The sequence below is a fragment of the Aulostomus chinensis genome, chromosome 7 (assembly GCF_037954235.1).
Source record: "Aulostomus chinensis isolate RoL2024-O1b breed Wild chromosome 7, RoL_Achi_v1.0, whole genome shotgun sequence".
NCBI lineage: Eukaryota > Metazoa > Chordata > Actinopteri > Syngnathiformes > Aulostomidae > Aulostomus > Aulostomus chinensis.
Window position 1 is genome coordinate 5,503,608 of NC_141326.1, and position 56,436 is coordinate 5,560,043.

Genomic DNA, 56,436 nt, shown 5'->3' on the forward strand with positions numbered 1-56,436 from the left:
GACATCAGACAAAGCTGTGTGTGTCCTTCTACTCCTGATGGCATACTTCAAAGAGCCCAAAACCTCCATCATGCTTGAGACTGATGTAAGTTGTTAAAAAGATAAATAAGCATGTAGTGATTGCATAAGTAAGCACAAATTTTGCTGCAACAGATGTATGATACAGCGATCTTATTTTACAGCCATGTGCCACTGCCGCTGATGTACAAAGGACACAGGAGCTGCCAAGCACCCCCTGCTTGATTGTACAAGGTACTGTTATTTTGATTTTAACTTTATATTTGTAGGAAAACTGTGAATATTTTATAAATGATTATAAAGTCATTACATATGTAACTGGCTGACTGGTGTTTTGAACATTTTTTTGCTAAATTTTGTATCTTATCACCATCTCTTCTGATTCTGAGCTTTTCTGATAATTTTTTCATTGAGCATTGAATGTTGCTGATCATCTCAATGACACATTCAGCATTCCACATCTTTATGACAGCACACATCTGCTTATTTCAGGTGACCTGATGAAGCCAAGGGCGTGGATGTTGTTGAGTGAGGAACGAGTGGTAATGGGACCACACAGCAACATCGTGAGCGGGTTGGCTGCGCTTTTTGCCAGCTTCTACAATCTGAATCTTAAGTACCCTGAAGACAGTTCCTGCACTTTGGAGTTTATTCAGAGGTACAGTATAGTAATTTAAAAATTAGCATTTTATTGGATCCTTAGTTGACACCCTTTTTCACTCAAAAATGAAAATCTAACACGCACGCACACACAAAAGCAGACATGGTGTTGCTCAAATTAATAACATTTTTTGTTTGTTTGTTTTTTTGTTTTGTTTTGTTTTACTGTTATAGCCCTGCAATCAAAAGTTGTGGTTCTAATGGGAATCTATGGTACAAAAATGTCTGCCAAGGGTATAAGTGTGAGGTTTTTTTTTTTTACTGAAACAAAAAAAAAAAAACTAATAATGCATCAAAATCAGTTTTTGTTTTGTTTTTTGTTTTTTTTACTAATCTTTGACTTATCCAAGACTCTGATACCTGATCAAAAATCCCTCCACCCAGATCACTTATTATATTGAAAATGAGCCATTTTCAGTTATTCTGAACGACAAAAACAGATATAAACACCAGGTGATAGATCCTTCAAGGGTATAAGTGTATGCATTTTTTGCACGCAGTATATTTTTGACCTTGGAACAATTTTAAAACCATATTTTGACAAGTAACATAAAATTAAACTTCCCAGCCAAAAGTGATTCAGTAAAAAATATGGCCAAAAAACAAGTGAAATTTTCACTCACCGGACAAAAATGTCCAGACGGTTAATTAGTGGGTAGTATTAGTATTGTTCTTCTATTCTTTATTTTTATTATTATTATTATTATTATTGTTCTTCTGTTCCTTATTATAATTATTATTATTATTATTCACGTTTCAGCTCCTTCATACTTAATGCTATTAAAACCGTTCGACTATCAAAATGCTCTTTTAGGACATTGCCGCTATTACTTTTCAGCTTTCGAACTTTCATAGTTTTTACACTGTAAAACTTTTTTTAACCAATTTTTACAATGGAAGTCTATGGGAGAAATCTTCAAACCTGCTTCTACTACTTCTGCTAGTACTTCTACTGCTTTTATTACTACTATTGCTACTATTACTATTACTACTCCTACTATTATATTACTACTGTTACAATTACTACTACTACTTTTACTATTATTACTATTACTTTTACTACTATTACTAGTAAATTTACTACTACTATTGCTTTTACTACTACTACTACCATTGCTATTACAACTATCATGATTACTTCTATTACTGCTATTACTCTTAGGCATTTTATGTGAGATTTATGCATTTTCAGCAGCGTTTTTCATTTCAGCAATGAACATTCCCACTGCATTTTCATTAGGAAATGCAATTTTTCTAGTTTAACATAAAAGATCACCTGATATTAATACTTTATTTTTGATTTACAGATGCTTCCTGGGTATCAATCCAGAAACTGGCTCGAAGACAAAGAGGAAACGTGGAGGGATCAACGCACATGTAAGCACTCTAATGCGCAAACTGGTAGATTTCGAGTGGCAGGCAATGTAGAAGGTTGTAGAAGGTAGAATGTTGTTTTTTTTTTCTTTTTTAACAACTTGTGAGAGTTCCTTTTTTGACCTGTGGATTCCATTTTGGCAAATTGGCCCATTGACATAATCCCTACAGTCACAGTAGTAGGTTTGTTACCTTTAATTGTCGGTACAAGCTATTTTTAGATCAGTGGAGCAGAGCTGTGAGAACATCTCCGTCTCGTAAGGTTCCATTATTATCTCATAGCTTGTTGTTGGATTGTGTATTTAATGAGTTTGATGAGGGAAACCAAGAAATCCCATTAGCCCCCGTAGCGTAGCTCTGAGCAGCTCATTGTCTCTGCTCCGCTTATCTAAAAATAGCTTGTACCAACAATTAAAGGTAACGGACCTACTACTATGACTATGGGGGTTATGGCAATGGGCCAGTTTGCCAAAACTGCCAAAACCCATGTTGAACTCTTCCTTTAAAATATGCCTGAATTGTAGTGGTTGTACTGTTGTACAGTTTTGCTGTTGCACATTTTAAATTGTTAATTTTTAAAGCTGTTTGTAAAGGGTGTCCCTTTTGTCATGACCCTTTGATTACATTTGCAGCCATTTTGATTTTATGTACGAGCCAAAACAAACTATACTTCCTGTGAGTGGTTTTACTTTTTACATTTTTAGTGTTGCACATTTTTGCTGTTGCACATTTTATACTTATGCTTACTAATTGTTCTGAATATGTTAGCAGCATGTTTGCCCAGGAAACTGCCTATGAATGTTCCTGTTAAATGTAATATTGCACTTTGCACTTATCATAAGCTTGATTAAAAAGTAAAAACAAATCATGATTTTGTTCTGTTTTCTTTTTTGAGCATAAAGTGAGAGGGTGCAGTAAAATTACAATTAACAAATGGATTTTACAATATATTACTTTGTTTATTAAATTGTAAATTTACAGTAAATTATTGGTTAATAATTGCATTACTTTTACAGTAATTCAACGTAGATATTTCACAGCAATTTACTGTATTTATTTCACATTACTTTACAGTAAGTCCACAGCTAATTACTGCTATATCACGGTAATTCCTTGGGCATGGCAACCATGAATTTACGGTAAAGAGTTGTTGTTTTATTGTAAATTACTGTGGAATAATTACAGTAAAGTACTGTGAATTAATTATGGTAAATTGTTGTGAAAATATTTACAGCGAATTGCTGTGAAAGTAATGCAATTATTAGCCAATCATTTACTGTAATTTTACAGTGAAATTTCTTAGAGTGTGGGGATGGAGGATAGGGAGAGTGTTAGGGTTCTATTAGATTATTTGAGGGATACAGGACTGTATGATAGGATTTAGGTATAGGGATAGATTTAGAGGTAGGATTTAGGTGTAGGAGTTAGATGTAGGGGGATGCACAGTGGTGCAGTGGTTAGCACTGTGGCCTCACAGCAAGAAGGTTCCAGGTTCGAGTCCCGGCTCGGGCGTGGGATCTTTCTGTGTGTCCCCCAGTTTCGGTCCGGGATGCAGACACCCTCTTGACCTTTAAGAGCAGACTCAAGACCTTCCTTTTTGATCAGGCTTATAGCTGGGCTGCTTAGGCTGGCCGTTAGATATGCTGCTATAGGCTTAGGCTGCTGGGGGATCTCCCATAATGCATTGGGCTTCTTTCGACTCCTCTCTGTCCTCCTATATTTGTCATATATAAATCACACTCATATGTGTTACTAACTCATCCTCTTCTCCGGAGCCTTCGGGCTCTCCTCATCCCAGATCCCGAGTGCTGCTGGAGGAGGCTGCAGACCTGAAGAGGCTCAAGCTGCCACCCGTAGCTCCACCTGCTTACGTCCCCGTCTGTCCATCAGTCTCTTCCCTTTCTCTCTCTTTATCTCTGTCCCTCTCTTTCCTTCTGCATAAATGTCTTCCTCCATTATCTGTCTTTGTCTCTGCCCCTCTCTCCTGCTCTCTTTCCCCCCCAACCGGTCAAAGCAGAAGGCCGTCCCCATTGAGCCTGGATCTGCTCGACGTTCCTGCCTGTTAAAAGGAAGGTTTTCGTCACCGCTGTTGCAGGATGTGCTTGCTCATGGAGAATTGTTGGGTGGAAATTCATTGAAGGAGCGTGTTTCTAGACCTGCTCTACCTGTAAAGTGTCATGAGATAACTTTTGTTGTGATTTGGCGCTATACAAATAAATCTGACTTGACTTGACTTCTGTGTGGAGTTTGCATGTTCTCCCTGTTCCTGTGTGGGTTCTCTCTGGTACTCCGGCTTCCTCCCACCGTCCAAAGACATGCAATTTGGGGACTAGGCTGATTGGATTCTCTAAATTGACTGTAGGTGTGAATGTGAGTGTGAATGGTTGTTCGTCTCTGTCTGTTGGCCCTGCGATGGACTGGCGACCTGTCCAGGGTTAACCCCGCCTCTCTCCCGTAGATGCTGGGATAGGCTCCAGCCCCCTTGCGACCCTAACTAGTAAGGAATAAGCGGAAGATGACGATGGATGGACGATGGTTAGATGTAGGGAAAGATGGTGTTCCGCGGTGGGACGGAAGTGGGCGGTAATGCTCCAGCTAGTTGGTTGCCAACCTCCGTAAAAACCCAGTAAGAAGAAGAAGAAGTCTCAGATGGTTCAGTCTGGGGTAGCTGCAGACCTGAGAAGGCATGTGACCGTGTATATTTCTTCCATCTAGTTTTTTTTTTTTTTCAGTTTTATTTTTGGATATCCAAGTCTTTTTTCCACACTTAAAATAAAACACCTCAATCTGCTTCAGCGACTCCAGCCATTTTTTTCTACATTGAAGAACCCACAGTTCTTGTAACAATCCCCCTTAAAAAGCAGGGTCAGAAAACAAGACACAACCTGAGAGACCCACAAGATGCTTATGTAGAAATATATACAGTAGCATTTAGTGTATATATAAATATTTAGACACTTCATAATGTACAGTTTCAATTGAATTTGTTTGAGATGCAATGATTTTTATTCGTAGTAGTGGTGGTAGTACTGGTATGTATTTCACATTATTGGTGCCGGTTCAGTTGAGTTCCTCACTCAGGTTTTGTCTTGTAAACTTCAGTCATCCATCACCACTGTTGAACTAAAGTTCTACTTGCAACAGCAAAAAAATAAATAAAAAATATAACACACAATTTATCAACTGTTTACCACTCATGTTTGAGTCAGAGCAATTAAAACATTCCAAAACACCTTTAACATTTGAATCAGAAATTTGAAGTTCATTCTTAAGTGTTTTTTCATCACTCCAGCCAATTCACAGTAATTCAATCCCCAGTGTGTGTGTGTGTGTGTGTGTGTGTGTGTGTGTGTGTGTGTGTGTGTGTTGGGGGAGGGGTATATGGAGTTAAAATCATAACAAAAACCTCACAAACACACAAAATCTGATTGATTGATTGACTGATTGATTGACTGACTTACAAATTGACTGATCGGTTAGCTAACTGTCCGAATGACCAAATTCTTGATTGATTAATTGACTGATTGACGAACTAATTGAGTGTCTTCAGAGACACGACCACCAGTGCTCCTAGCAGTAGCAGCAGTGGTGGTAGCAGCGTCAGTGTAAGAGTTGTCAAAAAAATTGATTTATCAATTAAATATAGATTTTGAAACGTAAAAACAGGCCTTAATGACTTTTCAATAGGACCGATACTCTCGCTGCCACCTTGGTTTAAAATGCGCCGCTGCTGCCAACACACACACACATACAAACAGACAGAGCACTACCCAGGGGAGCGAGCCATCGTGCATCCTGTTAATGTGTCCAGAATAACTTGAAAAAATTCTCTATCTCAAGAAGAAAGTTCTTTATTTTTCTGAAACAATGAAACATTTTTGCACAAATTTCTGAGTGGTTGCTTGGTATCGAAAATCGAATATAAACATTTTTCAAAATATTGTATCGAAGTGTGAAATCTAGTATCGTGACAACACTCGTCAGTGACACAGAGCGCGATGCTCTCCCGACCGCCGCTCGGTGTCCCCTCATGGGCCTGCCCAAGATGAGCCGTCTAGTCCTCTTATGTGCCCTTCTACAGCTGCGGCGACAGGTATTTGAGGCGGTCCCAGTAAACTGGGCTTGTCGGAACAAACTAGGCTTGCTGACATTGATATCGCCAAAAACAAAAACATATCGTCCATTCTTACTATGTATAGTATGTACTGTTATAAAATGTATGAAATAGCTGTTGTAATATGTGTAACATTATCAGCATGTGGACTAAACAATGTGCATGTCCACCCTGTCATGAACCCTCCATCCTGTCATGGGAGGCTTGCTACCAGGATGGACAATGACAGGGTGGACTTTTTTGGCTAATGTTAGCATTTAATGAGCACATGGTGGACCTTTACTTAGCAACATGATTAAGTTAGCAAGCTGACTGTGTACAGTTCAAGAAATATGTTCCAAATTTCTTCAAGGTTTTTAATATCAAATGATATTTCACTCCATTTTTTTAATCTCAAAAGCATGGATACAGAGGGGATCAGAGATTTCCATCAGAGAAGTTACGGTCAAACCAATTGTGGCAATAAAGTCCAAAGTGTGGTCACAGCAATGAGTTGGGCCATAGGCGAAATGAACCAAGTTAAGTGAATCCACAACACTCAAGAATTTGAGTTACATTGGTTAGAAGCATATGTAACTGTGCTGACAGCCATCGGTCACACTACCCTGCCCTTCGAGAACCATGCCCATGCACTACAGATACCCCCCCAATCCTACACTGCCCCTCTCCGATTCCACCACACAACTCAATGACCCCATGGCCAGTTCTCCAACTTCTGACACCGTTTGTAGCAAACTCAGGTGGAAGTCACCCCACCCTGCACTCTAAAAATTTGGCCTGCAGGGAATCAAACATGCTCACTGGCCTTGCTCATTGGCGTGGCAGTCAAAGCATATTTGACGATGCTGACGGTGATTCGTTGCAACACCTATCTGGTCGGAGTGGTCTTTGCTATTTTTTTCTTTTGAGTGTTCAAGGCCTTCTTCTTCATCCTTTCTTCCTGCCGCTGCTCTTGCTTTTCTTTTTGCAGCTGTTCCATCTCTCTCCGCTGCTGCCGTATCTTTTCCACTCTGGCTTTGTCTTCCGCTTTCCTGCAACATCAAAAACAACGATGACTTTGTGGTCGTGGGTCCGTCAAACCTCAACCTGCTAAAACTGCTGACTCATTGCAAAAGCGACTATGCAGCTTCACATGGGTCACTCCCAGCCCTCACGGGTTCTGACCCCTAGAAATGGATAGATTAATATTTGATGATGACATTATTCTGACCTGACGGCAGCAACCTTCGCCATGTTCCTCTGTAGGTTCACCTTCTTCAACCTCTCCTGCTCCTGCTGCTTCTCTTTCAGCAGCTTCTGCCTGAGACGCTCTCTTTTCTCCTTTTCCTCTCTTTTTTGCAGGTCCTTCAGGCGGACCAGCCGCTTCCGAAGCTCGGCCAAGGACATCTCCTCGAGGACATCCTGGCCTGCAGTCTGGCATAGGACACAAAGGCAAACTTTGACACATCTCAGGACATGAATTGTGAAATGACACCAATGCTTTCTTTCACTTACCTCTGTGTCATCAAGCGCTTTGAATTTTGCGTCAAGATGTGAATTAATACTGCCCATTTCCTGAATGATCCTCAGTTTTAGGATGAGCTCTGCTTGTGCCTCCTCCAGAGCTTTACGAAGTCGCCCTTGGTGCTTAATGGTGACTTCTTGCACTGTGGTATTTTCATGAAAATGATTAGAATTAAAAGGATCTCATAAAAATGAGACCATAGCAGCACATGTCATGAAATCAAGCAGCTTACCAATACTCTGCTTAAGTTTTTTCAACTTCTCTTCGGCTTCTTTGCTGTTCTTATGGCCCTTTGCCACCTGTCGCACCAGGTCTCTCATCGCTTTTTCCTGCTCTAACCTTTTCTTGGCATAATTCTGCATCAGCTGTGCAGTCTACAAGAAAGACATTTTTACACAAAAATCAATTGCCTGAAAAAGGTGTTCAGAGAGCAGAAATGTTTTGGCTAATCCTCCTTGTATTTGTGCTGTGCCGTCTTTATTTTCACCAACTGGTGACCGGTCTTTACACACCTCTTTTAGCTGGAGTAGAGGAGACTTCTGGTCCCTCACTGGCTCCTTGGTGGTGATGCGCTCTTCATCACAGTCACCTTTCCCCTCCAACAGGTGCTTAATTCTAGTCAACACACAGAGAAATTACTCTTCACTTAATGTGGTTCAAAGAATTCCCAAAAGTCGACAATTCAGTAACACAGTAGTCTTAGCATCACATCCATTCCAGGTATTATTGGACCAGCCAGCCTGAAGAATTCCCACAGAGAAATCACAGTTTTCAGTTCTGAAGTATCCAGACACTGATCATACTGAGAACCCTCCTCTGACAGGCTGAAAGTAAACAACATGCCGTACCTCTGCAGTTCCCATTCATCCTGACGGACCTCGTTGGCCCCTTTTCTCAGCATGTCTGCTTTTGTGAGCTTGAAGGTGTCGCTGTCTCTCTGAAAGAATCAGAACAATTCTGTTAACCGATGCACGTGGAAAGAAATCATCCTGGAGACAGAAAAAGAACTGATAGTAGACCTCACCTCATCACTGGGAGGAGGATCTTTATAAAAGCTTTTGATTTGCAGCTTTGCATTTTGTTCTTCCTTGATCTGGGACTCCACTTTCTGAGGGATGAAAGACAATTAAGCAGATATGTAAATAAAAGTGGTAAAGTGACCTGTTTTAAGGTGAGTTTGTTGTATGAGAAAATATGTTGAAATGTAACTGCCGGTAAAGGAATGTTTTTAGACGTCTCTACCTTTTTGGGTTCTGACACGATTGGAATTGCACATCTGACTTGTCTGATATTTGCCTGATGCAGCAGCTCCTTTAGTGAGGAACAGATTGGATGTCAATACAACGCCATGTAAAAAGGAATTACTGAATAGAAAGGTATAATATAAGCATAGCATATGAATACAATGACTACCAAATGAAAGCACATGTCCATGTGTACATATGTCAGCTGCTGCGTCACACAGGATCTCTTGGCAATCATTCAGGCCTTTCAGATATCATAGTTTTGTCAGGGGATGATAATTAGCTGACATCGTACCTCCTTCTTTTGACAGTTCTGCTGCTTGATCCGCTGTAACGTCTCAAACTCTTTTGGAGCCTTGTAAGTGCTTTTTGGTGTCTAGGAAACCACAATCATTTTAATGATACATTCAATACACCCTCTATTAATGTACAATCTAAAGCATGTACACATTTAATTGTAAATATTCAAAGGGAATAAATGTTTCTTACTGGTTTGGGATGAGTGAGAGGGACCTCCTGAGGTTCAGTGGGTTTTTTTGGCACCTTCTTGACCTGGTGCCCTTTGGGTAGCTGCTTTGCAAGCTGGTCTACAATTTTATGAATCTCAGGTTGCCATCTGAAGGAGAAAATAAATGTGTTACTTGATAACTTGCCTTTAAAATGACTGATTTCTTCAAAATGGCCACAGACAGTTTTATTTACCTCAACAGGGGACCAATTAACTTTTCCTCCACATGGGCAGCATCACACACACTGTTCCACTTCTCCTGGATACATGTGGTGAGGTTTGTGGCAAAGAAACTCAGGAACTAAAACCAAACACATGAACAAAAACATTTTCCATGTAAAGAGCTCGAGACAGTCCCTTCCTCCAGTGCCTCATCCATTAAATGTACCATAACTAGTACTCTTGTATGGAGGACCAAGTTTTGGTTCATTAAATTAATACAATCTTATTCATGGAAAAATGTATTGTTAATTAAATTGATGTTCTTACAGCATGCATGTTTTTGAAGTCCAGTGCCTTGACAATGATGTCAAACCGTCGAAGTCCAATGTCATCCAAGGCAAATGTGGCCAGGTAACAGACAACTGACAAGAAATACAAGCACGTTAGTGGTCATTTTGGTCCTTTCTGCCTGACATTAAAAAGTGCTGTTTACTTACTAACAAACTGGCTGCGATGACTTTCGGGTATCTTTCCATTTTGTCCGTAAAAGTCATCGATCACCAGGTCAACTACGTTTTTGTGCTCAATGCATCCTGAAATGACATCGAGCACAAACTTCTGCTGCTGGGTTCCCATTTTCTACAACACAAAAACAAACGTGATATTGCTGAGTTGATATGGTGGACTTCCAGCATCTCAGCTTCCTAGCAGCTTTTTAATCACTCTGGTGTACCTTCAGGTCCTTGGAAGCTTCTTTCAGAAAGTCATCCACTTGATGTTTGCCAGGGGTGAACTTATCAAAGATCTTAATGGCCTCTTTGGCAAGGACTCCATAGACAGTTGCCATTGTATTTCTACCTACAGTAAGAGAATGATAAATTAGGTGAAATGCTTTTTCATTGCAGGTGAAAGACACGGACTTTCCAGCACGAAGTAAACGCAAATGTAACCAAGCTAAGATTCAGATCAATGCAACACAACAAAACTGTAGGATGTTCCGGTAAAATATTCTGGCAGTGTGAATGTGTCAGTTGCAGCGTATCTGAAATTGTTGGATGGGCTCTTTAAAGATTCACCAAGGGCAGTTTTAGAAATGTACTCTGGTGCCTTTTAGCTGTACAGTGAGAGTTTTTGTTCCTTTGCTTGTTGGATCTGTGGCAACATGAGCGCTACATGTCACTTCACATTGATTCTTTTGAACAGCAGCAGCGAAAGAGAACCTCTGCATTTTGACTACCTACCAACTGTGATCGCTTATCAACTATGATATCTCAGGAACTATGACAACTCCAACACGTGCATTTGTTGATTTGGTCCTTAGGCCAAAAAGTTTTTGTCAACTTACCAAAAAACACTTGTGGTTGGTATTTCGCGTTTGCTGTTCAGTGTATGTTTGTCTTTGGGACGAGACGTCTAATAAGTCATTTTCTATTGTGTGTGGCAAAATTATCTGGTGTTGTCATTGATAAGTTCAGTGATGTCACTGAGATCAACCAATGACAAGCCACGGATGTGTGTGTGTGTCAGTTAACATGACTGAGTGGAGGGATGGTGACGGATCAGCTGACATCACAGGCTTGACTCTGCCTGGACAGCTTTGATCCTCTGTGACATCATCTGGCTGATCAGATCACAGCAGAGGAGCAAATGTTCAGAGCCCCAAGATCAGAGTGACGTGAAGCAGCTATGGTCTTCCTCCTAAAGCCTTCCTCCCCTCCATTTCACTCAGACTCTTACAACATTCTAATGGCTTGATACAACAATAATTTATGAACACTTTGGAAAACATTTTAGTTAAAAACATCAAGCTGACTTTTAAAGTAATTATTGTCCACCATGTTTAGTGCTGGAGAATCAGACCCTCCTCTTCCTCTTGGCCATGATTGGTAGCAGCAGTTTCTCTTCCATAGGTGGAAAGTAATTTGGTAATTTCACTCAAGCGCTTCACCTAAGCTTCACCTAAGTACAATGTTGAGGTACTCAAGTATTTGCATTTTCAGAGACATGGCCTACTTTTATTGTGGAAATCATCTCCCCGTCAGAAGATTCTTCCAGAGCACCAGGCTTTTTTTTCAAAGTGGATTTCAGCGAAGTTGCTACTGTCCAAGGTGGTGGTGATGGATGTGCCTCAGTTCACATCATAGCATTGAGACAGCCCACCCAGAAGTCCATCGTACTTCATTTAATCCCACTACATCATGTACACGGTCTTAAAATCTTGGCACGTGTTGTGTATTGGCCAATACTGTAATGTCGAGCCATGTCGTAAAGCTTCCGATAGTAAGACACCAACAATATGAGCTCAATTTTTGTTTTTGCCTTCTCGGTCTCCTTTGCCCCACCCCTTGCATTTCATTTGCTGCCTCCACAAACTTTGACACAGAATCTCTGAGTGGCAGAGTGAAATCTGAAGAATCGTGTGAGCTGCAACTGTTCATTGGTCCTACTGCTGTGGTCGATACCCCTTCCCCTCTGCAGCCCTTCTATCGTTGAAATGACAGGAGGTAGAGTGAAAAGATATTCAGAGTGAATTTCATCACAAAAACTAATAAACATTAGCACTGAATTTAGATTGTAAATATGTGGATATTTTGTACTGTTCACCTGTCACTCTGGCTGCTAATGAGGCATTAGTCCAGACGTTACCTTGAAAACCTTGTTGAGGCAAGTTTTCCTTTGAGTCAAATGAGGAAGCAGAATGTCTTATTTTTGCCCTTCTTGGACATTGATTACGCATGAATACTGAATCAGTGTATTAATACAGCTATAACTTTTCCTCCAGTTTACGAACTTCCACCAATGTGTCATTCAGACTGACAGCAAGATTGCTTCACCATTAACCCAAAGTCACTTCTGCTGCTTTTTCTGTCTCCTGGCCTCACAAAGCTGATCTGGCTTTCCACCGACTAAAACAGCTGTTTACCTCTGCTCCCATCCTCTTGCACCCTATCATGGAGACAGACACCTGCCGTGACAACTATTGCCACCTAACATATGTGGAAAAACTATAATAATGAGACAAAGACACAAATATGTAAATTTGTACTCAGCTCACCCATTGGCGAGGACACTTTGTCGGGTGGCGTGTCCAAACAAGTCTCCGCTCAGGAGCCACATCAGCACCGGTGGTGGAGTGCTGCTGGAAAGGCGGCTGTAGAAGGCAGCAGTGGTTATCTACAGGAGGCAACCAGTCTCCCCTCCTCACCCACGCACAGCTCCCCTGCCTAACTGTCCTCACGCCGGCAGCCCTAACCAGCTGCGAACGCACCCTCCCAGCCCAAAGGGGTCCCAGCCACCAGACAGACGAAATGATCAATGATCAAGAGGCACAGATGAATGGACCCATTTCTGAGACTGTTCATGCTAATAGTCTTTCTTTTCTTTGTTGCTCACTTTCCATGTCCTCTAGTGGTGGTGTCACAGCTCCCACCACCCAACCGTAGATGCAGTCCACTCTATTGTTCACACCAAACAGCATTTCTTGTGTCCCACCATGTCTCAGGACACTCAACCTTCCATCACCCACTCCACAGCATAAGAACCCTGGCCCTTCATCCACTCATTGCCAGATCACCTATTATACCTCATTTAGAGTCATGTCTAGGGATGAGCTGGACACTCTGATGAAACGAGGAACCAGTTACTGACAAGTAAAAATGTGTCACGATCCGTACTTGGGTGCTTTTTTGAATCGGGACAGTTCTTAATGGGTGTCGACCTCCAACAATGTTCTCTGATAGACAGCCGGGCTGTCAGTCAAGCACAGAGTCCCTCCCCCCATATACAGAGAAAAGAGGAGCAACTCGATATGGCTGCCTCACCTCACAGAAGATGGATGTGTTTCCTCTTTGCAGAGTGCAGACACAACTTCTTTGTGTACAAGATTCTCTTCTCTCACTTGGTTGTTCACTGTTGAGGATTTATTCCTCCATCAACCCACTTTTGTTTGGGAAAGAACAAAAAAGTAGAGAACTCTTAGTTGTCCGTGGCACAGATTGATTGAAAAGTAGACCAGGGGCTTTTATTAAATAAGCAGGAAGCTCTGCATCATCGCCATGTCCACAGTCACACTGTCAATTCATTAAAACATGAATGGAGAAAAGGCATCTGGCGTGCAAATAAAACAGTCCACCTTTTTATTTGTCCTCCACGTTTGCATGTGCGCATGCAAATACACACACACACACACAATCAGTCTCTCTCATTTTTTAAATTTGAAAATTGTATATACTCAGGACAATGAATGATACAGAGTGCAACTTGTCTAACAGTGACACTGAACCAGCAGTCTGCTACTCTCCATCACAAGTCAGTCAGCATCAAGTCAGTGGCAGTAGAAGCCCAACCTGATCGAAGCGAAGTAAAATCTGGTCAACTGGACGTAAGTTTATCTTGAAGACGTTTCACCTCTCATCCGAGAGGCTTCTTCAGTTCTAGTGAAGAGTGTGGAAACTCCAGCTTATAAACCTATGTGGGAGTGGTCAGTGCTATTGTGGTGGAAACGACCCTCCCGAGACTCACCTGGCCTCTCCAAACGACAGTCGTTGTGCGGTGTCAGGGAGTTTCAGGGGTGGTCGTTGGGGGGTTTCACCGACCACTCAGATGCTAATGGGCTGTGCTGGCATCAGCCGTTCCACATGGGTCTTTCAGCTGAACTCTTTGGGGAAGCTTTGAAAGGACTTGGTTGTAAATAGGTGAAAGGAAATGTCGCAGTCCACCTCCTCTGTTCAAAGATGGTTTCTCTATCCTGACGTGGATGGCTTCTTTAACTCCTCTTTCAAACCATCTGTCCTCTCTGTCGAGAATTTGGACATGGTCGTCCTGGAAGGAGTGGCTTTCCTCCTTGAGGTGGAGGAAAACCGCTGAGTCCTGTCCTCCAGAGTTGGCTCTTCTATGTTGGGCCATGCGCTTGTTGAGGGGCTGTTTGGTTTCCCCTATGTAGAGATCCGTGCAGGCCTCACTGCATCTGACAGCGTATACCAGATTGCTTTTCTGGCTGTGAGGGGTGGGATCTTTGGGGTGAACCAGTCTTTGTCTCAGAGTGTTGTCTGGTTTAAAAGACACAGGGATGCGGTGCTTATTATAGATTCTCCTTAATTTCTCAGAAACCCCTGCCACATAGGGGATCACTATGTTTTTTCTCCTGCCTTCTTCATCTTCCCTCCTCCTGGAGCTCTCCTCCTTTCTGGACCTGGAAGAGGATTTTACAAAGGTCCAGTCTGGGAAGCCACAAGTTTTAAGTGCTCTTTTCAGATGCTGCTGTTCTTTTTTCCGGCCTTGGACGCTGGTGGGGATGGTCTCCGCTCGGTGTTGCAGCGTCCTGATGACACCTAACTTGTGCTCCAGAGGATGGTGAGAGTCAAAAAGCAAGTATTGGTCAGTGTGGGTGGGTTTCCTGTACACATCCACCCTCAGGCTCCTGTCCTCTTGAATGTAGACGTCACAGTCCAAAAAGGGCAGATGGTTGTCTTTCACATCCTCTCTGGTGAACTTGATGTTGACGTCTACCGAGTTGATGTGTGCTGTAAACGGTTGTACCTCCTGAATCTTGATCTTCACCCAGGTGTCATCAACGTATCGGAACCAGTGGGTGGGGGAGGGTCCACTGAAGGAAGTCAGGGCCCTCTGTTCCACCTCTTCCATGTATAGGTTGGCCACGATAGGAGATACGGGAGAACCCATGGCACAGCCGTGTTTTTGCCTGAAAAACTTCCCTCTGTACTGGAAGTAGGTTGTGTTCAGGCAAAGGTCCAGAAGTTGGCAGATTTGGTCCGGATTGAGGTTGGTCCTGTTGCTGAGGGTGTTGTCCAGCTGTAGGCGTTTCTTCACTGTTTCTACAGCCTCCACGGTAGGGACGCAGGTGAACAAGGAGGTCACATCGTAGGACACCATGGTCTCATCTGGGTCCAGCTTGAGTTCTCTAACCTTGTTCACGAAGTCCATGGAATTCTGGACGTGGTGGGGGGTTTTCCCTACCAAGGGGGCTAAGATGGTGGCGACGTGTTTGGCGATGTTGTACGTCACGGAGTTTATGCTGCTGACAATGGGTCGGAGCGGGGCACCTTCCTTGTGGATTTTGGGGAGGCCGTAAATCCGTGGAACTGCGTCTCCGGGGTACAGGCGGTGATACTCCAAGCGGTTGATGATTTCCCCCTTTTGCAGCTTCTGTAGGTGTTCCACCACTTTCTTCTTGTAGCTGCTGGTGGGGTCGCGTTTTAAGGTCTCATATGTGTGAATGTCACTGAGAAGAGAACTGATCTTGTTCTGGTAGTCAGTTGTGTCAAGGACCACCGTGCATCTTCCTTTGTCAGCCGGAAGGATGGTGATGTTCTCATCTTTGCTCAGTGCATTCAAGGCCTTCCTTTCCTGGACCGAGAGGTTGGCAGAGGGGACCTTCGCTTCGGAGAGGGCCGCTGTGACCTTGAGTCGTAGTTCATCTGCTTCTGTGGTGGAGAGGTTGTTCTTCTTGATGGCGGATTCTGTGGCAGTGATGAGGTCCACAGTCGGGAGATGTTTCGGGGTGACAGCAAAGTTCATTCCTTTGGCAAGGACGCGTTTCTCAGGACTGGTGAGCTCCCTGTTGGATAAGTTCCTTATCCACCTGTCCTGTGAGTCCGCTGGGGTTGAAACGCGTCCTTGCCAAAGGAATGAACTTTGCTGTCACCCCGAAACATCTCCCGACTGTGGACCTCATCACTGCCACAGAATCCGCCATCAAGAAGAACAACCTCTCCACCACAGAAGCAGATGAACTACGACTCAAGGTCACAGCGGCCCTCTCCGAAGCGAAGGTCCCCTCTGCCAACCTCTCGGTCCAGGAAAGGAAGGCCTTGAATGCACTGAGCAAAGATGAGAACATCACCATCCTTCCGGCTGACAAAGGAAGATGCACGGTGGTCCTTGACACAACTGACTACCAGAACAAGATCAGTTCTCTTCTCAGTGACATTCACACATATGAGACCTTAAAACGCGACCCCACCAGCAGCTACAAGAAGAAAGTGGTGGAACACCTACAGAAGCTGCAAAAGGGGGAAATCATCAACCGCTTGGAGTATCACCGCCTGTACCCCGGAGACGCAGTTCCACGGATTTACGGCCTCCCCAAAATCCACAAGGAAGGTGCCCCGCTCCGACCCATTGTCAGCAGCATAAACTCCGTGACGTACAACATCGCCAAACACGTCGCCACCATCTTAGCCCCCTTGGTAGGGAAAACCCCCCACCACGTCCAGAATTCCATGGACTTCGTGAACAAGGTTAGAGAACTCAAGCTGGACCCAGATGAGACCATGGTGTCCTACGATGTGACCTCCTTGTTCACCTGCGTCCCTACCGTGGAGGCTGTAGAAACAGTGAAGAAACGCCTACAGCTGGACAACACCCTCAGCAACAGGACCAACCTCAATCCGGACCAAATCTGCCAACTTCTGGACCTTTGCCTGAACACAACCTACTTCCAGTACAGAGGGAAGTTTTTCAGGCAAAAACACGGCTGTGCCATGGGTTCTCCCGTATCTCCTATCGTGGCCAACCTATACATGGAAGAGGTGGAACAGAGGGCCCTGACTTCCTTCAGTGGACCCTCCCCCACCCACTGGTTCCGATACGTTGATGACACCTGGGTGAAGATCAAGATTCAGGAGGTACAACCGTTTACAGCACACATCAACTCGGTAGACGTCAACATCAAGTTCACCAGAGAGGATGTGAAAGACAACCATCTGCCCTTTTTGGACTGTGACGTCTACATTCAAGAGGACAGGAGCCTGAGGGTGGATGTGTACAGGAAACCCACCCACACTGACCAATACTTGCTTTTTGACTCTCACCATCCTCTGGAGCACAAGTTAGGTGTCATCAGGACGCTGCAACACCGAGCAGAGACCATCCCCACCAGCGTCCAAGGCCGGAAAAAAGAACAGCAGCATCTGAAAAGAGCACTTAAAACTTGTGGCTTCCCAGACTGGACCTTTGTAAAATCCTCTTCCAGGTCCAGAAAGGAGGAGAGCTCCAGGAGGAGGGAAGATGAAGAAGGCAGGAGAAAAAACATAGTGATCCCCTATGTGGCAGGGGTTTCTGAGAAATTAAGGAGAATCTATAATAAGCACCGCATCCCTGTGTCTTTTAAACCAGACAACACTCTGAGACAAAGACTGGTTCACCCCAAAGATCCCACCCCTCACAGCCAGAAAAGCAATCTGGTATACGCTGTCAGATGCAGTGAGGCCTGCACGGATCTCTACATAGGGGAAACCAAACAGCCCCTCAACAAGCGCATGGCCCAACATAGAAGAGCCAACTCTGGAGGACAGGACTCAGCGGTTTTCCTCCACCTCAAGGAGGAAAGCCACTCCTTCCAGGACGACCATGTCCAAATTCTCGACAGAGAGGACAGATGGTTTGAAAGAGGAGTTAAAGAAGCCATCCACGTCAGGATAGAGAAACCATCTTTGAACAGAGGAGGTGGACTGCGACATTTCCTTTCACCTATTTACAACCAAGTCCTTTCAAAGCTTCCCCAAAGAGTTCAGCTGAAAGACCCATGTGGAACGGCTGATGCCAGCACAGCCCATTAGCATCTGAGTGGTCGGTGAAACCCCCCAACGACCACCCCTGAAACTCCCTGACACCGCACAACGACTGTCGTTTGGAGAGGCCAGGTGAGTCTCGGGAGGGTCGTTTCCACCACAATAGCACTGACCACTCCCACATAGGTTTATAAGCTGGAGTTTCCACACTCTTCACTAGAACTGAAGAAGCCTCTCGGATGAGAGGTGAAACGTCTTCAAGATAAACTTACGTCCAGTTGACCAGATTTTACTTCGCTTCGATCTACGATGACCTGGATGAATGAGAACCTACACAGACATCAAGCCCAACCTGAGAATGTTCTGTAAAGTGGAGGTGCTGCTGTGAGCACGTTTCCTTACTTCCTCTTACTTTTACTGGATGTTGAGAGCGTAGTGCATTGTCGTGGACTTGAAGACAGCGCTGCAATAATTGCACCAGCATGTTAAGAGTGCTACCAGAGGAGCTAACATATTGGACAAGGTTTACTCCAACATTAGGTTGGCCTATGGGGCTAGACCACGACACTTGGATGCTCCAGAACAAGTTGGTGAGTTGTTGTTACTTATATCTTTGCGTTGAGGTTCAAAACAAGGGACAGTCGTTCTGCTAACTCTTATTTATTTGTTGTGAAATGCAGGAAAGCCAACTTTCTGAGTTGGCACTTGAAGTCTCATTGTGGCTGCTGCCTGAGCTGGAGTACACACAGGTAAGTCTGTTGTTGTGGAAGAAGAGATCATCGTCCTTCAAGATCTCCCTGACCTGCCAACTGCTTTTGCTTACCTCTTTGGACTGATCTGGGTTTTCAACCTTAGGGACCAAAAGGTTTCAAGAGCACATTTGAAACTGTTCAGAAGGTTTTGATGGAACTTGGTACAGACCTCTCTGCAAGGGTCAGATCCCTCAAAAACAAACTCCTTCAGTGAACCCACATGTTAACTGATACTGTCAGATCTGGAATTTGTTGACCTATGAACACCATGACAATTTACTCTTCCTGTTAACTCACACTCAACTTTGATGGACCTCGAACTCCCAGTCTCTTATATTCATGTATTTTGCATTTCATTGGGTTTTCCTCAAACATGTTACAAGTCAAGATTCAGTGTTTGTACATTGCCCCATATTTGAGCAGTGTTACAAAAAAGAATTTGTAGAAGTTATGGCACTCAGTGACCTTGTAAACAGATTTATTAGATTCATAGTTCATACTATCAAAATATTTAAGAACCTTTTTTGAGAATATCACTTTTTCTCTATTTTCTTCTTAAGACTAAATTTAAGAAAAAAGTAATACTTAAGAAGATATTTTTTTTCTTAAGAAGGTTTTGTGAATCCGGCCCCCACACTCTCCGGGTGAACAGAAAAAAAAGACACCAAATTACCGATGCTCTCCTCCAACAAATGATTAATCCCGTCATGTGCCGGTTACTCTCCCCTCTCTCCGTTTGCGTGTCTGTCTGTTTGTCTCTCCCTTGGTTTCTTGCAGGATTTCTTGTTGTTCCTCATGCCCTCTCCTCACTCTTCCACCACTTCTTCTACTCCGCTACATTACCGGACGAGGAGCGGCTCACAACGCCACTGCGAATGATGCTGATCCTGCTGCCACTCCTTCGCGCGACCCATCCTCTCATTGAATGGCAGGAAGGAGAGGAGAGGAGAGGAGTGCAATGTTTCTGTTTCTGTCTCTGTCTCTCTCTCTATCTCTCCCCATCACCAGGAGCTACAGATGATGATTGATGACCTGCGCAGCTGCACCGAATCACCCTTCAGAGTGGTGTGGGAATGGCTCCCGCTACTCGGGACAGAAGTTAGCCTTCCTGAGACTTCCATCGACTTTTAAGTCCATAGAATTCAAGTTCAATGCCTGGAGCGATTAAATAATAACTCAGGGATTTGTTCCATGATGTAAAAAGGTGTCAAAATTAACCAAACTCATGAATTTTAGAGGTTTTTATGCTTAGTCATGCTGTTTGCTAACTAATGGTTAACAAAGACAACAGCTGGTCAAAAGGCTGACAACAAAACTGTGAGGCTTAGTTGTTGGTGATGTTGGAATCACAGATCCAAAAAAGCAACATTCCTTTACTTATCTTTCAAAATGGAGAAAATAAACTTCAGCCCCTGGAAAGCTAACGTTACAGCTCCCTGACCAAGGAGGGTTTTACTAGACTGCAGTCTTATAGCCAAGTTAGCTAAAATGTTGGTTGGCTAATGTTATTGTCTGCCTATAGAAGCAAATGAGGTCAATGATTTGAAAGTGTTATGACATCATAATGTAATGTAATGATGACAAAAATAAATCCATCAACCAAAAAGGCCCATGGGCCCCGTGTCTGAACATGTCATCACTTAACTTCTGCCAACGTATGCTAACGAAGCTTTCAGAGAGGCATTTTCGACCCAGCAGTGAAAGGAACACACCAACTATTGGGTACCCATGCTAGTTGGCTTAGCACAATGACTGGTAGTGGGTGAGAAGTGTTAGCACCAACTACCTCAGCCACCCACTACCAGTCATTGTGCTAAGCTAATTAGCGTGGGTCTCAGCCCCCTCAGTCACTCACAGGGGAGAGGAGGGTGTCAGTATTCTTTATAGACACATATCCATCCTGATATGTTTGGTATGTGGGGATGATAATGGAGTTACAAGTGTTCTGGTAATCTCATGTCCGTTTCATACATCACTGTGAAACTCTCCCAAATTCAGTGTCATCAAACTGAATCTACTGCTGCCTCTTATCTTGTCTGATGATAAATGTCCCAAGGGGAATACATTCATGTGTGTCTGTAAGCAAGGGAACACATATAATCTATAATCCATCATGACGCAGTCACCTGGTGTGTCTGCTGTGTGTGTGTGTGTGTGTGTGTGTGTGTGTGTGTGTGTGTGTGTGTGTGTGTGTGTGTGTGTGTGGACCAGAATTCAGGGGACACCTCATTCAGTTACTGGAACATCATGAAGAGATACATTGAAAGATGAGGTTGGAGGAAAGGAGGAGACAGTGATGTGACAATTGTAGTCAGAAACAATCATCTTTATATGTGTAGCACCTTCCTTAACATGAGCTGAAGTGTTTATACAAATAGAATAAAATAACAGGATTAAAAAAAAGAATATGATTGAAACCACAGTGGGCAGGTCAGCACAGTGGTGCAGTGGTTAGCACTTTCGCCTCACAACAAGAAGGTTGTAGGTGGAAGCCCCGGCTGGAGCACAGAGTCTTTCTGTGTGGAGTCTGCATGTCCCTGCTCCGGCTTCCTCCCACAGGGGAGGAAATCAATTCAGTTTCCATGATGTCTTCATCTCAGCTGAGAGACATACACACAACAGTGTTGATGATGATAGTAACGTAGATACCGCTTTCATCCAGCAGATGGTGAAATGTAACCCCATGTCTCCAGTAAGCGGCTTTATCATGTCACCTATCACAGCCGTGTGCTCCCCATCCAGCCTCTATTGGAGGTTGCCAATCGTCCCCGTCAAACCTCCAGGTCTGCGTGACAGAGCGCGGCCTTCTGGAGGCTTCTAGTCCAGATCGTAGAAAAAAACACACGTCTGGTCAGTAGACAAATAAAGGATTTTGAAGTTCTTCTAAAATTTTCTCCAGCAACTCGAAACAGTTTGAAACCCTCTGATGTAAATGATGTGATGGTGTTGTGCTCGTACCTTTCGCTGGTAGAGGAGGACATAGGCACTGTCCTGGTACTGCTCGACCACGGGTAGTACGAGTCACATGTGCGTCGTAGGTCAGCCACCTCTCAGCTGTGTCCTCCAGTCCATAGCCTGGCTGCACCCCTGCACTGATGTAGTGTCTTAACTGGACCTCAGTGCTGCATTTGACACCATCGACCACAGCATCCTGCTACAGAGACTAGACCATGACATTGGGATTAAAGGAACTGCCCTAAAATGGTTTAAGTCCTACTTATCTGACAGGTTTCAGTTTGTTAATGTTAATAATGACCATTCGGAGTATAGCAGAGTTACATATGGTGTACCACAGGGTTCAGTTTTAGGACCGATTCTCTTCACTCTTTACATGCTCCCATTAGGTGACATAATCCGGAAGCACTCAATCAACTTCCACTGTTATGCAGATGACACACAACTTTACTTGTCGATGGAGCCAGACGACACAAGCCAGCTTACTCATCTGCAAGACTGCCTGAAAGACATTAAATCCTGGATGTCTTCTAACTTCTTAATGCTCAATTCAGATAAAACTGAGGTAATCATTTTTGGACCTAAACACCACAGGGACACACTCTTGAATCGGATCTCTACTCTAGATGGCATCACCCTAACTTCGAGTACAACTGCAAGGAACCTTGGGGTCATTTTTGACCATGACCTTCCCTTCAGCTCCCACATAAAGCATGTGACTAGGACCGCCTTCTTCCATCTGCGAAGTATCGCTAAGATTAGGAATACCCTTTCCCAGAGTGATGCTGAAAAACTGGTGCATGCATTTATCACTTCTCGGCTGGACTACTGCAACTCTCTCCTGTCAGGATGTCCTAAATACTCTCTAAAGAGTCTCCAGCTGGTCCAGAACGCTGCAGCGAGGGTTTTGACGGGAGTTAAGAAGAGAGAACACATCTCTCCCACTTTAGCTTCTCTCCACTGGCTTCCTGTAGGATCTAGAATCGACTTCAAAGTCCTTCTGCTAACTTATAAGGCTCTCAATGATAAAGCTCCATCCTATTTGAAAGAGCTCATTAGTCCCTACTGTCCGACCAGAGCACTCCGCTCCCAGAATGCAGGTCTTTTCGTGATTCCCAGTATCAATAAAAACAGACTGGGAGGTAGAGCCTTTAGTTACCGGGCTCCTTTACTGTGGAACCAGCTCTCTCCATGGGTCAGAGAGGAAGACACTTTAACTACGTTTAAGTCCAGGCTTAAGACCTTCCTCTATGACAGAGCCTTCAGTTAGGACTGGTTCAGGTAGCTCTGAACCATTGATAGCTATGCTGCTACAGGCTTAGACTGCTGGGGGACACATCAGGTTACATGGAGCCCTTCCCTCCTCTCCTCTCCCCCTCTCTCCTCCTCTCCTCCCTGCACATTTTTGGAACTGTCATTACCATTACTTGTTGCACTTTGTAGTTTGGCCTTGGTGTCTCGCAGTCTCTCTGTGTTTCCACAGATCCACCAGAGCCTCAACCGCCGCCTGCATCGCCCCCCCCCCCCATCTTATTCCCTACTGTTACACCGGCCTGCGCTCCCCTTCCATGAACCAGTCTGCCATCCAGTCCCCCATCAAGCTGGCTTGCTCTCCCTGCCTCCCCTACCAGAAGCTTCCTTCTTCAGCTGTTATTAACATTTCCATGTTTCCCACATTCTGCATTGTAAACTGTTTTCTTGTCTGTAGCAACATCTACTGCACGTCTGTCCGTCCTGGGTGAGGGATCCCTCCTCTGTTGCTCACCCTGAGGTTTCTCAGATTTTTCCCTGTTAAAAGGGTTTTCTATGGAGTTTTTCCTCAGTCGATGTGAGGGTCTAAGGGCAGAGGATGTTGTTATGATGCCATGTGAAGCCCTTTGAGACAAACTGTTTGTGAAAACGGGCTCTACAAATAAAATTGCCTTGCCTTGCCTTGCCTTAACTGGAGAGGATGTATTTTCGTGGTGTTCCTGAGCTACTGACATTTTTTTTTCATTTAAATAAATACATGGAAAACAATCACTTTTAAATTGGCCACTTGGCATCATGAGTGAGAGTAGAACAGAACAGATGATCTTACCCCTTACTGCTGTAGGTCCAAAGTGGCTGAAACCACTAACTTAACAACTGTGTTCTTTTCAGGGGGGCGACTGCTTTGGCCTGTTCAGCAGTCGCCCCCCTGAAAAGAACACACTTGTTAAGTTAATTTTGATGATTTTCTTGATTGAACCTGACAGACTGAAGGTTACAAAGCAAAAGTCCCAGTCTCAGGTGTTCATTATCAGCTGATGTAGTTTTTCCTTGCCTGGTAGGAGGGAACTACCAGGTCCCTGAGGATGACAACTTTCTCCTTCAGCTTCTGCAGCTGGTTAGTGAACCGCATGATATGCAGTTCCAGTGCTCTGTTGAGAAAAGACAAGATATGAACAGTAAAGAATCTCCAGACATCTATAATGGGCTGTCTCACGTGATGGGGGGGGGGGGGGGGGTGACTCACTTTGGCAATGAAATGACTTTGTTGCTCATGCTAGAATTTGTTCATCCACACTTACAGCAGAAGTTGATGATGGACTTCTGGAAAATAGCAAAGGACTATATTGTTGGCGCCAATGCAACAACCAACCCCATTCCCACACATGTCATGCGAATGTATTTCTTACCTTCTGGTAACTGTCCATTAGGTCCTCCACGGTCTGCTCTTTGCGTCCAGGAGTTAGGGCCAGGGCCAGGTTGTTCATTTCCTTCTCACGATTGTGTCCCTGTCCACAATTGCACTATTCATGACAAATAGTTACTTGGCCCTAGTATCAGCAGTGGTGAAGCCAGCACCCTAACATTGCCTCAAAAGTGGGTGGCAGTACTTTGTCCCATAACGTAACAACAGGCTACTTACCTCCAGCATCTCCTGGTGTTATTTTATCCGAAAACCACAGTTGTTCTCCACAGGACAGTGATAGACCGTCCCCAGGCCAGCTGCTGTCACCTGCAGCTCCATAGGACAGTGAGCAGGAACTCATGAACGTCCTGCAAACACACAAAATCAGCTCAATCATGGATAAACAGGAACACACCAGGAGGTGTAGGAACCACAAACAGCTGACTCACGTTCTGATTGTTACCCACAAACTGAGGAGCCACGGCCAAAACAACTCTCTCAAATATGTGAAGGTGGTTGCTGTCCACCTTTCTGGAGCCATGGAGAGTTGTTCAAGTACGTAGTGTTATGTTCCAAGTTTTGTTAGTGTTGTGTTTTTGATTCAGTATTCTGTTAGTGTCTGTTTCTTTTTTTTCCCTTACAGCTCTGAGGCTGGTAGGAGGCGGGGCCAGGTGGCACTGAGCTCACACTCCTGATTACTATTGGTTCTTTGTTTTGTCTCGTTATCCCTCTGAGGTATTTTTGGTTTTGTCGTTTCTCTCACCTTTTTGTGAGGCGCTTTACGTTTACCTTTTTTCCAGGCGATGTTCTCATGTTTTGTTTTGGTACTTGTCCCACGTGACTATTTGTTTTGCACTTTGTAAATAAACTTTGTTACTCCTGTCTCTACTTACCGGGTCCTGGCCTTTGTCTCAAGATCAGAAAGTAACACGTAGAGCCTAAAAAACTACTGTAACATTAGGAAATGATGAACATATGACAGGTTTGCTTCCTACATCCAATTGAAACAAACGAAAACTTATTGGAATCAGAAGTATGGAAGAATTTGGCATCACAACAGACTTGCAAAACACACCAAGAGGATTTTAGTGGCATAAGTGATGGACAAAACTTAAAGTCCAACCAGTTCTTTGAAAATCCAGGATGTCTGCAGCTAATTCTTTTCCGGGATGCATTTGAAATTGTCAATCCCCTGGTTTTTGCTATGAAAAAACACAATGTCGTTGCAGTCTATATTTCTGTAGCTAACTTGCCTGTTCATTTGTGGTCCAATACTGATCACATGTCCCTTGCACTACTGTGTGGAGAGAATGCCCTGAAAAAATTTGGAAGTGCTCATGTGTTCTCAGAGATGTTAGTGGATTTAAAAGATCTGGAGAAAAATGAAATAATTGTGGGTGGTGTAGAGGTGGCGCTGTTGAGCGATGGAGGAGTAAGACGTGTTTGCACTAGCTCTGATAACTTTTCTTTATTAAAACACTACACTTGTGTAAATCCACTCTTAAAATCCTCGGAATGACACAAGAAAATACATAAAAGTGCACAGTAAAGAACAAGACCAAAAAGGGGAAAACTAGAAAAAACTACCAACAAGAAGCAGGCCCGACCAACCCTCGGACACGAGTGACACACCTCTACCTGAAGATATGAGTGACGAGGCAGACCCACCTAACCGTGCAATACTAGCTGCTATCGCTAGCCTGCGAAATGAAGTCACTCAAATTAAGAGCGACATTTGTGCCTCCATTGATGCACGCATTCAAGCTGTTTGCACGGAGTTGAGAGAGGAGCTGGCGACAACTAAGAAAGAGATTCAGACTTCTATTACAACACTTGAAGGAGCCACTGCCTCGCACGAGAAGAATATCAAAGAGCTGGAGAAGTCGGCCTCATTCCACTCCGACGATGTTACTGCGCTCCAGCGCCAGGTAACACGGTTGAATTCTGAGGTGGGGAAACTGATTGAAAAATGTGAGGATCTTGAAGGCAGATCCAGAACACAACATTAGGATCATTGGAATTCCCGAGGGGGTAGAAGGACCCAGGCCGCGCGACTTCGTAGCTGACCTGCTAAAAGATGCGCTATCTCTGGATGAGAAACCGCTTATTGACCGAGTGCATCGGACCCTCCAGAGGAGCCCCGACCCTCGAGACCCCCCCAGGCCCCTCATTCTGAGGCTGCATTATTACCATGTGCTTGAGGACATCCTACGGAAAGCCAGCGCGGCGAAGCAGCTCTTCTTCCGGGGTAAGAGGATTCAAATATTCCCTGACTACCCTCCATCTGTGGCTAAGTGGAGGGCTTTATTCAACCGTGCCAGGGGGTCACTGCGTGACAAGCCCGGCGTCAGGTATGGCTTACTTTACCCCGCGAGACTCTTGGTCACACATGATGGCACACAGACATTCTTCACAGACCCTAAAAAAGCCGAAGAATACGCGGAGCGACTGTCTGGTCCAGGGTCACCTACAGCTGCAGCGGACTGATAAATCACGGATCTCAGGAATTGTTTTTCCATCTGTGGCTGACTAGTTAGCCTCGGCAGCTAACATTAGCATAACAACTGTAACCTGCCAAAATGAAAAAGAGAGAGAGGAATATGTTTATTTGATTTAAATAATTTCTAACGTTTTTTTTTTGTTTTTTTTTCCTGTGTATGCTGCATAAGATGTGTATCTCTCTCCATACATAACGTTATTGAAATGTAGATTTGTTTTCAGGATTGGGGAGTACACTTGTATTTTCTTTCATTCTGCATCTCCCAGGTACAGTGATAGGTGATAATAGATGATAGATGCGTTTCTTTAAATGGGGGTGCTTGTGTGCGTACCCCTATGTGCTCGCTCGTTCCCTTTTCCATATCTAAAGTACTTGTTATTAAGTTTCAGAGCTAATGTGCCATTTTTGAAGTTTTCAACAGACCACCAGTAGGTGTGGAAGTAACCTTAGATAGTTATTAGTTTGTTTTTTTTTTCTTTTTCCAGTTTCCCTAAGAAGGCTCGCGCCATTCACTTTGAATTGGCTAGCGTAGTTTAGTTTATTTTGTTTTCTTTGTTAATATGTGGTTCAGGTTGATCTGGAGAGGGAGACTTGGGGTGGGGAAAGAAGACCGTACAAGATCTCATTACCAATACGCGGGTTGCTATGAATGATAGTACCAAGGTGAAAAAAAATCTCACTTTTTCCAGTTGAAATGTGCATGGAGTAAATAATCCAGTTAAAAGAGGGAAGGTTTTGTCCCATCTTAAAACACTGGCCTCGGATATTATGTTTTTACAAGAGACCCATCTGAATAACAAATGGCATGGCAGGCTCAGGACAAAGTGAGATCTATCACTCTGCTTTTTCTTCCAAGGCGAGAGGCGCAGCAATCTTAATTAGAAAAGGTGTACCTTTTTTACAGAAAAAAACAATAACCGATAAAGAGGGTCGCTATGTTATAGTGATTGGAGAGATTCAGAATATCTCCCTCACCTTAGTAAATATATATGCACCCAATACAGATAACCCTGTATTTTTCCAGAAAATCTTTGCATTAATACCAGATGTGTCACAGACTAGTTTGATAATCGGAGGAGATTTTAACACTGTTTTGGATGGATATCTGGATAGATCCTCCACAAAGAAACCTCCCAAAAACTCTTCCAAGTGAATTCCTAAATACATATATAAATAACTCAAATATCCTACACATATGGAGGATGATGAATCCCTCAGGTCGGGACTACTCATTCTTTTCACCTGTGCATAATTCTTATAGTAGGATAGACTACTTCCTAGTTGATGCCAAACTGGCACCTTCTGTAGTAGATGCTCAGTATCATAGCATTGTGATTTCAGACCACAGCCCACTTTCCTTTTCGGTGTTTAGATCACTTAAGACAAACCGCATACCTCTTGGAGATTAAACCCTCGCCTGCTTACGGATAAAAGATTTCGTGATTATCTAAAAGATCAGATCTCAATGTATTTTGAGTTAAATGATATTCCGGAGACACCTCCCTCCACTCTCTGGGAGGCGCTTAAAGCCTATATTAGAGGTAGCATAATCTCATTTGAAGCATCAGAGAGAAAAAAAAACATAATCCAGGTTAAAAGACCTAGAGAAACAGATTAAAGAACTGGATCAGGAAAATGCTCGATCCCCTTCTACAACTCTGCACAGAAAAATAACAACGTTGAAGTATGAATACAATCAAATTATGTCTGTGAAAATAAGTAAAGCATTCCTGTATTCCAGACAAAGGTTCTTTGAATTTGGGGATAAACCACAGAAATTCTTAGCCGTCAGCTCCGAAAAATAGAGAACGATAGAACAATATATAAAGTTAAAGCCCGTGATAACACAATACTCACAAAACCCATGGATGTTAATAACAGGTTCCTCGAATTTTACACAGACTTGTATACTTCCAAATCCACTTCAGACCCTTAGATTATTAATAGGTTTTTAGATAAATGCAACCTACCCAAGTTAGATGTTGAAGACTGTAAATCACTAAATGCGGAACTTACAACCAAAGAAGTTCAGTCTGCCATTGCCTTGTTAAAAGGTAATAAATCACCAGGTCCTGATGGATTCCCTGGAGAATTCTATAAAACATATGGTGAAAAGTTATCTCCTTACTTGTCAAAGACATTCAAACACGCTCAGGAAAGTGGTGCCTTGCCACCGACTTTAACTGAAGCTGTGATCACGGTAATTCATAAGACAGGGAAAGATCCAGAGGAAGTAGGTGCATATCGCCCGATTTCACTCTTGAATGTTGACGGGAAGTTATTTGCCAAAATACTTGCTAACAGACTGAGTCCTCTGCTGGAAAGATTAGTTCATCCGGACCAGACAGGCTTTGTACCTAATAGAAATTCTACTTTCAATCTGAGACGCCTCTTTAATATTATGTACACAAAAAAAGAACCATACTCTGATCTCGTTATACTTGCGCTTGATGCTGAAAAAGCATTTGATCAGATTGAGTGGCGATACCTATTTGAAGCTCTTAGTAGATTCAACCTCGGAGATTACTTTTTGTCACTAGTTAAACTTATTTACAAAAATCCTACGGCCAAAATTCTAACTAATCGAACGCTATCCTCATCTTTTAAGTTGTGGAGGGGGACAAGGCAGGGATGCCCCCTGTCCCCTTTAATCTTTGCTCTTGCTATCGAACCGTTGGCTCAAAGCATTAGACTTGACCCTCAGATACATGGATACACTACTAAAGAAACAATTAGTAAAATATCGTTATATGCAGATGATATTCTTCTTTATTTGACGCGTCCACAAATGACTATTCCAGTACTTTTAGATAAAATTAATTTATTCTGCACTTTCGCGGGATATCGGATTAATTGGACAAAAAGTGTCTTAATGCTGGTTCACAGGGATGATATGACATTCCTAATTAATCTCCCATTTAAAATTTCCTCAGAAAAATTCACCTATTTAGGTATAGAAGTGACAAGACAGTATAACTCTCTCTTTCGAGAGAACTTTCCTCCTTTAATAGAAAAACTACGCTCTAGATTGTTATTTTGGGATGCACTCCCAATCTCAATGATCGGAAGAATAAATGCGGTTAAGATGGTATTACTCCCACAATTATTGTATCTGTTTCAAAATATTCCGATATTCCTAAAAAAAACATTTTTTAAACAATTAGATTCTTTAATTACTCCTTTTTTGTGGGGACACAAAGCTCCTAGAATAGTTAAGAAATATCTCTGCAAGCCTAAATCTGCAGGAGGATTAGCACTTCCCAATTTTTTGTTTTACTATTGGGCCTCAGCGATTAAGACCTTCACTTTCTAGCTTAACACCACCACAAAGCCCCCACCTATTTGGCTAGTGATGGAACAGGAGGAATGCCATCCATACTCATTGGCTACAATTCTATTAATGCCAATTAAGATCAACAGGTTATTATATAACAACAACCCTGTTATTTATGGTGTGATCTGTATCTGGAAACAAATCAAATCCAGTTATAATCTTAAATCCATGCCATCTGCACTACCCATAGATAGAAACCCCACTTTTGCCCCGTCTGATCGGGGCGGAGCCTTCTCTCAGTGGAATCAGAAAGGTATTAAATGTGTTGAAGATCTGTATATACAAGGTGTATTTGCCTCGTTTTCTCAATTACAGCAGGAATTTGGATTAGAAAATAAGAATTTCTTTCAATATCTGCAAATCAGGGACTACATACGTAAACATTCTGAGAATTTTCAGACCCAATCCAAAACATTATTAGATGACTGTCTGAAATTGCCAGTAAATGAGCCTAAATTGATAACACGCATCTATAATAATCTCCTGTCATTAAGTCCCCCCTCTACACATATGCATAGACGCAAGTGGGAGAAAGAACTTGACGAACCGATCGCAGATGATCTACGGGACAGCGCCCTTGAGAAGATCAACACCTGCTCACACAGTGCAAGACACTGTCTTATTCAGTTTAAAATTATACACATGGTCCACTTCTCAAAGAAAAGGTTACATAATATATATCCAGAAGTATCTCCTATGTGTGATGAATGTAAATCCTCCATTGCAACCCATCTTCATAGCTATGCACTGTGCCCCAAAATTTACCCTTTCTGGTCTGATGTTTTTAATATAATGTCTGATGTTATGAGGTTTGTGATAAAGCCAGAACCTTTACTTATTATTCTTGGGGTGTCTGAAACCTTTAAGACATTAAACAAAGCACAATGATGTTTTATTTCATGTGGTCTTATAATAGGGAAAATGATTCTTACGTTATGGAAAAGTACAAACTCACCAACATCTAAGATGTGGCTAGAGGAATTAACGAATACACTTCATCTGGAAAGAATAAGATACGTTCTGAAAGATGGACTCCAACATTTTGACGCAGTTTGGCAACCCTTTATACCAGTGATCATCATCTGGCGGCCCCCGGGCCGAATCCGGCCCGCCGAGCCGTCCAATCCGGCCCGCGACAGGATTCCAAAATTGTGAGGATCAAAGAGAAAATATCATGGGGCAACAGGGTAGCCGAGTGGAAACTGCACTGTGCTATCACTGCGGAGACCGGCTAGGCCTGACGTCTGCACAGACGCAATAGGTGGCGTCTGCGGGAGGGGAGTCGGATGGGGATTAGCTCCTGGTCGCGGCTCCTGTTGGTGGTCGAGGTAGTTTGCGCTAACGAAATGCGACAGGCGGACACCGCATGCCTGTGCATGACGAGGATGACCGTACCTCCCCGATTCTCGGCAGGGAGGAATTGGCGACGACTAAATTGGACAGGGGGAAAATGGCGGAAAAAGAACGGTGGAAAAATACAGTGAAAAAAAAATATATATCATGTGGTCCACACTATTAAAGCAACTGAAAACAGAAACAACTAAGACTCTTAACTGTCAGTAATCCCCACCATTTATGACTATTTAGGCTACATTCCGAAATGAGGACAGACTGTTGCACTGTTTAACATTTATTGTTTCACACTGTTCTTTTTTACTTTTCCTCATGCCCTTACATAACATTTGGTTTTTATTTCAAAGTCTCAACAACACGCTTCAAAATGGTAGACTTCTCAGGACAAAAAAAGAAGGAAAAACCAACTGGCATAACTTAAAATAGCATGGTTTATAAATTCTACCTTAGTACCAGAACAAAACAGCTCACAAATAATGTTCGCACGTTAAGTGGGCCAGCGATTTCAAATTGAAAGGCTGAAATGGGCTACTCACACTGCTTAATGGCTGAAGTTACATTTCCCCTCTGACACCAACTTTTTCACATCAGGATTGGCCGCTGTCAGACTTATACGCAAACAGTCCTCCAAAGACTGGTTTGACAGTCGGTTCCTCTCATGTGTTTTTATCGAGTTCATCTTGGAGAACGCAGCCTCGCAGGTGTAGGTTGAACCGAACATGGTGAGCACATACATAGCCAGCGTCTTCAATGTGCCATAGTCCTCGGGACAAGACACCCAAAATGCACTCAGGCTTTCAGCACCACAGAGAGCAGCCTTCATGTCACCTGCGGCCTGGATTTCAGCCAGCTCACTCTGAAAGGCCGCCTCGTCCAACGGCACCATTTTCACCGCGTTTGTGGAGAATTCTCCGCTTGGGCTGATGGTGAATGGGTCGCACACAAATCCAATGACATCCCTGGAAATGAAAAAGTCATCGAATCTAGCGGAGAAGTTGTCTTTTAATTGTGTGATGAATGTCTTCATCTTGTCTGTTACGTTGCTTTCTCCCACCGTCTTCAGTGTGTTGAAGTGCAGCAGCCTCTCTGACAACAAATCTGCATGGAACAGATCAAGTTTGTTCCCAAAGGCATCAAGTTTTTCCACCAAATCCACTACTGATTTTTCTTTTCCTTGCAGCTGCAGATTAAGTGTATTCAAATGGGAGAAAATGTCTGTTAAAAATGCAACGTTGCACGTGTATTCTTTGTCTTGAATGATGCGGAGATGGTCAGCTGCCGCTTTTGATTTACTTTGTTTAAAAAAATCCACTACTTAGGCACGGAGTTCAACGAAGCGCTCCAGTGCTTTGCCCTTACTGAGCCAGCGCACGTCATTGTGCAGCAACAGGTCATCATGAGAAGCTTGGGATTCAAGCACAAATTTGCGGAACAGGCGGTGCTGCGTACTTGAATTTCCTCTGATGTGGTTAATAATTTGCATAGTTTTCTCCATCACCTCTTTGAGCTCCCCACTTAGTTTTGCGCACAGCACACTTTGATGGATAATACAGTGAAGTGCGTTAGTTTTAGGAGCGACAGTCTTTATTCTGCTCACCAGACCCTTGTTTTTGCCAATCATGGCAGGTGCACCATCTGTCTGTCAGGTTGATTTTATCCAGGGACAATCCATGGCTTTTAAAAAAATCCTCCAGTTTTCCAAAGATGACGTCAGCAGTGGTGTTGCCCTCCAGCGGAAGCAATGCCAGCAGCTCCTCTCGGAAATCTTTGCCATCAAAGTATCTGACAAAAACGCACAACTGTGAAATATCCGTGTTGTCAGTGGACTCATCAATAGCCAGCGCAATGTATTTGGCTTCCTTGATCCCGTCAATAACAGCTTGCTGGACATGCTCTGCCAAGACGTGTACAGTACCTTGCTAACACAAACCCAGTTCAGTATTTGGTCTCCCTTTATACATAGCAGGGCTCTTGTGATGTATTCATGCGGGTCTTCTTCAGGGGGTGGGAGGTGGGTTTTTTGTCAACCTGTTTTTGTTTACGTGTTCTGTAATTGTTATTATGTCTGTATGTAAGTTTATATTACAAATGCCCAATAAAGATACATGGGAGAAATTGTGGGTGGTGTAGTGGTCAAAGGGGCTCTCTATTGTATTGCTGGTGATAATCTGGGATCCACAGTATTGGTGGGTTGACTGAAAACTTCAGTTGTTCTCAGTACTTTTGCAGGTAAAGATGAGTTTCAGAGCGATAATTCGAATGTGTGTGGTCCACAGCACACCCCTGAAAGCTACGATTCTGCTGTTGGTCATCTTGAAACTGAAGATACTAAACGCAGCAAAGGCATCAAGGTAAACTCTGTTTCCAGTGACCTGAAATCTTTTCACGTTTGCCTGCCTGGGCTCTCTTTTTTTTGATTCCCTACTGTTACACCGGCCTGCGCTCCCCTTCCATGAACCAGTCTGCCATCCAGTCCCCCATCAAGCTGGCTTGCTCTCCCTGCCTCCCCTTCCAGAAGCTTCCTTCTTCAACTGTTATTAACATTTCCATGTTTCCCACATTCTGCATTGTAAACTGTTTTCTTCTCTGTAACAACATCTACTGCACGTCTGTCCGTCCTGGGTGAGGGATCCTCCTCTGTTGCTCACCCTGAGGTTTCTCAGATTTTTCCCTGTTAAAAGGGTTTTCTATGGAGTTTTTCCTCAGTCGATGTGAGGGTCTAAGGGCAGAGGATGTTGTTATGATGCCATGTGAAGCCTATGAGACAAACTGTTGGTGAAAACGGGCTCTACAAATAAAATTGCCTTGCCTCTCCTTGTTTAGGCCATGACATATTTGAGGGAATCCTAGCCTATGATGTTGCACTGTACTTGACGTAAAAATAAATGGTTTACACATTCACATTTGAATCAAAGGATTAAACAGTTAAAGTATAAAGGATCCAATGCCATCACAAAACCGAGTGCTGCCAACTCCACACAGAGAACTGGAATTTCTTAAGGTTGCTGCCCGTATTAATTGGTGACAAAATGCAAAATGCAGATGATGCAGTGTAGCAGTAAACTCTCCAACTTAAAGACATTGTCGATATGAATTTTGCACAAAAGACCTCATTGTCACAGGTAGCCTATCTTGACATTATAATTCAAGAGTATTTGGAAGCAAGGACGTGTTCATTCCTGAGAGTCTACTCAAACCCAAACACCATTTTTTGAGGTGCCATACAGCATTAATTTTGAAATTTTGCCCTTTGATCAGGTTATGGACGATGCGTTTTGAAAGCAAACACAGCTACTTCAAGATATGTGCCAGGCATCTGAAAAACTTGAAAAACATCTGCCTAACTCTATCAGAAAGACAGATGTTTCATATCTCTCAGCTGGGCCAGGATGCAGTCAGCTTCTGCAAGTCAAAGACAGTTGTACATCTTACCCCAGTCTTTACAGTGACACAATTAAACATGCAGTGAGACAGTTTTTCTTTTCAGAAAACAAAACTTGTGTATCTGCAGACATACAGTATAAAGCTACATCTTATAAAAAAGGGCAGTTCCGAGTGACAAAAAAAAAGATGAATTCATGGAGTTCGGAGTGCTTCTCATCATTCTAATTCATAATGATGCAGCTGTGTATTTTGTAATGGATATACAAAAAGCTGACTATCATTCAGAGTACTCTGACAAAACAGAATACAAGGTTGCAGTGTCTTAACATCAAAGACTCGGTTGAATTTTATCCGTTATCGTCATACATTGTTAACGGACACCAAGTCTGACGCACAGTGTGTTGTCGAAATAAATATGATCTTGGCTACTCTAGTGGAGAAACCATGCTAAACATGCATGTGTCCTTTGTAAAATGACTTGACTTGAAAAATATGTAGGTGACAGGTGTACAGAAACAAACGTCCTCACTCATACAGTATTACACGATATAATCACAGTACTGGTTTCTATTAAAGTGCCTGAAGATTTCATTAAGATGTACAGAAATAGTAATCTTCACATTATAAACTCAAAGTATAGGTCCCTTTATCTGTGTATAAGTAAAGCATTACTTAACAATGTGGCAAATGATTTTTTCTTTCATTTGTGATCTTGAAAACTGGTTATCATTCTTCCTCATTTCCAGAAATGACTGACTTTGAACAAACATTTCTACACACCGCCATCAATCTTGCCTGTCCTTCCACAGATGACAAAAGATACTTAAGAAGAGACCTTAAAGTCCATTTGCGCGGAGACATATGATGATATCCAGTTCATTGAAGAAGCAGATTTGCTGACAACTCTGAGGCCAATTCAGGCCCGAAAAGCTGCTTGGAAGCGGAGATGTAAGTAAAGTATTGCTGTACAAAATGCAACCAGTATCAAAAATGGTCCACATAAATGGTCAATTTGAAAAATAAAAACTCTTAAATTTAAATTTTGTGTGTATCTGTCTCCGTTTTTCAGGCCAGATTACTGAAACAAGCAGCTCATCTCTTTGTGTCTGGCCACCAGGACCTCTCTCATCTGTGGAGTCTCTTTCACCCAGAAGTTCTTCTTCAAACTCTTCCAACAGCAGCCGAAGCCCCAATGTAGACTTGGTGGATACCTTTGTGATACCCTGGGTTAAGTTCCCAGAGGAACTAATGCAGTCACTGGAGAGAGGAAGATGACCAACCCCATGAATGAGAAGGGAGATGGTCCAAATTGTGGTTTGTGAGATCATGCAAACAAGTTGTTGTATAAGTAGAAGGAAATCCACTGAAGTTTCCAAAAAGATTGTGGCAAAATACGCCAAATCTCTGCAAGACGTCATCGAGGGACAAGTGATGCGGCCCAGGTATCACTCTCTCGTAAAGCAAATGCAAAAACGGATAGAGAATGTTAAGAGATCTATGACCCCAAAAATAGGGAAATGAAAGCACCGATGAAGTCCCACCAGAACAGACAGCAGCAATCCAGGACACTTATGGATGCATCAACTGGGATGTGAAATTCCTGCCCCTTGAAGAGACCCCAGAGAGCCAGGAGGAGAAGAAAGAAAGGATGAAGATGATGTCTCAGCAGACTGATACAAATACAGAGGAGGTCAGACATCTAATGAAGTTAACCTTCTACACACAGCGTAAGCAAGTTCACCAGGGTAAAAACCTTAAAGACCTCCTGAAAGAGTGGCCTCTTTGGTTCCATGAATTTGGCATGGCTGTCCACTTCAGAGAACTCACCGCAATTGGACTTCCAATAAGCTTCTAATCACAATGTGGATCTGAAGGGCAAACGTCTCCTGAACTACCTGAGTATGGTTTGTGTGAACAAGAGCAAAAAGTTCCTCTTGGCGTTAATGAAGTTGAAAATGAGGGAGCTGAGTGGCTGCTCTGACAATGTTAAAGGGATGATCCTGCTCCCCCTGGCCTGCTTTGACGAATAGGAAGATGCAATGTTCTGTTATGTGGAGGACACATGCCAGGCTGTGGAGGTACAGATGGACCAAGTTCACTTGTCTCCCTCCATTGTTGTGTGTGGTAAGTAAACATTTTTTTCTTCTTTGGCCTTTCTGTAATTTCTCACATTTCTGTATTCTTGCTTCCTTTTCTCTCTTTTCTGTCTGTTTTGATTCAAATTCATGTTGCAATCTTTTATTACTGTAATCTCTTTAAAGTTATTCAGATTGGCCTTTAAAAATCCTCACTTTCATCTCCCCTAATGTCTGTATTGTTGGTAAGTAATTTAAAGGGGTAGTTTGGAGAAGCAGCAAGAATTCCAGTTTAGGAAATTAAATGTGGCGTACATGTAAAGGTAGAATCAGCGGGATTTATCTGAGCTGCAAATGCATCAGAATAGCAAGTACCAATGCTTTCCAATGTTTCCAAAATTCTCCAAAGTGGGGGCAAGCCAACCTACCTGATGCAACCCCACTTCAAAAACACTGAATCATCCCCTTAATTTACACTAAAATATGATTTTATATTTGCTTGAATTATGTTTATGTTAAAAGGGCGATCCTGCTATTCGTGGATCAAAACATTGCACACAACAACATTCTCTTCTTCATTGTTGCCCTCTGCATGATGTTTGGGAGCTATTACTGCTTTAACGTTACCCATCAGAGCTGGCATCAACCCTGGACTTCCTGCACAGGTTTGTCTTTTTGGATTGGCAATATTCATCATTTTCACTTTAGTCAACCTAAAGAAATCTAAAGCAGATGCTGCTGTGACTTGGGAACTTGTCATTTTCCCTTTTTACTGTTACTAATACATTACCCATTTAAAACAAGCCTGTTCTTAACACACAGATTGCTTGACCTCTGGTGTTGCTGATTGTAGTTTTTTGAAGGACTGCTCACCCAAACACTTCACACTGAGACAAACTGACTATGTAGCATTACCAAAATGTTAACATGAAAACCCAGATTAGCTGGCACCACATTTGGTATGGACAGGGCCGTATTGAGAGGATTAACTTCAAACTTCTCATTACAGGGTTTTGACCGCACCACAAGTTATTCTTTGCTCAGTTCTGGTGATCTCTTGACCGTACGATTCTGCCTCTGATTGTTGGCAATTCCTTTCATTTCATTTCACCTTCATTGATTCGGGGAGGGCTAATTGAGAGCAAGCTCTCATTTCCAATCATGCCCTGATTACAGCACAAATACAATTCAATACATATCCATAATAATATACATTCAACAGAAGCACAAGTGAATTCAACAAGCACACGTACATTCAGAAATCATGAGATCAACAAGAATGTATTTTAAATGATTAAAAGGAATCAGTGTATCCAACTGAAGCTGAAACAGTAGATTATTCCACTTAAAAGGAGCAAAATAAACAAAAGCCAATTTCCCTCCCTGCCTATTAACAACTGGGATATTAAGAGCCAGTGGGTTTTGTGCACGAATGGGATAGTTAAGGGATCTGAAGCTCAGTAGGCTCGATAAGTAGAGTGGAAGTTAACCCTAACCCTTCTTAGAGCCAGGGAAGTCCAACCTACATTCTAGTATGGATGGCAGTGATGGGTCATGAAACCATCGCCATTAATAAATCCAATAGCAGAATGATAAACTGTATCCAGTGGTTTAAGAACAGAGGGAGAAAGATGCATGTAAATGATGTCACCATAATCTAAAACGGATAGAAATGTAGCATGCACTATCTGCCTTCTACAGTGCTGGGAAGGACAGGATTGATTCCCATAAAAGTATGCCAATACACTGTAGGCTTCAGCTTCTTTAAAAGTTCTGCAACATGAGAATTAAAAGACAATTTATCTTCCACCCAAATACTCAACTACTTATAACAAGAAACCATGCCAACATGACAACGGTCTGACAAATGTAAAGACTTTTGTCTAAAATGTTACATTTCTTTACAAATTTAGTTTTTTGCCAATCTATTATTTAACAGTCCTTTACTTACTCATTATGGCCCTTTTTCGGATTGGTGTTTTTTTTTGCCTGCTGTGGCCAAAGAGCAGGTGGAGCCACCACAGTGCATTATTTGGCTCCATCTTGGTGGCGTGGTTTTGTTCAGGATAACGTTCGTTCTCTAAGACCCTGGTGATGCAACCCAGTCTCATGGGGAAATCGTGAAACTGTCACATTAATTACAGTTTTTCTCAGTCGCTTTGGTGCATTTTTGACATCACCATTAACATTTGCACTACAGTTGGTGCATTTCTCAGAACAATTAGTACAAATTGAAAAACTTAGTGGATAACCTGAAAAAGTGCATCACTTGCTCAAAATGAATAGTTGATTCCTCAAAAGCAAGAGTTCATGTCAGTTAAACTGTCTGTGTCATTCCATTGTTTATGAACAAGACAGTCAAATGGGTTTGTCATGTTTTCATTGTGACAGGTTACTCTCTCTGTGGTTTCCAGTGCAGAAAAGCCAGATCTTGGTGACACTAAAATTATTCCTGGACATTGACCTGACCTGGCACCACCTACACCAACCCAAAGGCACTTTTAAGAGCCATTGTCTTTCTATCTGTCTGTCTGTCTGTGTCTGTATCTGTCTGTGGCACTGCTAGTCTGCCTGTTTGTATCGGTTTGTTTGTTTGTTTGTCTGTATCTGTCTGTATATGTGGAACTGTTAGTCTGCTTGTTTGTATCGGTTTTCTTGGTTTGTTTATTTGTTTGTCCGTACCTGTCTGTCTTGCAATGGACAACAGATATACCCTTGACACCCAGAATCCCCAATACAAAGAGGGGAGGTGCATGGCTGTTGAACTGAAGCACGGCAAGTTTCTCTCTGTAGCCAGGGTGAGTGTTTACATCATAATTTAGTTTACCATACATGTGGGTGACAAATTATGTACCTGATTGAATGTGTGTAGAAATATGAGTGCTGAAGATTTCATACTTTTATTCAACAAGGCAGTTGAGTATTTAACATCCCAGCACGCCCCGTGGCAAGTTCAGAAATGATGAAAAGGCCCAGATGATGCTTACTTTGTATCAGCAGTGAATAAGATGCTCTTAGATCTACAGAGGAGACTTCAGTAAACAAATGAAGACATTGAGGTGCTTCTGCATGAGTGAAGTATGTGTACATTGGAGAGCAAGTTCTGTAATGTAACTGTCCTTGACTACAGATGGGGATATGGTGAGGGTCAGACAGTGTGGATCCCTCAATTCAGTAGAAGCTGGGGTTTGCTTTCATAAGTCATCTGGTTTTGCTTCTCCTGTTTAACCACATCAGTTTGACAAAGCTTTTATCAACACATAGAAAGCAGCTCAGATCAGGAAATGGGCATGGTCTGGAAGAGGCTCTCAAGCCAAAGACAAGGCAAGCCCAGAGGGAGGTGTGGTGGGTGACGCTGAGCCTCAGCGACAGCTTCAGCTTGAAATTCTTGCATTTTTACACATAAGCAAGAAATAAAAAAATACTCTGTCTCACTAGAATTTCTTTTAAAATCTAATTTTCACAATAATCTGGCTGGGGGGGCAGTTTCGCCTGCAGGCTTCCAATTGCTGATGACTGTTTCAAGGATACAGATCAATTCTTTTTTAACAACGTTATGTTAACAGCATTCTTGATAGTTTTGCTTGGCCTCAATGACACTCATCACCATCTTTACAATATGAATCAATCCACTACAGAACAATACAGCCAAAGCAGAGACAAGCACCAGAACTACAGGACAAATTCTCTATGTCTCACCAAAACTGAGCTGAACTCATATGATCCACTTTGTTCAATCTTCCTTAAGTTTGCTGGTTTGAGACATTTCCTCTCAGACACCTCAGACATTTCAACCTTGGTGCAACCTTTGTCAGAGGAAGACAACATCAAAACACAAATAATCACTGTTTCTACAGTATAAAAGTTGGAATACAAGGTAGTCTGTAGTTCCTAAAGATTTAAATTATATCAGACACAGTATTGCAGTTTTAAATTTGCTCCTTTCAAGCAGTGTTATGCCAAATTGTAACTTTGTCATCAACCTTATATCACATTTCAGTTTTTGATCTTGAACGCATAGAAAGAGATGTTTCAATAGGTTGTCAATGGTCTTTATTCCTATCTCAGACAAACAATGGCCTCCAAAGACGAACCAGTCTTTGGAAGCATTCTGCAGTCAGAAACCTCCACTTACGAGGTCCTGTGCTTTCTAGGAGAGGGCGCCTATGGCAGAGTAATCAAGTGTAGGAGGACTGACAAGAACAGCCATCAGAGAATAGTGGCCCTCAAAACTATGAATAGAGATGATGCCAAACATGAGGGAGGACAATCAACACTGCATAATCTGTGAAAATACTTGGCACAGTGGTACATTTAAGTTTATAACCCAACAACTCAACCTAATATCGTTTTCAGACAAATGCAGATAAACATGCTGCAGAAGATAAAGAGGCTGGACCACAGCTCTCTCTTCATCCACTGGGAGCAGGCCTTCTCCTTAAACGGAGACGCTTGTCTGGAGTTTGAGCTTTTACAACAGACTCTGCGCAGCGTCATGGAGGCAAGACGCTTCAGACCTCTCAGTCTGATATCTACCAGGCCCATCATCCATCAGGTATGTTCTACAACATTCCTTCCACAATTCACAAAGGGTACTGATGGAATTCTGTTGTCCTTGTGATCACATTAATGTTTTCTCCTTTAACATTCTTTCAGCTGGCAAGGGGATTATGCCATTTAAAGGAGGCACAAATTCTGCATACTGACCTCAAGCTTGATAATGTCATGCTTGTGGATCATCAGAAACAGCTTTTCTGCATCAAAGTAATTGATTTTGGCCTTGCCTGTGAAGCCTGTGAGGCAGAGCAGGGCGCTACTCTTCAGTGCCTTGCAAACTAGTAAGGAACTGCAGCAATAATTGATCTCTTAGTGAATGAATTGTATGTGAATCTACTTCTTTGAAGGTAATGAGAGTAGTTCTCATGGTTAATGTGATTCTCAGTGCTCCAGAAATCATTTTGGGGCTGCCATACACAGAAGCTATTGACATGTGGTCTGTGGCCAACATGGCCGTTTATACGTTCCTTGGAAAGCTTCTCTACCCTGGGTTTACTTGGTAAGTTCCCCTTTAGTTCCACTGTGTGTGTTAATATATTTATACTGGTGTAGTTGCAAGTTGTTTGGAGTAAAAATACAGTAGTTATTTCATCGAAACATCAAAATGATTGCTTCAAAGTCCTCTGTGTGGACTGCTGTCATGAGTTGACTTTGTGCTCTACCTTCAGCTCAGGCTCATCACCCATACACAGGGTCCAATTCCTCAGTTCATGTTGGAGTCTGGATGGAAGACTAACAACTTCTTCGATCAAGATGAAGACGGTCTGTGGTAACTCAAGGTTTGTACCTCTTCACTACTGCTCACATCCAACAGAACTACACAAGATTTTTGTTCTTTCTCTGAACTCAAGAGTTCATTAATATGTGATTCTTTTTCTTCAAACACCAGAGCTCTTTTGTGTGGAGACAGGAACTATGCCCCTGGACACCAGGATGATTGAGCTCAGTTCCTTAGATGACCTTCTCCATGTAAGTGTCAACTGTCAAAATGTGAAAATTAACATATTTTTGGAGTGTAACTCAAAACCCCAGTCATAGTTGAAGATACCCCTGACCTTGATCCTTGTTTGTTCCAGTACGGTGCTGAATTGCAGGGTTCTGCTGATCAAGCAGCACAGATGGCTGGCTGACAAGTGTTTGTTGATCTGGTCAAAAAGATGCTTCAGCTGGATCCCTCAAAACAGATCACACCCCAGGAGGTGCTGGAGCATGCTTTTGTGTCCATGGAGCACTTACAGGCTTATGAAACCACCAGCAACTAGTAAGTCAACACCCTGATTTAATTCTAAGGTGATGCTCTCTTCTTAGTATGAAAATACTCCTTATATTTTGTACTTGCACATCTGATGGAATGTTTTCCTGTCTTGCAGTGCCAAGTACTGCATTCAAATGGCAACATTACCCTGGATTGCCCAGCCAATCCCGGGGCTCTCCCTTAGAGACAGGGTGAGAAGCTCAGTCATTCGAGAGTAGAGCCGCTGCTCCTCCATGTCGAGAGGAGCCAGTTGAGGTGGTTTGGGCATCTGGTGAGGATGCCTCCTGGACGCCTCCCTCGGGAGGTTTTCCAGGCATGCCCAACCGGTAGGAGGCCCCGAGGCCGACCCAGGACACACTGGAGGGATTATAACTCTCGGCTGGCCTGGGAACGCCTCGGGATCCCCCAGAAGAGCTGGTTGAAGTGGCTGGGGAGAGGGCAGTCTGGGCTCCCTTGCTGAGACTGCTGCCCCCGCGACCCGGACCCACCGGATAAAGCGGAGGACGACGACGATGGCCCAGCCAACTCAGCAGAGGCCTCCTCTTCCTTCCACTGGATGGAAGCGAAAGAGAGACGCTAATGATAATGGTGGGGATGTTAATTCAAGCCCAGCACCACATCATAAGAGGCTGCGTCTTCCTGCTATAAGGAAGCGCAAAAATATGCAGCTGACGAGGGAGGTGATTATGGGAATCAAAGCCCAACATCTGAAAGGATGAAGACTGATGGGACTTCACGCAGATGGGCTTACCTTCTTGACATAATTATTATAGAGGTTCTAATTTATACGAGACACTTTCAACATCCTAAAAATAATTTTACAGAGCCAGTTATACGAGCCCAGCCCAGCCCCCTGACCAGGGTGTCAGCCGTAAAAAAGACCGGAAAGTGTAATTGACAAACAGCCTGAAAACTTAAGAAGAAGAAGACAACATGAGAGGCTGCGGCTTGTCCAGTGATGGAGGGAGGGAGGAGGTGAGTAGACATGTAGAGAAGCTAAATACCAGATCGGATAATATGTCTCTGATGACCCACTGAGACATTTTTGTGTTTAACGTGACTGTGATTGATGCTGACTTTCAGAACCTCGCCAGGACACCAAGCAGGAGAACACCAGGCCCCTTTATCTCCCATCATCCTCCTCTTCCCTCCCTACTCTCATCCATATGAGACTGCACTGATGTATCAAATGTGCTAGAAAATAAAATGTAATGGATTTGATGTCATTGTCTGTGTTCTCAATATCGTCAAGACATGATAGTTGTTATGGGCCTTTGATAGCCTCACTTGCCTGAAGGTTATGATTGCTATCTATGTAGATTTTACATTGTATCAATGTTGACTAATGAAGTGCCTACAGCTAGCAGCAGGCTAAAGTTTAAAAGACCATCTGTCTTGAAGCGACAGTCTTTCTGCCTTGTAAATTCTCCACCCTAAGCTAACGATGGCTTCTCCCTCTTGCTCTGCTCTCTCCTGCTCAGTGTGCCACATGTTTAGTTACTCCTGTGCCTCCTTAAGTGATACTGATAAGTGTGTTAAATGTAGTTTGTAGCGTTGGAGGCGAGGCTTAGTGGCATATTGGCTCCGCACCAATGGATCCAAACAATTAGCCGCTAGAGCTAGCCAGCTCCCGTTAGCTGGTGCGGACCACCTGAGCTTAGCGCCTAGCTTGGTCCCAACTAACGCTCCCCTGACAGCTCCTGAGCAGCTGGGAAACCAGGGTGGCTGGGTGACTGTCTGAAGGAAGCATAGTCCTAAGCAAAAGCATTGGAGGCGAGGCTCAGTGGCGCGTCAGCTCTGCACCAATGGATTCAAATAGTTAGCTGCTAGAGCTAGCCAGCTCCCGTTAGCTGGTGTGGACCACCTTAGCTTTGCGCCTGGCTTAGTCCCGACTAACACTCATGAGCAGCTGGGATACCAGGGTGGTTGGGTGACAGTCTGAAGGAAGCATAGTCCTAAGCAGAATCCAACTGTAAGTGATCAACCACTGCTTCATGTCCCTAATAGGTTCTCCCCACTCTGTGACACATCCATTTGGAAAACAACTCTGGTAACTGGAAGTTCTATTCTGAGAAACCTGAAATTAGCAACACCGGCCACTACAGTCAAGTGCATTCCAGGGGCCAGGGTGGGCAACGTTGAGTCAAATTTAAAACTGCTGGCTAAAAGTAAACATCCATCGTCATCTTCCGCTTAAACCTTCTTGCTGTGAGGCCACAGTGCTAACCACTGCACCACCGTGCAGCCTAAAAGTAAACATAAATATGATAAAATCGTTAGTCACGTTGGTGGTAATGACATCTGATTACACCAGTCAGAGGTCACAAAAATTAAAATTGAGTTAGTGTGTACATTTGCAAAGACAATGTAAGACACCCTAGTGTTCTCTGGACACCTGCCTAATCGGGCCAGCGATGACATGTTTATCCGCATGTCATCATTCAACCACTGGCTGTCGAGGTGGTGTCCAGCAAACCAAGTGGGCTTCATTGATAAACTGAAAACTCCTGTTTTCCTGTTTTTGTTGTTTGCCAGCTGAACCGAGCACGGTGCAAGTTGGGTACCCACACAGTCTGACACAGGTGACTCCTGTTTGACGGTTTTCTCCTTCAGGTTGGCAAAATACTCCAAAAGAGGTCCTTCTGTAGTCAGTTCAATCTGTCAGGGATTGTTGGGGAAACAGGACCCAAATGCAGACGGCAGCCAATGGGAGTTTTAACAAAAGTATTTAATATCAGACTGGCAAAGTAAAAACTCAGGGGTTCAAAGTTTAACAGAAGAAAAAAAACAAAGTAGCAACAAACATGGTCCACAGGCCTACGTCCTGGATGGACAAAAGTTCAGCAAAACCAAGTAAACTAAACTTGCTGGGAACACGGAGGAGCAGGGAACAAGACAAGAATGAATGAGTTACAAAAACAGCTACACTGACAGTAACAGAATAAAAAAAAAAGAAACAGAATCAGATACAATGAACCAATACAAGACAATTGGAAACACAGAGGATAGATACACAGGGAACCGAGACACAGGGGAGACACAAACTAATCACAGATGGGAGCACACAGGAAAACAGGACACTAACTACAAAATAAAACTGGAACTCAAGATAAGGACCATGACAGTAGAGCTTTCATGGGGTAAAACAAATCCTGTGTAATGTTTAAATTAATTACTTGGCATTTTTTAGAAGTAATATCCAAATTGGGTCATGCTTTAGACCAGTGAGGGCCCTCATCCAAACCTGTTGCTTGGCAAGAGGCAAGCAATCCAATTTTAAGATAATTATATAAAATAATATATGACACTACAACTCTTGTTTTTCCCTATACACCCAGTAAAAAAATGGAGGGGGTCAGACTGTAGTGGTCTATCCCGAGGCAGCTATGTTCAGATGGTCTGTCTGAGCCTCAGGTAGAATAGCTTCCTGGTGGGTAATATGTTAAACACAAATCATTGAATAACATGATTCCAATTTCTTTCCACATATCTTACAGCATATATATTCACTTTCCACTCCATTGTGGGAAAAATAGTTCTCTGCTAGTAAGGATTAAAGTATTAAAAAAAAATGGAGTGTTGGTACGTCACTGTAATGGACTGAGCTGGTAGACAAAGAGCCTAAGGTGATTTTGAGAAAAAAAGAGGGTTTTATTTTACCCCCCCAAAAAATAAAAAAAGGAAATACAAATACAAAATACATAACCAAGGTTCTGGGCCAATAAAAGAGGTCAAAGAAACATAACTTAAGAAAAGGGAACTTAACCCTACCAACAGACCGAACAAAATGAACACAATGGGGAACATATATACATTGGCTGATCAGGCTACACAGAGACAAAAGGGAATGACAGGGCAAACAACACTACAAACTAAGCGATAATTAACAATCCTAATAACCCCCTTTAACAAAGATTAACTCGACCACTATTAACCAAACCAAGAATGTCAAAACCAAGTATTCCGCAAAGAAACAAATAATATAACTAAACTGAAGCAAACAGTTCCTCCCTATGAGGTTGCTGGCATTGGTATGACCCAATCGACCTCTTCCTGCTTAAAACTGCTCCACTTCCCTGATGCACATCCTTTGCCCGAGCCTGGCCCGATGTCCTCCAGGATCAGCACCTCACACTGGTAACTTAATACACATTAGAACATTTTAAACAAGTGACTGTACAAACGTTAACTAAATGTGCACGCGACGAAATAGAAACTAATGTACTGTCAACTAAAATAAACATATGCTATTTGAAACAAAATCCAGTATGTGGTCATTTATCGTTTGAAATGTAGAATGTGATTAAGATAAACTAAATGAGGGGAAAAAATGAACTGCTAATGCAAAGAAACCAAAGTGTGAGTGCAGGCTCAGATACACACTTCAGAGCTGTGGCTGCGAGTGCGGCCATCACAGTCACCTTATAGATATTTGCAGTTGCTTTTCTTTTCAAGGGAACATTAGATCTTTCTTGTCATTTAGTTGGGAAAAAAATTACTGATACAAAAGTTTAGGAGTGAATCTGCCAAACAAAGTAATATTTTTCAGACTTTTAAACCCTTAGGGACCCAATCATGTGTGACATCAGACACACATTCTTTGCACTCAAATATCACATTATATCTTGTGAAACTACACAGCTGCACCTTTACAATCAGAATCAGATTTCAGAAATTATTGGATTGCATGCTCCATTTCACAGTAAGAAACAATATATAATAAAGAAAAAAACTGAAATCAAGATTATGAGGAGATATCTTTGTACATATTTACATTTTTACACTGAATACATTCATTCAGATATTTGTATTGCACTATTTAACTGAGAAAAACATCTCTAAAGGATGGGCTGCATCTTAGAGGGAGGAGTTAAAAAGTTTGATAGCCATCAGTAGGAATGATTTCCTATGGCACTCAGTGGTGCCACATGGGGGTATGAGTCTCTGGCTGAAAGTACTTTTACTGCTGGCCAGCATGTGATAGAGAGGGTGTGAAGTGTTGTCCAAAATGGTCCTAGTCTTGGACAGCATTCTCCTCTCTGACACTGCTGTCAGAGAGTCCAGCTCCCCTCCTACAACATGACTGACTTTGCGGAGAAGTTTATTAAGTCTGTCAGCATCCCTCACCTTTAATCTGCTGCCCCAGCACACCACAGCATAGAGGATGGGGCTAGCCACCACAGACTCATAAAATATCTGCAGCATTGTCTGACAGATGTTGAAGGACCTCAGCTGCCTCAGAAAATAGAGGTGATTTTGGCTCTTCCTATAGAGGGCGTTTTTGTTTTTAGTCCAGTCCAGTTTATTGTCCAAGTACACTCCTAAGTACTTGTACTCCTCCACCATCTCCACACTGGTCCCATGGATGTAAACGGGGGGCAATGGTACCTAGCACTTATTTTTGCATTCTAGTATTTGTTACAAAATGACTTTTTTTAAATTTAGCTGCATTTAAACATAAATACGGTTTGCAAAAAGCTGTGTGTTGGTGTGCACTTGATGTCTCTTAGATGGTGATGATGTGAAGATGATGATGAAACTGCTGCTGACACAGTCTTAGTTGCATATAAAAAGGTTGATTGCAGAAAGCACAGTGTCACGGCTCTCAAGCATCCATTGAGAGATTCTTGAGGCCAGATTTGATCCTCTGGGTGCCATGCTGTAAGAGACCTTACTATATATCATCATCTCCATCCCTTCAGGGTATATTAACTTAAACATGTCGTAAAGTGGCCCGCTGACCATACATAATACAACCCAGCTGCAACAACATCCTCCTTATCTACCAACCCTGACCTCACCTAAGGACAATCAGATACCACACATTCCTTTTACCCTCATCTAAATAACTCACGAACCCATCATCTGGCAGATACAGCACACATATCATATGAAACGGCAAAAACTGAGCTTCACAATGATATAAGACACATACATGTGCATTGAAAGTAACTTTTTACAACTTGGCTGATAAAAAACTGCAAAATAATAAGTTGCCTTATTGTTAACTCCAGTATTTCACTCGTACTTGTCAATCGCATTACAGAGAAGAACAACATATCTCACTGGCCCCTAGGTTATCATGTTTTCCTCTATGATAAATTACATCCATAATCCAGTTTTGATCACTGCAAATTCCTACAGGGTGTCCAGTATAAGTATGACATTGCATCCTTTTCTGAATGATAGGACTGTTTTGCGTCTTAAAACCTTCACCAAACTTTCTCCAAGTAAACAAAAGAGCACAGCTGCACACATTTTGCAGACAGATTCTACTATACATGGGCATTTACAGTACCCTTTGTGCGTGAAATATGCATGGAGGCTACTATAAATGTGCATGTGCATATCGGTGCAGGTCAGGTCAGGACAGGTCAGTGTCGGACACTGAAAAGACACTTGGTAGTGTAGCAGTGTACGATGTCAGGAAAGAAAATACCACCAGAGAAATAAACTGCAGCTGTGCCAAAGCCACAGCTCATCTATGAAGATGGCACTATAGACTTTGGTCCCAGGGACCTGGATAATGACTCAGGCTTTGGAATGGATTGTCTGATGATGAGATGTTTTTTCATGGAATGCATCCAACTCAAGATGATCCAAGAATTATATAAGTTGTTACTATTTTTTACATCATAAGATTTGCTACATAATAATACAGTACAAAGTAGTAGCTTGGGTCCCTAAGGGTCAATGCAACAATGGCTTTATACTTTTATAATGACAAAATTCTACCTATTAGAGAGAAAATTCTTCTCCTCCTGCCATCAGCTCAGATGAGGGACTTCGTGCTGGTCTTATTAGATCTTTGTTCAGCTTTTGATACCATTGACCACCATATCCTTCTACAGAGACTGGAACATGTAATTGGCATTAAAGTAACCACACTGAATTGGTTTAGGTCATATTTACTAGGTTAGTCTCAGTTCATACCCACTAAAGATAATTCCTCCGAAACCACCACAGTCAGTTATGGTGTTCCACAAGAGTCTGTGCTTGGACCAGTCCTCTTTACTCTGTCTACTTCTACCAGGTCACATAATAAGGAAACACTCAATAAATTTTTACTGTTGTGAATACAAAACACAGCTGTACTCGTCAATGCATCCACATGAAACAAATCAGCTGACTAAACTGGAGGCCTGTCTAAAGGATGTAAAAACATGGATGACCCATAATTTCCTTTTATTAAACTCTGATCAAACTAAACTTCTTGTACTGGATGGAAAAAACCTTAGAAACACCTCATCTAATGAGACAGGTACCCTGGATGGCACCACCCTGGCCCCCAGCACTATTGTAAGCAACCAAGGAGCTGTCTTTGATCAGGATCTGTCCTTTAACTCCCACATTAAACAATCTCCAGGACTGCCTTCTTTCATCTACGTAACATCGCTAAGATTGGGCACATGCTTTTGTCCTTTTCAGGCTGGATTACTGCAACTCCCCCCTATCAGGCTGCACCAGTAGGTCCCTAAAGACTCTCCAGCTGGTCCAAAACACTGCTGCCCCTGTGTTGACTAGAACTGGTAGAAGAGACCATGTCTCTCCTGTACTGGTGTCTCAGCATTGGTTCCCTGTCAAATTCAGAATAGAATTCAAAATTCTCCTTCTAACATACAAAGTCCTCAACAGTCAGGCACCTTCATATTTGAAGATCCCTCGGTCTCAGGATACAGGCTTACTTGTGGTTCCTAGAGTTTCTAAAGGTAGAATGGCTAGATATGCTGCTATAGGCTTAGGCTGCTGGGGGATCTCCCATGGTGCACTGGGCTTCTCTCTCCTCCTCTCTGTCCTCCTATATGTCTCATACATAAATCATACTCATATGTGTTACTAACTCATCTTCTTCTCTGGAGCCTTAGGGCTTCCCCACTTCCCAGATCCCTGATGCTGCTAGAGGAAGCTGCAGACCTGAAGAAGCTCAAGCTGCCACCCTTGGGTGCCACCTGTTCACGTCCCCGTCTGACCATCATTCTCTTCCCTTTCTCTTCCTCTTTATCACTGCCCCTCTCTTTCCTTCTGTACGTCTGTCTTGCTTCAATATCTGTATTTGTCTCTGCCTCCCTCTCCTGTTCTCTTTTCCTCCAAACTGGTCAAAGTAGATGGCCGCTCCCATTGAGCTTGTATCTGGTTGACTTTCCGTCTCTCTGTATCTTTTCCCTGTTAAAAGGAAGGTTTTCATCGCTGCTGTTGCAGGATGTGCTTGCTCATGGAGAATTGTTGGGTGTAAATTCATTGAAGGAGTGTGTGTAGACCTGCACTACTTGTAAGGAGTCATGAGATAACTTTTGTTGTGATTTTGCTGTATACAATTAAAACTGACTTGACTTGATGTAACAGGGTTTGGGGCCTTGCAGTCACCTGTAGTTTTGTCAGTTACACAGTGCAGAGTTGGTAATATGCTGTTGTTTTGGCCTACCACTGTACCAGCACATAACAGTAAAAACACATCAATAAAATTGTTTTCAAGATGGACCTTCAAGCCTACTTTGTGTAACAGTTGAGAGAAAAAACTCATTAAGTGCAGTTTAAATTGCAAAGTATTATAGAAATAAAATGGGAGGTTAAAATACCCTCATTATACCTGCAAATAGCAGAGTTGTTTTTTTTTTTTTTTTACCTTTCAGTGAAGGAGTACTCCAATCTGGTCTTTTGTGGTCAAATTCATCTGGAAAGGCCCAACTGAAAGACACTTCTGGTAACTTATCAGTTTCTCCACTCCAAACTCACCTGGATCACACTGCCCAATTCCGGTTTTGAGGCAGATGGGAGAAAGCAAGTGTGAGAAGAACAGCTGGTGTCGAACAACACAGGCAGAAATGTGATTGGTACAGCCCTTATGGGTTCTTCTTTCCACTTGCTCACCATCAGTTTCAACACAGGAGACCTGGCCAATTCAGGAGATCAACTTGTCTTGTTATCAACTGAGATCAGCAGGCAGTGGACACATCAGTTCTCCAAAACAGACTCTGCTGTATTCGAACTATATGAAAATATTTGATTTAATCAACTGTTATGTATTGGTAATAATTTACAAGTGGGGGTTGAACAGATACAGGCGATGGCTTGACTTGATATGTGCTTAAAACAATGATACAGGAAATCTGGGCAGGCCATGATGTTAACAGCTGAACTAAACCCACCAAAATATTACCAAAAAAAAACCTTAAATGGTTAGCACACCACATCAACCTTTAAATTCTATTTGCAACTTAACAGTTGAACCATAAAACCAAACATGACCTTATGACTTCATTACAAAGTTATTGAACTTAGGTTAATGTAGCTCTCCAAGTCATTTCAAAGGAGAGGGAATTAAATAAATACAGTAATAAGTGAAAAACAGAATGTTTGTTTTAAAATAAGCGGAAAAAGTAAAGCAATTGTTCAATTCTAAATTCCTTTTTCAGTTGGATGCAACTATATTCGGGAGGGTCTTACAATGGAAAATCAAAGATGTATCAAGGCTGGAGAGTTTGTCCCATGTCACTTAGCCTGCCTCATCCCTAGATGTTTCAGAAAAGAAGGAATTCAATCATGAAACAATGGTAATTTCAGTTTTATCTGAAATAACAAATGTCACTGGAGAGTGGATATGATGAGGAGTCATGAGGAGGGTGGTTTCAATGTTATTATTATTCAAGGAAACCTTTTTGTGTGGGAAGAAAGACAAACATTTAATGGACCTTTAAAATGGTGAATTTTCCTCATTGACTGAATCATTGTACCAGCTCTAATCTTAATTTTTAGCAAAAAATTGTGATAATGATTCATGCCATGATTGAGGAGCCCTCCAGAGCATTTCATTCTGTTAAAAAACTATCTAATTATTTTAGAGAATCCCTTTTTGGTATCTTTTCAATAAGGATATCAGCAATACAAGCTATGTCTTCCCAGTTCGCACTTATATCTATAATTATTTTTTCCTTGTCCTCATCTTTTTCTTGTACTTTAGTGTTCTGTATGGAAGGAGCTGTGGTAGAGTACAAAGATTCCAGAGATTTTTTCACATAGTATGCAGCAGCTTTCTCCATCTCTGTACACAAAATCATTTCTGTTTGTTCGAGAATGGCCTCTTCAAATGCAACCTTGAAGTAATTCTTCCTCATGCACCAACTACTCCATGGCAGCACCAAAAGGAAGGAGCAGACAGCAGTCAGCAGGATGCAGATTAACCCAATAACCTGCCAATAAAACCAGAGTGTCCATGAAACACAATATGCTGTAAAGTGTATGGTTGACCTTATCATCAATGGCAGATGTTGGGAGGCAGCAGAGCCAATGAACATCAGATTTTACTTACCATTGATTGGTTTTTAAGATTCACTTGGATTGTCCTATCAGCTGGACTGATCTCATCATCCTTCACACAGGTTGTGGCCATCCGTTCTTCTAAGTTGCTCGTTCCACAGCACACATACCAGTCTCCATCGACAAGTACTGACCCGCACCAAAGAAATCCAGACGTTGTAGCCTGAAGTAGATATATGAAGAACTCTAGGCAGAACTTCCCCCTGCAACAACATCCCCTCTTCTTAACAGATGAGTGGTAGAAGCCAAATCTGACGATTCTTCCAGTGCGCCTGTCATTCCACAGAATCAGGCTGATGATGATGAGAGATGGCAGCACCATGTAGCCATAGCAGTGAATGATGTTTCTGTCTGAGGAGCAAGGGCATGCAAAGTCGATCTGGAACCAGAAGTGGTAACACACTAGTACCATAACTATAATGATCTGTCGGCTTGCAGTCTTTGTAAGATCCTGTGCATTTGGGAGGTAAGCAAAAATTCTCATGTCACTTGTCCAAGCCATGTTGCAGTATTTAAATTCCAACTGTTGATGCTGAGACAACAACAAGTATCTCTTTATATACATAAGCAGACATTCCTCCACTCTGACAGGCCCTCCTACTGCCACACTCATGTTGCACATGCAGGTGAGTGCAGCAGCAGTTTATTGTTCCCACACATCTTGAGCAAGAGCAGACTGACACTCAATTTTGTTATCATGTGTTTCAAATGTTTTCTCCTCAATCATGCAGTATGTCAACATAATGGGAAAAAAAGGAGTATCAACAGTTAATAATGTGTTGCTTAGGCAGTTCGATCCAGTTGTGTCTGGTCATTGCTGCAAATGTCCCAACACTGATGTTATCTATGCTGTCATGCTTGTAAATGTTGTGTATGTATGTAGCACTGATAAAGGCATAGTGAATAGAATTCCTGCTGTACGGACAAACAGTGTGTCAGCCCCTTGGTTGACAGATTGGATGACTTGGTGGCTAATCTTCTAATCTTGTTACTGAAAAGAAGGCAGGTCACCAGCAGTATACATGCCTTTTGCTACATGCAGGTATCACATAGTTTCAAGTCACGTTTCTTCTGTGTTGGATAGCTTTTTTAGATCTGAACCCCAAAATAGAGGATCCTGTGCAATCACTGACATGAATGAAGATCGTCTCGTCTTCCTCCCACTATTCAAAATGAAGCCTAAATATCCCAGATAAAAATGCTGGCATCTTGTGCTGGGGACATTATTTGGAGCCAGGGTTGGAATCACAGTCCTAGATTCCTTCACATAGCTGATAGAATCAGTCATGAGCAGAGCTGAGCTGTCGGTCATGACATAAAAAACTGCTTTTCATTACGTCAAGTAGGTAATTCAACACCAAAAATTGTGGGGAAAAATTGTTTTATTTGATATAGATAGATAGATTTAGATAGATATAGATTTGTATTAAATTTGATTTTAAAAATGTGAGGCCATAAAATGTCTTCATGTCCTATTTTTACTCGTGAGAGGTCTTAAATAACTGTTTAGAAGCAGATGGAACAAATACCAGACATTGGACTCTTTTTGTTTTTTTTTCCCCCTCTTCTTTGTAAACAGAGCTCCATACACCAAGAGAAGACAGTTCTTCTGCTGGGCCTTCCTTACTTTCTCACGGAGGAACCCTCCTGTTTTTGTTAAAGACTGTCAGGGTAAGCATTGTTTAATTTCTTTTTTGCTGTGGTCAAGAATAAGTCAAATTAAAATGGCCTGTAGGGCCTGCATCATGATACCTGTAAATATACATAATGAACATATGCTTTCTGTAGGTGTTAGACAAAAATATGCTCTCCATTCCTTCTCAAAATGATAAAAAAGATCTGTCCAGCTCAGATAAAATTGATTCACAATTCAATGTACAAGTCAGAGCATTCCTCCTGTAAATTTTAAGGAGGTTGAGTAAATCTTGATAAAGTGTGCAGCAATAAATGTTTAACTGGTTGCATGTTAATTGTTTGTCATATTTCTCTTTTGAAACAAACTTGCTGTAGCCATCAATCACAGGTTACTGTAATATTTCCATCCATCTGTAACACTTGTGTTATATTTTGGACTAGGTTCTGAGGAGTAACAGATAATGAATATGGTAAACAACTGACAGTTTAATTTCAGTAAAACACAAAAATATCACATTAACAGTGACTCAGAAATACCCCAAATAAAATAGAGCTCTTTTCTAAAAAAAGAAAAGAAAAAGAAAAAATAAATAAAATTATCTGAAAAGAAATAATGTCCTTGTATTCACTTCTTTTTGTTCAGTAGACTTCAGTTTGTTTGTGTTGACAATGTACTTTGTGTGGTTTATCTTGTCTTTGGAGTTACACTACCAGGGTAGGTAGGAGTGTGTGTTTGTCTTCTTATCTGGGAATTCCTGTATGTTTCCATGACGATCCGGCTGAGGATCCTGTAGTAGCTGGCCAGGCTACTTACAGGACGCCTCAGCGTTCCTCTGGTGGGTCTGGCTCGCCATCAATCTCAACATCTCTCAGGTGATCCGGGGTCACATAAAAACCAGTCCGCACATATTGTGCAAAACAATAAATCAAATTATTTCATCATCATAAATTCAATCATGTCAGTCTCAATTGTAAATTAAGTTTTACTCTTAATTTTTTTTAACATGTAAATAATCTCTCCATGAAATTAACATTTTTCTTATATAATACTCTTATCTAAATAATTATTTATCACATTTTTTCTTACAGTATTTAACTATTTAACCATAAACTTTTTCACATTCACACTCAATGAAATTACATTTTTACATAACACAGTAATATATTTTTAACCTTTGCCCAGTTTGAACAGTACTTCCATATGAAATGATACCTTATAAGTACAATGTAACTGAGTAAATAATGAATTCAATTTTTTCCCACATCCAAAACACTCTTAAAAGCTCCGACTGGTTTTATAACTTTTCACCGCACTATATCATGGTAGCTAATGGCTGTGCTAGCCGACCGCCGCGTTAGCAGGCAGGTTAACATCAATAATATCATCACTCACCGGAGTTTTCCAAGGTAAAAGACACTCGTCGGACCTCGTCAAGGTAACGGTAAGTAGAAGCACAAATTAGAATTACACCATTCTGCACCATTTAACTTCTTTTCTTCTTCTTAGCAAACCTCTTAGCACTCTCATTCTCATCACCACATGCGTTTTCT

At 42.4% G+C, this 56,436-nt stretch overlaps 2 protein-coding genes and 2 long non-coding RNA genes across 10 annotated transcripts; 2 read left to right on the plus strand and 2 right to left on the minus strand.

The window, feature by feature from the left end:
- Positions 1–5,948: 5,948 nt before the first annotated feature.
- Positions 5,949–10,975, minus strand: LOC147258393 (cilia- and flagella-associated protein 99-like). Of its 7 annotated transcripts, XM_086207676.1 has the most exons (12): positions 10,318–10,966; positions 10,082–10,223; positions 9,912–10,006; positions 9,404–9,723; positions 9,210–9,290; positions 8,913–8,981; positions 8,695–8,778; positions 8,519–8,607; positions 8,183–8,285; positions 7,903–8,044; positions 7,377–7,812; positions 5,949–7,197 (listed from the first exon to the last, which is right to left on the minus strand). In XM_086207676.1, exons 8-12 carry the CDS (start codon positions 8,569–8,571, stop codon positions 7,035–7,037), a joined length of 897 nt encoding a protein of 298 aa, XP_086063802.1. In that variant the 5' UTR covers positions 8,572–8,607; positions 8,695–8,778; positions 8,913–8,981; positions 9,210–9,290; positions 9,404–9,723; positions 9,912–10,006; positions 10,082–10,223; positions 10,318–10,966; the 3' UTR covers positions 5,949–7,034. The 7 variants fall into 7 exon arrangements, with proteins under 7 accessions (XP_086063802.1, XP_086063803.1, XP_086063804.1 ...); XM_086207677.1 differs by having other exon boundaries at positions 9,404–10,223; positions 10,318–10,442; positions 10,930–10,975; XM_086207678.1 differs by having other exon boundaries at positions 9,404–10,223; positions 10,318–10,438; positions 10,822–10,966.
- A 13,119-nt stretch (positions 10,976–24,094) lies between these two features.
- LOC147258394 (uncharacterized) lies at positions 24,095–25,341 on the minus strand. Its single transcript, XR_015116753.1, has 5 exons — positions 24,928–25,341; positions 24,716–24,846; positions 24,483–24,581; positions 24,320–24,396; positions 24,095–24,224 (listed from the first exon to the last, which is right to left on the minus strand). It is a non-coding gene; the product is annotated as an uncharacterized LOC147258394 (long non-coding RNA).
- Positions 25,342–41,496: 16,155 nt separating this feature from the next.
- On the plus strand, positions 41,497–42,714 carry LOC147258395 (homeodomain-interacting protein kinase 1-like). The gene is made up of 5 exons (XM_086207619.1): positions 41,497–41,679; positions 41,781–41,962; positions 42,067–42,180; positions 42,350–42,460; positions 42,571–42,714. The coding sequence occupies exons 1-5, from the start codon at positions 41,497–41,499 to the stop codon at positions 42,620–42,622; spliced, it is 642 nt and encodes a 213-aa protein (XP_086063745.1). The 3' UTR covers positions 42,623–42,714.
- LOC147258396 (uncharacterized) lies at positions 42,715–44,114 on the plus strand. Its single transcript, XR_015116754.1, has 3 exons — positions 42,715–42,942; positions 43,052–43,911; positions 44,020–44,114. It is a non-coding gene; the product is annotated as an uncharacterized LOC147258396 (long non-coding RNA).
- The last annotated feature ends 12,322 nt before the right edge of the window (positions 44,115–56,436 follow it).

Coding starts and splice junctions, on each gene's coding strand:
- LOC147258393 (XM_086207677.1), bottom strand. CDS start 8,571: ATGCTGAGAAAAGGGGCCAACGAGGTCCGTCAGGATGAATGGGAACTG. Junction 8,286..8,518: donor GATGAATGGGAACTGCAGAG/GTACGGCATGTT, acceptor TGTGTTGACTAG/AATTAAGCACCTGTTGGAGG. Junction 7,198..7,376: donor GCGAAGGTTGCTGCCGTCAG/GTCAGAATAATG, acceptor TTGATGTTGCAG/GAAAGCGGAAGACAAAGCCA.
- LOC147258395 (XM_086207619.1), top strand. CDS start 41,497: ATGCTGCAGAAGATAAAGAGGCTGGACCACAGCTCTCTCTTCATCCAC. Junction 41,963..42,066: donor CTTCAGTGCCTTGCAAACTA/GTAAGGAACTGC, acceptor TGTGATTCTCAG/TGCTCCAGAAATCATTTTGG. Junction 42,461..42,570: donor ACGGTCTGTGGTAACTCAAG/GTTTGTACCTCT, acceptor TTCAAACACCAG/AGCTCTTTTGTGTGGAGACA.